The following is a 72,089-nucleotide window of genomic DNA, read 5'->3' as shown; positions in this document are numbered from 1 at the left end:
AACAACAAATGAAACATCTATGTGCTCCTGTCCACTTCGCCGCCCTGCCCTCCTTCATGGAGGATTTGGAGTGTGGACTGCAGTTATGACTTGTCTGTATCACCACTGTGCATGGAGGGGAGAGGAGAGAAGTTGTCTCTCATAGTCCCAGGTCTTCAGATTGAGGGGAACAATGCACAGGGAAGTGTATCTAAGGAAACTCATTTTCACCTGGGCCTTATTTAGATGACAAGATCTTGAACACTAACCTGATGTTGCAATGGGATAAGATTTGGAGGCTCTTGGAAAGGAGTGAGTCTATTTGGGGTGTGTGTAAATAATTTGTGGTAAATTAAAAAGGGCCAGAAATTCTTTGCTTTTCTTCCTATGGAGAGATGAGCTTAACTTCCTTCCATTAGTTACTGGCCTAACCTTAGGGACTTGTTTGGCCTACAAAAGGCAGGGAAAGTGAGATTCCAGGATTTCTGAAGCTAAGTTATAAAGACCAGGCAGCTTCCACCTTGGCCTCCTGACCCTCAAGATGCCCCCATCAGAAACTGCTACCGTGCTGGGAGCAGCCCAGATGATACGGAAGATCAGGCCTGCATGCTCAGAGATAACAATCAAACGAAAAAGGCACGGGTTATTAATAAAATGGTACAGTGGTCCCTCGTCTATCACAGGAGTTAGGCTCCAGAATTCCCCGCAATAGGCAAAAATCTGCAAAGTAGAGACCTTATATTTATTTTATTATTTATATATGTATTAAGGCTTTATAACCCTCCAAACACTCTTATAAACCTTTCCCCCACTCTTATAAACACTTCCTATGCTCTTAAACACTTTCTATACACTTAAACCTACGTAATTTTGCCAACATATAAAATTCTATATGGGTACTCACCAGTGAATATACTACAACTTGAATGATGAAGATGATGATGATTTAATATTCTTTGAATATATTTTAATTAATATTTTATATTGTTTTTAATTTTTAGGCTAGAAAATGCTTTTTTTACCACAAAATTAATTGAAAGTTCAAATATATAAAAATACCTATATACCACAAAATCCCACAATATAATGAAAAATCCACAATACAAAATTAGATGTATACAATTTTTAAAATCCACAATACAGTGAGATTGCAAAAAGTGAGCCACAATATGATGAGGGATGACTGTACTGATAAAACTAGCTATGTGTGAAAATTTTAAATTAAGGGTAGATCCTGTCCTCTCACTGTATCAGAATATAATATGCAAGTATATTTAAATGTGAAATATAGTATTCAAAATTCAGAAATAACTAAATGAATTTCCCTGATCTATGAGATAGAAAGGACTTTTCAGTAGAAAAGTAATTTAAAAAGTCACAAAGCCAAATACATGTCAATTTTGACTACAAAATAATTTTTCAAAACTTCTATACATATTGGGATGTCAAGCACAGAAATAACACCCAGAATAAAATGTTTTTATTATGTTTTATTGTCTTTAATGTCCATTTTTTTATTTTATTTTTTTATTATTAAATTTAATGCACTGACATTGATAAATCAGGGTAAATATGTTGAGAGAAAACATCTCCAGATTATTTTGACATTTGAATGTGCTGTATACCCCTCCTCCAAAGTCAAATTGTCTTGTCACCTTCTATCTGGTTTTCTTTGTGCCCCTCCCCTCCCCCACCCCCTCTCTCCTTCCTCGCCCAATCCCCCCTCCCCCCACACCCCCACCCTGTTGCCATCACATTCTTGTTCATGTCCCTGAGTCTCATTTTTATGTCCCATCTATGTATGGATTCATACAGTTCTTAGTTTTTTCTGATTTACTTATTTCACTCCATATAATGTTATCAAGGTCCATCCATGTTATTGTAAATGATCCGATGTCATCATTTCTTATGGCTGAGTAGTATTCCATAGTATATATGTACCAAAGCTTTTTAATCCACTCATCCTCTGACGGACACTTGGGCTGTTTCCAGATCTTCGCTATTGTGAACAATGCTGCCACAAACATGGGGGTGCATTTCTCCTTTTGGAGCCGTTCTATGGTGTTCTTGGGGTATATTCCTAAAAGTGGGATAGCTGGGTCAAAAGGCAGTTCGATTTTCAGTTTTTTGAGGAATCTCCATACTGTTTTCCACAGTGGCTGCACCAGTCTGCATTCCCACCAGCAGTGCAGGAGGGTTCCCTTTTCTCCACATCCTCGCCAGCACTTATTCTGTGTTGTTTTGTTGATGAGCGCCATTCTGGCTGGTGTGAGGTGATATCTCATTGTGGTTTTAATTTGCATTTCTCTAATGATTAGTGATGTTGAGCATTTTTTCATATGCCTATTGGCCATCTGTATGTCCTCTTTGGAGAAGTGTCTATTCATTTCTTTTGCCCATTTTTGAATTGGATTGTTTGTCTTCCTGGTGTTGAGATTTACAAGTTCTTTATAAATTTTGGTTATTAACCCCTTATCAGACGTACTGTCAAATATGTTCTCCCATTGTGTAGTTTGTCTTTTTATTCTGTTCTTGTTGTCTTTAGCTGTGCAAAAGCTTTTAAGTTTGATATAGTCCCATTTGTTTATCCTGTCTTTTATTTCACTTCCCCGTGGAGATAAATCATCAAATATATTGCTCCGAGAGATGTCGGAGAGCTTACTGCCTATGTTTTCTTCTAAGATGCTTATGGTTTCACAGCCTACATTTAAGTCTTTTATCCATTTTGAGTTTATTTTTGTGAGTGGTGTAAGCTGGTGATCTAGTTTCATTTTTTTGCAGGAAGCTGTCCAATTTTCCCAACATCATTTGTTAAAGAGGCTGTCTTTACTCCATTGTATTTCCTTACCTCCTTTGTCAAATATCAATTGTTCATAAAGCTGTGGGTTTATTTCTGGGTTCTCTGTTCTGTTCCATTGATCTATATGCCTGCTCTTATGCCAGTACTAGGCTGTTTTGAGTACAATGGCCTTGTAGTATAACTTGATATCAGGAAGTGTGATATCTCCGACTTTATTCTTCTTTTTTAAGATTGCTGAGGCTATTCATGTTCTCTTTTGGTTCCATATAAATTTTTTGAATATGTGATCTCTGTCTTTGAAGTATGTCATTGGTATTTTAATTGGTATTGCATTGAATTTATATATTGCTTTGGGTAATACAGACATTTTAATGATGTTTATTCTTCCTAACCATGAGCACGGTATATGCTTCCACTTGTTTGTATCTTCCTTGATTTCTTTTATCAATGCTTTGTAATTTTCCGAGTACAACATTTTCGGATCCTTGGTTAAGTTTACTCCGAGGTACTTTACTTTTTTGGTTGTAATAGTGAAGGGGATTGTTTCTTTAATTTCTCTTTCTGACTATTCATTGTTGGCGTATAAAAATGCCTCTGATTTCTGAGTATTGATTTTATACCCTGCCACTTTGCTGAATTCATTTATAAGGTCCAGTAGCTTTTTGACTGAGACTTTAGGGTTTTCTATATACAATATCATATCATCTGCAAATAATGATAGTTTTACTTCTTCTTTTCCAACTTGAATGCCTTTTATTTCTTCTTCTTGTCTGATTGCTGTGGCTAGGACTTCCAGGACTATGTTAAATAAGAGTGGTGAAAGGGGGCACCTCTGCCTTGTTCCTGATCTTAAGGGGATTGCTTTTGATTTTTGCCCATTAAGTATGATGTTGGCTGTGGATTTGTCATAGATGGCCTTTATCATGTTGAGGTATGTTCTCTGTATTCCCACTTTGCTGAGAGTTTTGATCATGAATGGGTGCTGGATTTCATCAAATGCTTTTTCTGCATCTATTGAAATTATCATATGGTTTTTCTCCTTCTTTTGGTTTAACTGATGAATCACATTGATTGATTTATGAATATTGTACCAGCCTTGCCTCCCCAGAATAAACCCCACTTGAACATGGTGTATGATTTTTTTCCATATATTGTTGGATCCGATTTGCTAATATTTTGTTGAGGATTTTAGCATCTATATTCATTAGAGATATTGGCCTATAATTTTCTTTCTCTGTGTTGTCTTTGCCTGGTTTTGGAATCAGAATTATGCTCGCCTCATAAAAGGAGCTTGGAAGTTTTCCTTCCTATTGAATTTTTTGAAATAGTTTGAGAAGGATAGGAGTTAGTTGTTCTTTGAATATTTGGTAGAATTCTGTTGTGAAGCCATCAGGCACAAGACTTTTCTTTGTTGGGAGTATTTTGATAACTGTTTCGATCTCATTTGGTGTAATCGGTCCGTTTAGGTTTTCTGATTCTTCCAGATTGATTTTTGGAAGATTGTATGTATCAAGGAATTTGTCTATTTCATCTAGGTTGTCTAGTTTTTTGGCATACAGTTCTTCATAGTATTTTCTTACAATATTTCGTATTTCTGTTGTATCAGTTGTTATTTCTCTACTCTCATTTCTAATTTTATTTATTTGAGTCCTCTCTCTCTCTTTTTCTTGGTGAGTCTAGTTAAAGGTTCATCAATCTTGTTTACCTTTTCAAAGAACCAGCTCCTAGTTTCATTGATTCTCTGTATTGTTTCTTTAGGCTCTATGTCATTTATTTCTGCTCTGATCTTTATTATTTCCTTCCTTCTACTAGCTCTGGGCTTTACTTGAAGTTCTTTTTCTAGTTCTTTTTCTAGTTCTTTTAGATGCAGGGTTAAGTTGTGTATTTGAGCTTTTTCTAGCTTCTGAAAGTGTGCCTGTAGTGCTATGAACTTCCCTCTGAGCACTGCTTTTGCTCTGTCCCATAAATTTTGAGTTGTTGTATGCTCATTGTCATTCGTTTCTAGGAATATTTTTATTTCTTATTTGATCTCATTCTTAATCCATTTGTTATTTAACAACCTGCTATTTAGTGTCCATGTGTTCGAGAATTTTTGAGCTTTTCTGTTGTGGTTCATTTTTAGTTTTATGCCGTTGTGATCAGAGAAAGTGCTTGATATGATTTCAATCTTCTTAAATTTGTTAAGACCGCTTTTGTGCCCTATCATGTGGTCTATCCTAGAGAATATACCATAAGCACTTGAAAAGAATGTATATTCTGCTGCTTTAGGGTGAAAGGTTCTGAAGATATCTATTAAATCGAGTTGATCTAGTGTGTCCAATAAGTCTGCTGTTTCTTTGTTAATTTTCTTTCTTGAGGATCTATCTAGTGATTTTAGTGGGGTATTGAAATCTCCTACTATTAAAGTATTGCTATTGATCTCACCCTTTAAATCCATCAAAGTCTGCTTTGTGGATATATATTTATATATTTATATATTTATATATTTAAGTGCATAGATATTTATTATAGTTATATCTTCCTATTGGATTACTCCCTTTATCATTATGTAGTGGCCTTCTTTATCTCTTACTATATCCTTTGTTTTAAAGTCCAATTTGTCTGATATAAGTATTGCTACTCCAGCTTTTTTTTTCATTTCCATTTGCATGAAATGTTTTTTTCCATTCTTTTACCTTCAATCTATGAGCATATTTTGTTTTAAGGTGTGTCTCTTTAGACAGCATATGTACGCGTCCTGTTTTCTTATCCACGCAGCTACCCTATGTCTTTTGATTGGATTATTTAATCCATTTACATTTATGGTTATTATTGATATGTAGTTGTTTATTGCCATTTTATTCTTTAAAGCTCTAATCTTTTTTTGCTATATTTTTTTCCCTCCTTGATCTGTTTACAACAGGCCCCTTAATATTTCCTGCAGCATTGGTTTGGTTGTAATGAATTCCTTGAGTTGTTTTTTGTCTGGAAAGCATTTTATTTCTCCTTTAAAACAATAGCTTTGCTGGATAAAGTAGTCTTGGTTGTAGGTTCTTGTTCTGCATTACTTTGAATATTTCTTGCCATTCCTTTCTGACCTCAAGTGTTTCTGTTGAGAAGTCAGATGTCATCCTTATGGGGGCTCCTTTGTACGTGATAGCTTTTTTGTCTCTTGCAGATTTACTATTTTTTCTTTATTGCTTAGCTTTGGTATTTTAATTATGATGTGTTTTGGTGTAGATTTCTTTGGATTTCTCTTTAATGGAGTCCTCTGTGCTTCTTGAACTTGTGAGAGTTTCTCCTGCATTAAATTAGGGAAGTTTTCAGCTATGATATGATTGAACAAAGTCTCTATCCCTTGGTCTTTTTCTTCTTCTTCAGGAACCCCTATGATGCAGATGTTATTTCTCTTCATGTTGTCACACAGCTCACTAAGAGTTTTCTCAGACTTTTTGAGTCTCTTTTCTTTTTACTTCTCTGCTTTCATGCCTTCATTCCAGTTGTCCTCAAACTTGCTGATTTGATCCTCAGCTCTATCTATCCTGTTTTTAATTCCTTCCATTGTGGTCTTTATTTCTGATATTGTATTTGTCATCTCTGACTGATTCTTTTTTATACTCGCTATTTCTTTATTTAGGAGTTCATAATGACCATCCACTGTTGTTCTAAGATCCCTAAGCATCCTTACAATCATTATTTTGAACTCCGCATCTGGAATTTTGATTATTTTCATATCACTCATTTTATCTCCTGAAGTTTTCTCTTGTGGTTTCATTTGGATTGCACTTTTTTGTCTTCTCATTGTCTGTGTTTGGGTGTTTTGTTTGTAGAGTTGGTTGAGTCTAGGCTTGGTGTTGTCTGCCTCTAGGTTTCAGTTGTGTTATTTCTAGGTCTTCTTGGGTTGGTATCAGATATTATTTGTAATCCACTTTCAGATTTGGGCAGCTTTGAAGTCTTGATTTGTTTGTTTTCTTAACAGGTGATAGTCTTGTTTACTGATCTCAGCAGGGGGCTTCCTTGAAACTGTATCCAGGAATGTGATGGGTGTAACCTGAGACTCTGAAGGTTGCTTCCACCAACTAATCTCTCTGGGGGCAGGGTGTTTTCTCAGCTTCAGTAGGGGGAGGTGTATCTCAGATCTCCATGGAGACCTGAATTACTGCCCATCCTCCCCACTTCTTGTTTTCAGCTGTGTCTTGTTGCGCTGATTGGAGCTGGAGAGATGTCTGGAGATCTTTGATCCAGAAGCAATTCAGTACTGTTTTGTGGAAGGATCAGTCCCTCTCCCAGCCATGGCCACCTCCAGCACAGATGAGTCAGCTTTTGTAGGTCATCTCCTGCATTCCTTAGCCCCTCTCAGTCTGTCCCTCTCTCTCTCTTTTCCACATGGGAGATAAGCTGGTCTTTCAACACAACTCACTCCCTGGTCACCAGGCAAGTGGCTATGAGCAGTATTTTCTGCTCTTTTCCCTGGAGTGAGATCCCCTCTGGGCTCTCAGCCTCACCCCCCCCCCCTTCGTTCCTGTAAGCAGGGGAGATTCAGGCACTCCCTACCAGGTTTGATGTGGCTTCTTCTTTGCTCCTTTGTTTTTGAGAGCTGCTCTTGTAGTCCAGAGTTAGTTTTTCAGGTTGATTTTTCCTAAATTGATTTGTATTCCAGTTTGGTGGTGAAAGCTGGGCGTCTGTACATCCGCCACTCCGCTGCCATCTTCAGGTCTCTTTAATGTCCTTTTTTTTTTTTCTGAAGCTGGAAATGGGGAGAGACAGTCAGACAGACTCCTGCATGCGCCCAACCGGGATCCACCCGGCATGTCCACCAGGGGGCGATGCTCTACCCACCAGGGGCCGATGCTCTACCCCTCCGGGGCATCACTCTGTTGCGACCAGAGCCACTGCAGCACCTGGGGCAGAGGCCAAGGAGTCATCACCAGCGCCCGTGCCATCTTTGCTCCAGTAGAGCCTTGCTGTGGGAGGGGAAGAAAGAGACAGAGAGGAAGGAGAGAAAGAGGAGTGGAGGAGCAGATGGGCACTTCTCCTCTGTGCCCTGGCCGGGAATCGAACCCGGGACCTCTGCACGCCAGGCTGATGCGCTACCACTGAGCCAACCGGCCAGAGCTAATGTCCATTTGTTAAGATACAAACACCCCAATCGAAAAAAGGGCAAATGTATTAACAGAATAATTTGAGGAATAATTAGCCACAGTGATAAATCAAATAAAACAAATATTCACTCTCTCCAGTAACCAAAGACATACAAGTTAAAACAATGAGATTATTTTACACCTATGAAATTGTTAATAAAGCCAGCTATAGTGATTAAAAACATGGGCTCTAGTGTCATACAGGCCTAGGTTGAAATTCCATCCCTTACATTTAGTAGTTATATGTGCTTGGTCAAGTCACTTTCCTCACTGGGCCTCAGCTTTCTCATCTGTAAAATGGGGACAATAACAGCTCATTCCTCCTAAGCCCACTGCATTATATGAGCCTATAATGAAAGTGTTTAGCAAGTAGTAGGTAGTATCAATAGAATTAAAAGTAAGGTTCCTTTTAAAGGAGATACAACATTCTCATCATCATATCTGCCATTATGGCTAGTGTGCTCGATGTAGGCTGCCTCATTTAATTGAGAGTCAGGGCTTCAAGGGAGTGCTTCATATTAGAATTACTCTGTTTAGGGAAATCCCTAGCAGAAATAGTCATGTTATAATTTATGTTCCTGATGTCTCCCTCACCCAGTTTTACCCAGGGCACAGGACTGGCATTAAATTGTCCAGGGCATAGACAAGAGTTACCAAGAGTGCACTGCATCCCAGCCAGAGTCTTCAGAATCACACTCCTGAGACCCACATCTGAGACTTTAACCCTTGGGAAGAAGACACCCTGGTTCCCCCAGGACCCAGCCAGAGCTGGCTGGAGAAGAGACTGCGCATAACACAAGGATGGGTTGAAGGAGCACTTGGGGGATGGTATTCCATGAGCCTTTAAAACCCTAAGGAAGACTCCTGTCTTCTCAGGTCTAGGGAAGCTGGAAATGAGTCATACACTCTAAGTGGTCCTATGGCACTCAACTCTACTGACTGAGTCAGAATGGTTCCAGGCAGTTCTTCACTGTGAACTTTCCAGCCAGAAGAGGAAACTGGAGAATCCAAAGATACCTAAACCCAATCTATGCTTTAACAGGTGAGAATCTGGAAGGGGTAGGGTAGAACACACACACACACACACACACACACACACACACACACACACACACACCTCCTTTCCGAGCCTCACAACTAGGCAGGTTGCTTGGGAAGATGATCTGAGTCTCTGCCTCAAATCAGAAGCCTCTTTATAAACAAAAGACCAAAGGGAACGCTAACATATTCACAAAAGCGTCCAAAGTCACCCTTCCTACAGACCAGTACAAAACGACCTCTCATGCCAGCTTGCCCTGAACGCTGGGAGAGCAGAAGAGTGGCTACTTTCAAGCCTGGTTCCTTGCCCTTCTCCTTCCTCTGATGAAAAGTAAATATCAGAGGGGGATAGTGTAAGTGTGGGGGTGAGAGCACAGGCTGTAGGGGTCAGACACACCTGCCATTTGATTCTCATTTTCTAGCTATCTGATCTTGAGTATGTCAAATATCTCTGAGACTCAGTCACCATATGCAGAGTTTTTGAGTAAAATAATACCTATTTCATGCCTTATGAAGAATGAAGCACCATCAAGGTGTCTACACTTTGCAATCCTCTGCAAATAGGTACTTACCATGTTGATGTCCCTGAGAACGGAGAAAGAGAAATGTCAGTTCCCAGAGAGAGGACAGGTGCTGTGAAGCAAATGGGGAACTGGACAGGGATGAAGGAGAGAGTGATGGAGGAGTGGGGTAGCCCCTGTCCTGTTTGTGGAGGGAGGTCCTAACAGTGGATGGGGAGAATGGAACATCACTGATACCAACTGCCTCATCCCACATATCCTCTGCTCCCAGCTTGGGAAGAGTACAGGGACTGTAGCTGAATGGGGAAAGGCAAGTTCTAGGACAGGGAAGGCAAGCAACAAGGAGGTTATCTTGCCCTATCATGTGTTGGGGCTGTGATGGAGACCATACATCTCTTTTTCAATTAGTAAGCACAAATGGCTTTTTCCAATCTTGCCTCAAGGATATGCTCACATCTCATCTCCCCCAATAACTAGCCTACACTCACCTATCCAATAAACTGATGTCTTTTCTCTGGACCCTACTTAAACTTCTGGTCATTGTCTTGACTCTTCTCCAAAGGCCTCATAGGCATTTTCTTTTTTTTTTTTTTTTTTTTTTTTTTTTTTTTTTTTTTTTTTTGAAGCTGGAAACGGGGAGAGACAGTCAGACAGACTCCTGCATGCGCCCAACCGGGATCCACCCGGCATGCCCACCAGGGGGCGACGCTCTGCCCACCAGGTTGCGATGCTCTGCCCCTCCGGGGGGTCGCTCCATTGCGACCAGAGCCACTCTAGCGCCTGGGGCAGAGGCCAAGGAGCCATCCCCAGTGCCCGGGCCATCTTTGCTCCAATGGAGCCTCGCTGTGGGAGGGGAAGAGAGAGACAGAGAGGAAGGAGGGGGGGAGGGGCGGAGAAGCAAATGGACACTTCTCCTGTGTGCCCTGGCCAGAAATCGAACCCGGGACTTCTGCACACCAGGCCAATGCTCCACCAGTGAGCCAACCAGCCAGGGCCGGCATTTTCTTATATCACCAATAAGATCCAGAGGTGCTCACTGATGAAGCCCACTTATTCTCTTTTTCTCCCAGCATATTTTGGGCTACAGAGAAACATGTCTGTAAACTGTTGTAATAATTAAATACTGACAGGGTTTAATCTGAATGGATAGCAGAAACTTCAAGGGATGGGAAAGTCAAGCAGAGTGAACCAAACTGCTGTTTCAGACTTCCTCCTGCTCGGACTCTCTGAACAGCCGGAGCAGCAGTCTCTCCTATTTGGCATCTTTCTGGGCATGTACCTGATCACCATGGTGGGGAACCTGCTCATCATCCTGGCCATCAGCTTGGACCCTCACCTCCACACCCCCATGTACTTCTTCCTGGCCAACCTGTCACTAACTGATGCCTGTTTCACTTCTGCCTCAATCCCCAAAATGCTGGCCAATATTCATACCCGGATTAGGACCATCTCTTATTCTGAGTGCCTTGTACAGGTATATTTTCTCATTGTGTTTGGTGGTCTTGACAACTTCCTTTTGTCTGTGATGGCATATGACCGTTATGTGGCCATCTGCCAGCCACTCCATTACAGCACAGTTCTGAGTCCCCAACTCTGCGCACTAATGCTGGGCGTGTGCTGGGTGACCACCAATATTCCTGCCCTGATAAATACGCTGTTGCTGACCCGGGTGGCCTTCTGCACCCACACGGTCATCCCCAACTTCTACTGTGATAACAGAGCTCTGCTAAGGCTTGCCTGCTCAGATATCCACATCAACCAGCTGATGATGATCACCATGAGCCTGATGTTCCTCGCCACTCCTCTCATGCTGACCGTCCTCTCTTATGTCCGCATTTCCTGCACTGTGTTTGGCATCTCATCTTCTGGAGGGCGGTGGAAGGCCTTCTCTACCTGTGGTTCTCACCTCACTGTGGTCCTGCTCTTCTATGGGTCTCTCCTGGGCGTGTATTTACCTCCTCCATCAACACACTCTGCAGAGAGGGAAAGTAGGGCTGCCATCCTCTATATAGTGATTATTCCCATGCTAAACCCATTCATCTACAGCTTGAGGAACCGAGACATGAAGAAGGCATTGGGTAAACTTTTGGGCTGTAGGAAAAGATTCTTCTTACCATGACAGTGATGCCTGATCCTGGTATCCTGACCCACCCCCGCCCTCTGTCATTTCAATGACTCCACCACTCTCAGACTGATTTTCAGGGAGGGTTTTCAGGTAAATCTGTGTTAGAGATTTAATCAAAATGGTATTTCCACTCCTTTACTTGGCTGTGGAATGAAGTGTTCTGCCTCAGTCTCTCTTCTGATCCCAGTGAAGAAACCATGACTCAGAGCAGGGTATCCTTCCTCACTCTTCACCTCTAAATCCAGCATATTAGCCCAAGTGAACCAAGCAATTCTGCATTTAGGGGCATGGGATGAGGCGAAGGGATGAAAATACAAACACTATTGAGCATCAACAATGTTTCTCATTGTTGCTCACGTCGGTATTTGGAGGTAGAACTGTGGAAACAATGATCAGAATGATAAATAACTTCCTCAAACCAGGTAAGTGTGATTCTATACCCACCCTTTTTCTACTGTACTTGTGGGGACCATGACAAATACTGATTGATGAAAATAGAAGATAAAGAATTAAATCAATATGTATTTTATGGTGCTTTCTTAATATTTTATTTCTCTAGACAGAAAGCACGTCTTTCTGTTATTGTTATGGATCGATGAAAAGGAGTCAATATTTGTTATGTGCACACTGTGTGCAAACTTTGTACTGAGTACATGATTCATCCTCTGTTTCTTTCAGAAAATATTAAATAGAACACGATAAATCAAGTGTGGTGGAAATTTTAGGGCAATAATTTAACGAAAAGTAGTCTGGTAGAAACTGGCATTCTAGAAGTCAAGGAGCTGTAAGTAGTTATCTTTTTGCAGTAGGAGTGCAGGTTATCGCTTCTTTTATATATGTGTGGGTCTCATTATTCCCACCCCTTCCATCCAAGAGGAAAGGACAAAGGAGAGAAGACAAGTAGCTAAGGGGCAAGGCAGACAGATGCAATCTTTTTCCTTTTAATATGTTCTTCCTTTAAAACAAGATCTATTATATACAATACATAAAAAAGCCACTGTCCTTTTTCAAAGACTTGGTCCAAGACAAACTTGATCTTGAATCTTTAGAAAACTCTATTTAAGTGCTTCCTTATTTCTCTGGCATGACCTGCTAATCACTGGAACATTTTTGCATGTGTGCCAACCTCCAAATTTGATTTCCTGGTTTGAAAAATACCAAATGGATAGGAAACTTCTGGGGATATTTCTGAGTCCAGAAAATTTTTAGGTGTAGGATTATAGCCTAATATAGTATGGATATACCTCAGCCATTTCTCAACTGCCTCTACTCATTATAAAGCTCAGAAGATAAAGGGACTATTTTTAGGCAGATGGAATAAGTTAGAATAGATGAGCGTATATTCTAAGGAAGGACTCCAGAAATAAAAAAGTCACTGGTGTTTTACTTTACTCCAGCAGTTGTATGTGCTTCATTTGACATTTTAAAATGTGTGATCAATCTTAAATGTGTTTTAATTTAAAAAGGTATTTCTTTGTAAATAAAAATTTAGAAGCTTTATATCATATCCCATCACATCCTGTGCAATATAGATACCTAATTACAACTAATAAAATTCTAAGAATGGAAATAGTCCTTTATATAACACAGAATCATAATGTAATGAGTTTTGGAAATAATAAGATCTCAAACTTAAATATTAAAAACTGTTAAATATTATAATTGGACTTTTAAGTGACAATAATTGATGGTAGATAGAGTGGAAATATAAATTGGCATAGACTTCCAGAAATAAGTTAATATATATTATGAGCACTAAAAATATCTGTATCCTCTGACCTACAGTTGTAGTTCTAGGAGTTTGCTCAAGTAAATGTAAAAGAAATATTGCCAAGAATTTATGTATAATAATATTACTCACGAGAGGAAAAAAAAACACTCAAATTTTAATCATTGGGGCTTGATTAATTTTGCTCTGTTGAAATGATGGACTACTGTGCGGCTTTTTCAGTTATTTGCTAATGTATTTTTTTGTGTGTGTGTGACAGAGACAGAGAGAGGAACAGATAGGGACAGACAGATAGGAAGGAGAGAGATGAGAAACATCAATTCTTCAATGTGGCTCCTTAGTCTCTTTAGTTCAGGGGTCAGGAACCTTTTTGGCTGAGAGAACCATGAACGCCACATATTTTAAGATGTAATTCCGTGAGAGCCATACAATATGTTTAACACTAAATACAAAGTAAATGTGTGCATTTTATGTAAGACCAACAGTTTTAAAGTACAATAAGTCTCTGAATTCTTTTTAATAACGTTGTTATGCTGTTGCTAACCAGTGATGAATAAAGTACTTCTTACCATTAATGCAACTTCTGGTGCTGCATGGTTTTGCTGATGGCTTTGTAGTCTGGTTGATACATGGTGAGGTTAAGCTTCATGCAGGCGTTGAGACTTCCATCCATTTAACGTGATCGTAGGTTGGTCTTAACGTTCTTTAGATGTGAAAAAGACGGGTCACATGCATACACAGAGCCAAACATTGTCGGTACAGCAATAATCACACGCTGCAGTGTGTGGTGTTGGACGGGAAGCATGTTCCAAGTTTTGACAATCAGTTGGTCTGTGGGTTGAAGATTTTTCATTTCTCCCCATTTGTGTTTGCTCGCCAACTCTGCTTGCTGTCGTGCAAGTCTTTCCAACTCTTCATTCAGTGACTTGAACTTATTCACTCACATGTCTGAGGCCTTCAGGTCAGCAGCTTGTAGCCCAAAATCTCTGACAGAGACAAAGGGGATGTAACTCAGTTTGGCGCTGTCCACTGCAAACAGTGGATGGGTAATGAACTTAAAAAGACAAGTGTGCTCAAGAAATTCTCCAAAGTGCGCTTTGAATGACTGCAGGAAATTAGATGTGAAGCCCGCTAGCTGCTGGAGATCAAGATGTTGAGCAGGGTCACTTGCTGTGCATGCATCTTTAAACTCTCCCAGTTTTTCAAAGTGTAGTAAACGACCTGTTTCAATGTTGGCGATGAAGAGTTCCAGCTTGTTTTCAAATGCAAACACTGCTTGTTGAAGGGATAAAACTGTATTTCCAATGCCTTGCATTTTCACATTGAGCTGGTTCAGATGTTCAGTCATGTCCACGAGATAGTAGAACTTCAGGAGTATCAGTGTTAGCTAACTCAGGATGCTCAATGTTTTTCATTTCAAGAAAAGTTCAAATTTCACTCAGACAAGCCTCAAAAAGGCTGAGCATCTTCCCTCTTGACAACCAATGCACATTGCTGTGCAGAAGCAGACCGTGATAATTATTCCCAACTTCATCCAGCAGTGTTTTAAACTGGCAATCATTTAAAGCTCGGGCAACAATAAAGTTGATCACCTGAATGACCAGTGACATCACCTCACCAAGCTGCTCGCCACACATCTGAGCACAAAGCGCCTCCTGATGTAGGATGCAGTGAAAACTTAGGGTGGATCTCTTTTCATGTTCACGAAGAAGTGCTACAAATCCTCTGTTTTTCCCTATTATGCATGGAGCACCATCAGTACACACCGAAATAAGTTTATCCATCGGTAGATTTTTTTCTTTAGCGAACTCAGTGAAAGACTCAAATCCTCCCCTCTTGTTGTCTCTTTCATAGGCAAAACAGCAAGACTTTCCTCATGTAGTGTGTCACTGACAGCATACCTTGCAATCATGCTGAGCTGGGATAAATGGCTTATGTCTGTTGACTCATCCAAAGTGAGAGAAAAGAATGGTGCTGCATTTATGTTCTTCACTTGTGTTGCCTCAATTTGATTTGCCATCATGATGGTACAATAGTGAACAGTTCTTGCTGACAGAGGCATGTCTTTTATTCGTTTAATTATCTTGTCTTTATCCGAAAAGTCATCAAAAAGTTCATTGGCAACATCAAGCATGAATGTTTTGGCATACTTCCCCATCTGTGAATGGCTTTTCGTTTCTCACAATTGCTAAAGCACCAGCAAAGCTAGCCAAATTCCAGTCACCTTGTTGGGTCCAAACACGAAGTTGCTGCTGACTAGCTTGCACTCTGCACTGTAGCTCTTGACATGCTTTCTTCCTGTTGTCCTCAGCTAGATATTTCAATGCAAATGTAGTATGGCATGTGTCGAAGTGCTGCTTTATATTTGACCATTTCATTGATGCAATTTTATCATTGCATATTAGACACACTGCAGAACCTGATCTCTCCACAAAGGCAAATTCTTCTGTCCATTCCTGCTGAAAAGTATGATACTCCTCATCTTTTTTTCTTTTAGCCATCTTCTTCATCAAAAGGCTTTCTGCAATTAACTAGCTGACTACTTGATTAAAAGGAGGGAAGTTTACTTCCTGACCTCACAATGACCTGTGTACATTATGCATTATCCAATAAAAATTTGCTGTTGTCCCGAAGGACAGCTGTGATTGGCTCCAGCCACCGCAACCATGAACATGAGCAGTAGGAAATGAATGGATTGTAATACATGAGAATGTTTTATATTTTTAACGTTATTTTTTTATTAAAGATTTGTCTGTGAGCCAATTGAAACCATCAAAAGAGCCACATCTGGCTCGTGAGCCATAGGTTCCTGACCCCTGCCTTAGTTGTTCATTGATTGCTTTCTCGAATGTGCCTTCACCGGGGAGACTACAGCAGAGTGAGTGACCCTTTGCTCTAGCCAGCAACCTTGAGCTCAAGCCAGTGACCTTGGGCTTCAAGCCAGTGACCTTTGGGCTCAAGCCAGTGACCATCATGTCATGTCTATGATTCCATGCTCAAGCCAGCAACCCTGTGCTCAAGCTGGTAAGCCCACACTCAAGCCAGATGAGCCTGGGCTCAAGCCAGCGACCTCGGGGTTTCAAATCTGAGTCCTCTGTCCCAGTCCAATGCTCTATCTACTGCACCATCACCTGGTCCAGCTGCTAAAGTATTTTAAACACAGAATAATGTTAATAGGAAATGATTACTGCATGCAGTATAAATCTATTATTCATAATACTTGTCTAAGGAAAACCAACCAAATATTAAGAGCGGCTATCCCAAGATGATGGAATTATACATGATTGCTGTTTTATTTCTTCAACATCAATTTCCAATTTATATTATCCACATTTTCACAATAAAATATTATTTTAACAATCAAAAATTTAAATATACTTAAAATTTTTATATCAACTTATTTTAGCCAATACCTATACTTCATTAGCTGGAATTTGATCTGAAGATAAAACCATCTTTCTCTTCTTAAGAAAGGACTGCTAGAAAATTCTATGCTGTCAACAAACAGATGCTAGATGAGATTATATATTCTGCAACAATGGAGAGAGGCAAAGGGCTTTATATGATCCCATACATAGGTGGGACATAAAGATGAGACTCAGAGACATGGACAACAGTGTTGGGGGTACAGGGTAGGGGGAGGAGAAGGAGGGGGTTGGGGGAGGGGAGGGGCACAAAGAGCATGGCTTTTCAGCATTTGCCATATTCCCCCTTTAATCTATAGACAGACAGCAAATATTTACTTATGGTGTTTCCACTATAAAGACTGCTGTCTTAGGGACAAATGCTGATGAACTATTTCAGCAGTTCCTCCTTCTTCAAAGACTTATATGTCAACATAGAGCTCCATGTTTCATAGGACATACTCAAGCTCACTCCATGCTCCCTGGAGCTTTAACACAAGGGAATGCCCTTTTTTTTTTTTTTTTGTATTTTTCTGAGGATGGAAATGGGAAGGCAGTCAGACAGACTCCCGCATACGCCTGACCAGGATCCACCTGGCATGCCTACCAGGGGGGAATGCTCTGCCCATCTGGGGTGTTGCTCTGTTACAACCAGAGCCATTCTAGCGACTGGGGCGGAGGCCATGGGACCATCCTTAGTGCCCGGGGTGGCTTTGCTCTGGTGGAGCCTTGGCTGCGGGAGGGGAAGTGAGAGACAGAGAGGAGGGAGAGGGGGAGGGGTGGAGAAGTAGATGGGCACTTCTCCTGGGTGCTCTGGCCAGGAATCAAACCCAGGAATCCTGCACACCAGGCCAATGACTCCTACGGGTCTACCATATCATGCTTTTTACTTAAAAAAAAAAAAATTTACATTTCTTTTGAAGGCTGATGAACAGGAGACACCAAATCTTTTTCGCCTGCAAACTACTACCTTCTTTATTAGATCCAGCTAATAACACTGTTTTGTCTTTTTCCAAATAGCTCCAGATATATGGAAAATATTTATATAGGCAGATGGGGATCCTCAAACCCCTCAGCGAGATCTTCTGAGCATGGCTTTTAAGATACCTAGAGGCAGAAAAAGCCCAATAGAGATCAGGGGAACTACCAGCTTTTAGGATACACCCTTAAAGGCTCCAATGCCCCAAAGGGGTCTCATAGGATGCCATCTGGGTCCTGCTTCAATAGTGGAAAGGAAGGTCATTGAGCTAAAGCCTGCCAGGCTTACATGCCTCTGCTGTGAGGAAACAGGGACACTGAAAGGTAGGCTTCCCCCTTGCTCCTCTAAGGGAGGGTTCAGTCTCTTCCAGCCCTGCTCCAGCCACCTATGACCTAACCTTGCCCAGAATGCTGGGGTTTGCCACTGAAGGCTGAAGGGGCCCAGGGCCGTCGGCCCCATCTACGACACTATGGACGAGCCTAGGGTATTTCTTCCAAGAAGCAAGTACTGATCTTATTTGCACAAGGGCCACTTAACTATGTTTTGCCTGAATAGTCAGATTTTTTATTCTTCCCTCAAAGATCTCTGTTGTGGGTGTTGATAGTCCTATTTTCTGCTGCTTTGCTTAATATATAGTGTATCCTTTATGCCTCCTACCTCAATGTCCCACTCATATTTCAGGCTGGGACCTACTCCTAATTTAGAGCTCTCTTTCCCCCTTTTGCCAACTTTAATTATGAATTTATCTTTGCCACCCAGCTTAGTGTTCCCAAGGTTCTCTTTACCATGCCATAGTTGCAGAGCTCCAGGGAAAAGCAACCTGGTCTCAACACTCCAGGCAGAGAACAGAAGCTCCATATCCACGCATGCTGCAAATGGCTTTTCCAGTCTACCTGAATCATTACCAGCTAGAAGCAGCGGTCATTGGGACTTGGACATGAGCTGCAAAATATAGAATGGTGACAACAATTCCAGTGCCATGCGGACTTTTCCTGTGTGGACTTTTCCTGGACTCCTGCTCCCTGTGACAGCTCCTAACAGACTGAACTGTGGTTGGGTTGCATTTTTCAGGGATTTGGCATGGTGATGGGGCCAATTTGGACTTGGTGAACAGGTTAAGGACACTACTCTTTTATGGATTCTTGCTGTATTGGCCAAGAGTTTGCTTAAAGGCTTTTAATCACTGTAAAAAAAATAGAAGACTGGATAAAGAAGATGGGGCACATATACACCATGGTATACTATTCAGCTAGAAGAAACGATGACATCGGATCACTTACAGCAGAATGGTGGAACCTTGATAACATTATGCGGAGTGAAATAAGCGAATCAGGAAAAAACAAGAACTGCAGGAGTCCATACATTGGTGGGACATAAAAGCGAGACTAAGAGACATGGACAAGAATGTGGTGGTTACGGGGGGTGGGGAGAGGGAAGGGGGGAGAGGGGGAAGGGGAGGGGGAGGGGTACAAAGAAAACTGGATAGAGGGTGACGGAGGACGATCTCTCTTTGGGTGATGGGTATACAACAGAACTAAATGACAAGATAACCTAGAAATGTTTTCTTTGAGCCCTGGCCAGTTGGCTCAGTGATAAAGCATCGGCCTGGCGTGCAAGGGGTCCCGGGTTCGATTCCCGGCCAGGGCACACAGGAGAAGCGCCCATCTGCTTCTCCACCCCTCCCCCTCTCCTTCCTCTCTGTCTCTCTCTTCCCCTCCCCCAACGAAGCTCCATTGAAGCAAAGATGGCCCGCTCGGCCCGGGCACTGGAGATGGCTCCTCGGCCTCTGCCCCAGGCACTGGAGTGACTCTGGTCGCAACAGAGCAACAGCCCGGAGGGGCAGAGCATCGCCCCCTGATGGGCAGAGCGTCACCCCCTGGTGGGCGTGCCGGGTGGATCCCAGTCGGGCGCATGCGGGAGTCTGTCTGACTGTCTCTCCCCGTTTCCAGCTTCGGAAAAATACAAAAAAAAAAAAAAAAAAAAAAAAAGAAAGAAATGTTTTCTTTGAATATATGTACCCTGATTTATTGATGTCACCCCATTAAAATAAAAATTTATTTATAAAAAAATAAATAAATAAAAATAAACGTAATTCAGCCTGGCTGGATGCTTCAATGGATAGAGCTTCATTCCAGTGCACAGAGGTCACAGGTTCAATCCCTGATCAGGGCACATATGAGAAGTAACCAAATGAGTGCACAGCTAAATGGAACAACTAAGTGAAACAAAGAGTTGATGCTTCTCTCTCTCTTTCTCAAATCAATGGAAAAAATTTAAAATAAAAATAATTCTTCCTTCTGTATTAGAAATCAGTTGTGATGTTTTCATTTGGGATTAGAGTTTTTTGTCTATCCACTTGAGCATGAGGAACCTGCTGTCATAATTATTCCAAGATTAAGTCTACATTTTATTATGTATTGTATTGATCAAGGTTCTGGGTAGGGAAAAAGAAACCACCACTGGTATTTTAAGCAATAAGGAAGTTAATTCAGAAATTTAAGTGCTTACAAAAACATTAAAAGTGTTATAGAACTACAGGCTATAGGATAAGCCTTCAAGAATAACCTTGCCTGACCTGTGGTGGCACAGTGGATAAAGCATCGACCTGGAAATGCTGAGGTCGCTGGTTCGAAACCCTGGGCTTGCCTGGTCAAGGCACATATGGGAGTTGATGCTTCCAGCTCCTCCCCCCTTCTCTCTCTCTGTCTCTCTCCTCTCTCTCTCTCTCTCTCTCTCTCTCTCTCTCTCTCTGTCTCTCTCTCTCCCTCTCTCTCTCCTCTCTAAAAATGAATAAATAAAATTTAAAAAAAAAGAATAACCTTAAGAAAAATAACAATCTGACCCGTGTGAAGTACTTCCATCTTTACTGCAATCAGGAAGGAGGGTAATTAGAAGGCTACAACTGGCACTATTGAATTCAAGGACATATCACTGCAGCTGCAACCCAAGTATCAGAAATCAGCATCAAAACCACCTCTTGATTCCCACTAACCCAATGACTGGACACAAAAAAGTAGGTTCCAGCTGCCACTCCCAATGCAACTGCCTCTCAGCATCTATGTACCTAGTGACTAAACTCCACGAATACATCTGACAGTAATAAAGGCAAAAAAAGAAAAAAGAAACAGGATGGCCTCCTTCTCATTTCAATATTCCAAATTTCACATAAGTACATCTATTTGATAGAATCTAATTCACATCCAGAATGTAAACTGCAGAGGAGTCTGGGAAAAATATTCCTTTCTTCTTCCCAGCTTTATAATACAGGAAGGTACACTGCAGTATGGTCAGGATTGATATAGAGTGTAAACTGATTATATCTCCAACAGTTATTAATAAAGCCTTTCCCCTTTTCCTAAGTTAACATGTCTGATCTACAATAATTTAAGTTTGGTAAATAAACTACCTGGGGCTGAAGAGGAATCATGAGGGCTAAGAGGAACATTCCCTGGTGTTCACAGAGGATTGGAAACAATTTGTGTTCCCAGCAACCAGATCAGGAAAAGACTTGCACTGAGTCTCCAAAAAATATTCCCACAGTAATGGAGTCCAGCCGTTCATTCCTAGATGAAAGGCTGATCCACACATTTCCTAACAAAGCTTAAAAGTCAGCCTGAAAAGGTCAAGTACATTCCAGTAAAACTGGCATCTACATCTTCTTTATCCAATCATCTGTCAAGACACACTTCGGTTCTTTCCATGTCTGGTGGTACATACATACAATGGAATACTATTTGGCCATGAGAAAAGGTGAAATACTGCCATTTGTGATGAAATGGATAGATCTTGAGAATATCATATTAAGCAAAATAAATCAGACAGGAAAAGTCAATATGGTTTCGCTCATATGTGGAATATAAAACTGAAAGCAGGGCCTGACCTGTGGTGGCACAGTGGATAAAGCATCGACCTGGAAATGCTAAGGTCGTTGGTTCGAAACCCTGGGCTTGCCTGGTCAAGGCACATATGGGAGTTGATGCTTCCAGCTTCTCCCCCCCCCCCCATCTGTCTCACCTCTCTCTCTGTCTCTCTCTCTCCCTCTCTCTCTCCTCTCTAAAGTGAATAAATAAAATAAAATAAATTTTTTTAAAAAAACTGAAAGCAATTAATGAACAAACAGGACAAACAAAAACTCATAGGCACAGTCAACAGTATGGTGCTCTCCAAAGGGAAAGGGAACTTGGGGGTGGGTGGTAAATTGTCAAGTTTATGGTGACCATCTTCATTATCTTTAGCAATATTCAACATATGCTTTTGAGGTAAATGTTTGCATTGTACAGAAGAGAAAACAAAGGCTAAAAAGGTTAAATTACTTGCCTGAAGTGACACAGCTACTAAGAGGCAAGGCTAGAATTTGAATGCAGATCTCTGATTCCAAAATGCATACACTGAACGGTTACTCTTATGCCTAAACAGACATGAATCCACACATCCCTCTCAATTTCTAGCTTTCTCTTTCCCTGCTCCCCTCCCCACTGTTCACATGCACAGTTTCAATCAACAGCTTCTTCTAATACCAGCCGAGGACTTGAAGACACGACAAGGCAAACAGGAAGCTAGAGGATGGAGGAGTAAACAGCCTCGGAGATTCTGGTCTCCCCCACAAGTGAGCACACCCCCTGCTTGAGCATAAGTCCCTAGTTAAATATTCTGAAATGACTTGTGAATCAAGCCACATGATCAGAAAGAAGAGTGGATTTGTGTTTGATAAGTTTTGTGCCCAGGGATGTGTGTGTCTCTGATCTCAGTGTGGAGGTTGCTCTGGGAAAGCTGGAAACTGCGGCAGAAGAAGGTAGAGACAGGAGGCTGGGCACAGCAAACTGACTCCAATCCTGGCCCTGCTACCTTGAGGGGAAGGGGCGTGCTTTGACTTCTGTGAGCCTTTAGATTTCAGGTTGTTGCTGAGAGGCTGACTAGCTTAGATTGCTAGTTTCTTCCCACCAAAACAATCCTTGAGAAACAGGTAAACAAAAATCTAGGAAATTATAATAATAATATTAAAACCGAGAAATGCATGCGGACAAGGAAGACAGGAGCTGGACTGTAACGTGGGGCAGAAAGTGAGGGGGGCAACTGGCCAGGGGAAGCAGTCTGTTGCTGCCCCATGAGAGTGTTGGGAAGAAAGTTAATGCCAAGACCGTGACCCTGAGGGTTATAAGAGGAAACCCGTGGAGTCTCGTAGCACAAACTTAATCATGGAAAGTGGTCCTAACGGCATCTTAGCCTAATTCCTCCCCAGGGGTCAGATGACATCATGATCCTGTTGGCTTAGTGTAAAAAAAGACTGGCAGTGTCTGTGGGTCCCCTTAAGTGCTCTGGCATACCAACCAACATGCTAAACGGCTACCCTACTCAGAGCTTATGCCCTGGACCAGTAAAGCCAATAAGGTAGCAATGATGGGGACTTCCCTTAATCTGGTGATACAGATGAGGACAGTGTGGAATAGGAAGTTTATCACCATGAACTTGGTAGAGAAGACCCCCTTTAAAGTATGTCCTATAATGACTCAAAAAATAATACAAAGTAAGAAACTAAATCAGAGGTCCAAGACAGTGTCACTCAAAAAACTTAATAAAAAGAAAAAAATAATAAAATAAAACAGAAGTCCAAGTTTTAACTTGATTGGAAATCCAAAATGTATTAAAGATTTTACGCAAGTAGCAGATGAAAAGGTACACTAAATGGCTCTTGCACCTATGTGGTTCTGGCTCAGAATTACCTTTAACTTCTGCCAAGATGTGCCAATTGGCTGGCACATTCGTGATCCTTAAATTAATTTTGAATTCCCATCAGATTCTCAAGTCATAACAGGATCCATTAGATTTAGAGAAATGGGAATGCAATGTCCGCCCATCTCCACATTCCCAAGCTCATTTCTAATCTTTCCTCTGCTCCCCTTGGTGTTTGTGCCATGAAAATAGCCCATGCCATGCCCTGGCTGGTTGGCTCAGCAGTAGAGTGTCAGCCCTGCATGTGAAAGTCCCGGGTTCCACTCCTAGCCAGAGCACAGAGGAGAAATGCCCATCTGCTTCTCCACCCTCCCCTTCTACTTTCTCTCTCTCTTTATCTTCCCCTCCTGCAGCCAAGGCTTCACTGGAGCAAAGTTTGCCCAGGCACTGAGGACGGCTCCATGGCCTCCACCTCAGGCACTAGAATGGCTCCAGCCACAATGGAGCAATGCCCCAGATGGGCAGAGCATCACCCCCTGGTGAGCATGATGGTCAGGCACATGTGGGAGTCTATCTGACTGCCTCCCCTCTCCCCCCCCCCCGCTTCTCACTTCAGAAAATACAAAAAAAGAAAGAAAGAAAGAAAATAGCCCATGCCACTGCTGCAGTGATTAATGCACATGCCTCACCAAATGGAAAAATTGAGAAGGACTTCAATTACTGCGGGAAAATGGTGTGTACAATGGGTATACCACTTGGCTGAGCACCGCAGTAGACAGGAAGCCCTAGCCAGTCCTGAGCAGAATACTACTGACAATGACACCTGGCAGGTATTTCCCAGGCAGCACCAGCAAATTCTAACTCTTCTCTGCTCCCTTTACTTAGTCAAGCTCACTGGAGAGCTGCTACTTTTTAATCCTTCAATTTGGTCATCTCCAATCAAGGATGAAATACAAGGGTCAGCCCAGTTGGCCAAACCCCAGGCAGTGGTTTTGGCATTGAAAGATGCACTGGGAAACCTCTGGCCCCAAGTACACATCTTCAGCAACTGGTCACTGTGGTTTGGTCCAGTCAACAGCAACAATAATGTCTCTTTCAGAGTTACCCTCTTTGGAGTAAAGAACTCTGGAAATTCCTTGCTCTCAAATATTTGAGAAAGGGAAGTTTGCCTACAAAGTAACAGTAGTCATGTGCACATCAAACTTTATTTTTCTGATAAAAAAGAAGCGAAAGGGAGAAAAAGATAGAGACAGGGAGACAGATGGGGGAGAGAGAAGCATCAACTGGTTATTCTACTTACTTGTGCCATCTATTGCTTTTCATATGTGCCCTGACCAGGGCTTGAACTGGTGCCCTCAGGGGTTTGGCTGCCACCCTTGGGTTCAAGCTGGGGAGCCCAGGATTGAACCAGCACCACGACCTTAGTGCTCCAGGACGTGTTCTATCCACTGCTCCACCAGCCAGGGCCACATCAGACTTAATAGCTATACTGAATCTAAAAAGACACTGAAAAATGTTTTTTTATCTTATTTTTATTAATTTTAGTGCAGTGACATTGATAGATCAGGGTACATATGTTCCAAGAAAACATCTCCAGATTATTTTGACATTTGATTATGCTGCACACCCCTCACCCAAAGTCAAATTGTCTTCCGTCACCTTCTATCTGGTTTTCTTTGTGCCCCTCCCCTCCTCCTACCTCATTCCTCTCCTTTCTCGCCCCCTCCCCACCCCTCCACTCCACCCCCTGTAACCATCGCATTCTTGTCCATGTCTCTCTGAGTCTCATTTTTATGTCCCATCTATGTATGGGTTCATATAGTTCTTAGTTTTTTCTGATTTACTTATTTCACTCAGTATAATGTTATCAAGGTCTATCCATGTTGTTGTAAATGATCCGATGTCATCATTTCTTATGGCTGAGTAGTATTCCATAGTATATATGTACCAAAGCTTTTTAATCCACTCGTCCTCTGACGGACACTTGGGCTGTTTCCAGCTCTTTGCTATTGTGAACAATGCTGCTATAAACATGGCAGTGCATTTCTCCTTCTGGAACTGTTCTATGGGTATATTCCTAAAAGTGGGATAGCTGGGTCAAAAGGCAGTTCAATTTTTAATTTTGTGAAGAATCTCCATAATATTTTCCACAGTGGCTGTACCAGTCTGCATTTCCACCAGCAGTGCAGGAGGGTTCCCTTTTCTCCACATCCTCGCCAGCACTTATTCTGTGTTGTTTTGTTGATGAGCGCCATTCTGACCGGTGTGAGGTGATATCTCATTGTGGTTTTTATTTGCATTTCTCTAATGATTAGTGATGTTGAGCATTTTTTCATATGCCTATTGGCCATCTGTATGTCCTCTTTGGAGAAGTGTCTATTCATTTCTTTTGCCCATTTTTGGATTGGATTGTTTGTCTTCCTGGTGTTGAGATTTACAAGTTCTTTATAAATTTTGGTTATTAACCCCTTATCAGACATACTGTCAAATATGTTCTCCCATTGTGTAGTTTGCCTTTTTATTCTCTTCTTATTGTCTTTGGCTGTGCAAAATCTTTTTAGTTTGATATAGTCCCATTTGTTTATCCTGTCTTTTATTTCACTTGCCCGTGGAGATAAATCAGCAAATATATCACTGCGAGAGATGTCGGAGAGCTTACTGCCTGTGTTTTCTTCTAAGATGCTTATGGTTTCACGCCTTACATTTAAGTCTTTTATCCATTTTGAGTTTATTTTTTGTGAATGGTGTAAGTTGGTGGTCTAGTTTCGTTTTTTTGCAGGTTGCTGTCCAATTTTCCCAACACCATTTGTTGAAGAGGCTGTCTTTACTCCATTGTATGCCCTTATCTCCTTTTTCAAATGTCAGTTGTCCATAGAGCTGTGGGTTTATTTCTGGGTTCTCTGCTCTGTTCCATTGATCTATATGCCTGTTCTTATGCCAGTACCAGGCTGTTTTGAGTACAATGACCTTGTAGATAACTTGATATCCGGAAGTGTGATACCTCCCCCTTTATTCTTCTTTTTTAAGATTGCTGAGGCTATTCGTGTTCTCTTTTGGTTCCATATAAATTTTTGGAATATGTGATCTATATCTTTAAAGTATGTCATTGGTATTTTAATTGGTATTGCATTGAATTTATAAATTCTTTGGGTAATATAGACATTTTAATGATGTTTATTCTTCCTAACCATGAGCACAGTATATGCTTTCACTTGTTTGTATCTTCCTTGATTTCTTTTATCAATGTTTTTTAATTTTCCAAGTACAAGTCTTTAATCTCCTTGGTTAAATGTACTCCTAGGTACTTTATTTTTTGGTTGTAATAGTGAAGGGGATTGTTTCCTTAATTTCTCTTTCTGACTGTTCATTGTTGGTGTATAAAAATGCCTCTGATTTCTGAGTATTAATTTTATATCCTGCCACTTTGCTGAATTCATTTATCAGGTCCAGTAGTTTTTTGACTGAGACTTTAGGGTTTTCTATATACAATATCATATCATCTGCAAATAATGATAGCTTTACTTCTTCTTTTCCAACTTGAATGCCTTAAAAAGACACTGAAATACTTTTAATGCAAAAGAGGAATACAGCTTTGAACCCCAAATTTAATATCTAGCAAGTTGCCATTCAAATGTAAAGACATATTACAAATATTCTTAGGTATCTAAAGACAGAGAAGGTTTGCCACACAAAGAGACTTGTGGACAAAACACTTAAGTTAAAAGATAAACTGTTGATGGCCAGGACATGGAAACAACCAAAAAGCCCATCAATAGATGACTGGATAAAGAAGATGTGGCACATATACACTATGGAATACTACTCAGCCATAAGAAATGATGACATCGGAACATTTACAGCAAAATGGTGGGATCTTGATAACATGATACGAAGCGAAATAAGTAAATCAGAAAAAACCAGGAACTGTATTATTCCATACGTAGGTGGGACATAATAGTGAAACTAAGAGACATTTATAAGAGTGTGGTGGTTACGGGGGGGGAGGGGGGAATGGGAGAGGGATAGGGGGTGGGGAGGGGCACAAAGAAAACAAGATAGAAGGTGACAGAGGACAATCTGACTTTGGGTGGTGGGTATGCAACATAATTGAACGACAAGATAACCTGGACTTGTTATCTTTGAATATATGTATCCTGATTTATTGATGTCACCCCATTAAAAAAATAAAATTATATAAAAAAAAAAAAAAAAAAGATAAACTGTTGGGTAAACAAGTGGGTTTTTTTAGGTTTACTGCTTATATTGGGGCAGTGCCATGTGTGTAAAGTCTACGGTAGGCTGCAGGTGCTTGCCCTGTAGGCGGCAGACTGCAAATTGCGGGCTGCCTGCCACCATGGGGAGGAGCAATTGTTTGCTCTTATTTGCTGGAAAAGGGGTTTTTTCCCCAGCCTGTTTTGCTGGGAGTGCAGAGAGAGAGAGAGAGCTGAGGGGCTTAAGAGCCCTGGTATTTCCACCCGGCATGTTTGGCTAGAGACTGCTGGGGCTGGTGGGGGCCTATGAGTCCGGTTGAGTCCAGAGTGCTGAGAAGCTTGGAGCCCTGGGAGAAAGGGCAGCAGTCTTCCCTGCCTATTTGCTTGTCCGCCATTACAAGACTTTAATAACAGAATGGTCCACCATTTTCTGGCTCCACAGTTCCTTTATCATCTGCTCGAATCCAGTAAAAACCTGCATGGCCACTATGGCAATGGCCAATGGCCTGGCATAAACATTTTTTAGGAAATAATGCAAGTTATATGGAAATTGAAGATGGTCCAATATCTTGATAAAATTTTGGGGTTTTTTAAAGGCTTAAACTAAAAGAAAGTGAGACAGTATATCTATTAAATCAAAATTAACATTCCTATAAATCATCAAAAGACAACTCAATAAAAATGGGCAGACGCTTTCTATAAAGAAGGTATGGGAATGACTAATAGGCACATGAAAATGTGTTCAACGATATTATGAATTGGGGAAGTGTTCACTAAAACCACAATAAGACAACAGTTGATATGCTCTAGAATGCAAAAATGTTAGCTCTAAGATTTCTATTGTGAAAGAATATTTTGTTTTCTGACTTATTTACCTGGGAAAACCAAAGTCCAGAGAGGATAAGTGAAATTTGTAATGTCATAGAGCAGTTTATTTAGAGTGTGAAGACTGGCACTGGGCAATGAACCAAGGTTTTTCCCTCAATGGATACTTTCGAGACTGGTATTCCCAGGTGTCTCTGCGACTTCCATCAGAGAGCTCTGGGGATTGTGCTAGAAACTACATGTGGATAACTCTGTTTTTCCTGGGATCCTGAAAGGTTGGCTGACTCAGGATGTAGGATGCTCTGCTCTCATTTCTTCTTCCTTTGAGCAGATGAGGGTTCCATGTCCCAGGGATCCCTTCTGCCTTAAACATAGGGGAAGATGCTGTCTTTCTATTTGGTCATGAAATATGACTTCTTCAGGCTTGGCAAATGAGAAGTGAGGACAGAATAGTCGAACGTCTACCTTAACATGAAGAAATAAGGAGTTCTTGGCCCAACCCAGGACTGACCGTAAGTCATTGGCCATATGTCCCCCTTTCCAGGCATTCAAGAGAAGCAGAATGGTCCATGGGAAATAGTTGCAGGAATCCTGTTTTGGGTATCAGTTGTAGTGCTGAACGTGGACCGATGACAGCAGCTCTTTGTGATCTGTTTACTCATTCATAAAATAAGACAGTTGTATTAGATGACTTAATGTCCTTTAGTTTCTAAAGTGTGGGGTGGCTAGGCAGCTTTGATCCAAAGGACTATCTATTCCCCCAGATTATGAATTTAACCCTCAGGTCATGTTGGCTGTTTTCAAATACAAAAGCAAGAGAATTGGGGGACCATCCTCCACATGGGGAAGGGGCACATGAAGAGACATTCATATTAAATCTGAATTCCAAGCATTAATTTTCTGTGCATTCTTTTTTAAAAATTTTAAAATTCATTACTGATTTTAGTCAGACAGGAAGGGAAAGAGAGAGAGATACTGGAACACTGATCTATCTGTTCCTGTCTGTGCCCTGACCAGCGATCAAACTGGTAACCTCTGTGCTTCAGGACAATGCCATAACCAGGGCTGCATTCTTATCAAATTAAAGCAAAACAATATTTAGTTCAAATGTAAGATATAAACAAACCATGAATTCAGGTCTTGTGAAAATACACAGTTGATGTCTAATTCAACATCCAAAATACAGTTTATTTTCATTTTCACAATTTTGAACACTTTCTATGTACAACTAGAACATATGTTAGGCTGCCTAATACTTTCATGTAAGAGTCATCTGCTTTATGAACTATCTCTATAAGTAAAGGCAATGCTGGTAGCTAAACAATAACAGCATGCAGTTCCATTATAGCCTAATATGTCATTTTACTACCTATCCACCCATTAATTCATTCAGTAGGTGATTACCAAGTACACAGTAAAAAGAAACAAGATGAACAGAAATGAGCCCCCGGCACTGAGGGACATGCATTCTAATGGAGATAAGTAAGTAATTATAAAGCAGTACGCCAAGTGTCCTACCCGAGACCCACATGCAGGACTGTGGGAGCTCAGAGCATAGAGCAATGGACTGCAGCACCCCCAGGTGTTGACACCTGAGCTCTTGCCAGGTGGAGAGGAGGAGGAGACATTCAGGAAGGTGGAACAGCTAGGCAGCAAAGTCAGGCACGCTGGGCATGATGAGGAGTTGGAGGACTGTGAGTGGATTCGCGGGCAAGGGTGTGGAGTGGATGGCATGAGGGAGAAGTGTCATTGGGTGGACAGGTGGAGGCAGAATCACGAAGGGCTGATTATATCAGGATAAGAAATAGAATCGACATTTTCCTTACGTGAGGCAACAAGGAACCTCACCACGGCCTATGACATGGACTCATTTATCCCTCTTCACAGAGAGGGAAACAGTGCTTCAGAGAAGCTACATGAATCATTCAAAGCCTATTACTAGGTTTCGTATAGAAGGGCGAATCAAAGGTTTCTTAGTGCAAACTACATTTTTTTCCTTTACTCTATGCAACCTAAATATTCTCCTTGGAAGCACATAAATTAGTCTAATGCAGTAGTTTTAAGTGTATAGCTACAGTAGGAATTCCATTTTGAGTGATTGTGATGCACTCTGCCAGCTGAGACCCTGGGCCAGAGTGTTAGGCCATCTGTCATAACAGTGAAGTTGAAATCAGCACATGGCCAGGGCTCAGCCAGTGTTATTATTGTAATTACTGACATTTTCATTGAACCTGAGCAATGGACATGGATTGGATAAACTTAATGTCCAGTATTTTCTAGTTATGGGATGCCTGGTATATTCTCGCTGTGGCTGCTATGGAAAATAAAGATATCTGAGTCTCAAATCAAAACATCCTCTTCCCTGAACCAGGGCTAGAAACAAAACTAAGGTGTAGTTTGGGATTCAAACTAAGGATTTGATACCTATTTGGGTTTGGCAATATATCAACCTAATATCTAAATACACAAAAGCCCTGGGAGAGCAAAGGAGTCAGAACATACTGTCTACAACTTAGGTGTTCCAACCCAGACGAAGGGCTTCCCGCTAGGTAAGGAGCACAGGGGAGTGGAGAACACCTGATGTCGGAGGATCAGCACAGTTCCCAGCCTTCGGGGAGGAGCTGGAGCATCATTTTATGCACTCCCAACAGCCTTTTATTTCGGGGGGTGAGGGGTGGGGTGAGAGGACTGGGCTAGGATGAAAAATTCATGTTCCGTCACTTGTTCTTTTCTTCACAGTGGTCAAAGGCATTCGATTTTTGTTCTCCTACTCACATGCCAGAGCTGCCTTTCAGAGATCACAGCCTGGCCAACTTGTCAGAACTCCCCAGGTCTCCACATTGCCTTCTGGATGGTCACTTGGATCAATTCAGTGAACCACAGTCATCATACTTCTAAGAGCATCTTTTCTTTACAAAGATAACACGCGCTGGTAACAAACTGAGCGCGCGGAAGGCAGCCCCCCCCCCCCCCGCAGCCTCCTGACCCGCACTCAGCTCTCAGAAGTAAACGCTGTCGACGTTCAGAATGTGCCATTCCGCGTCCCTGCTCATAGACAACCACTTAGGCTTTGAGGCTACAAAAGTGAAATTGTAAATATACACGCTGTTCTGAAATTTATCTTTCTAAAAGTTATTTTTAAATTATATAGTTATTTTATTTGTAATTATAATTATATATGATCATTTTATATATTAATTTCTCTAATTATAATTAAGTAAAATCTTATTTACTTAATTACATAATTATTCAGTGACGTTATAATTATTCACATATACCAATAGGATGTGTGCAATCCAGGGCACACTGTCTGCGGTGCCTGCCACACGGCATGGGGACAGCTGAGATCATTTAAAGGAGTCTTGGATATCCAGTCAGGTGCTGACACCAACCTATAACTTTACAAATCGTCTGATCCAAACTGCCTTTTCTAACGTGCACAGTTCTAAATGCAAGATTTACCGAACAGAACTGTCTAAACTATGAAATTATTTTAGGGGTTCAAAAATTTTCATCACAGCCATATTTTACTTTTTGGCTATTTGTATTTAATAAAATTGATGTCATACTAAATTCTAGACATGGACAGAAGAAACCAGACCAGAATCTACGAGTTCCTCCTCCTGGGCCTCTCCGAGCGGCCAGAGCAGCAGCCCCTCCTGTTCGGGCTCTTCCTGGGCATATACCTGGTCACAGTGCTGGGCAACCTGCTCATCATCCTTGCCATTGGCTCCGACATGCACCTCCACACCCCCATGTACTTCTTCTTGGCCAACCTGTCCGTCTCTGACATTGGTTTCGTCTCTACAATAATTCCCAAGATGCTAGACAATATTGGCTCAGGCAGTAAACTGATTTCTTATGGTGAGTGTCTTACACAACTCTATTTCTTTGGCCTATTTGCAGATCTGGACAACTTTCTCCTGGCTGTAATGGCACTTGACCGCTATGTGGCCATCAGCCAGCCCCTCCATTATGCCCTGATCATGACCTCCCAACGCTGTGCCCTGTTGGTGGCTGGATCATGGGTGATCACTGCCTTCCATGCCCTCGTGCATACCCTCCTGCTGACCAGGCTTTCCTTCTGTGGCCCCAATATCATCCCCCACTTCTTCTGCGATCTGGTCCCCCTCCTGAAACTGGCCTGCTCTAGTACATATGTCAATAACCTGCTGCTCATCCTTGTGGCAGGAACACTGCTAGTTGGACCCTTTGTCTGCATCTTCACATCTTACTTTTACATTGCATTGGCTGTTCTAAGAATGGACTCCCCACAGGGTAAGCAAAGGGCTTTCTCCAGCTGCACCTCCCACCTCTCTGTCGTCTCCCTGTTTTACAGTACAGCGATCGGGGTCTATTTATGTCCTCCGTCATCCTCCTCCCCCTCGGGTGGAAAGGACAGGGTCTTCTCAGTCATGTACACAGTGGTCACCCCCATGCTGAACCCCTTCATCTACAGCCTGAGGAACAGGGAGATGAAAGGGGCCCTGGGAAAACTACTCAGAAGAAAAACACTCTTTTCAGAATCTTAGGGTCCTGACTCCAAGACTCTGAGCTGAGAGTTGAAAAGTGCCCTCCTGAGAGCCCAACCCCTGTAGCTTCTCTGAACCTGAGACTTCTCTTTGTCCCATGTTTATATTTCAAAGTGCAGACTGATATTGAAGACAGAGGAGGGGACCTCCAGTCATACTTGTGAAGGGCGCATGCTTTGAGTGCGTAGCAGTTTACTACCCACTCCCACGATGTTCTTGTGTATTGTGTATTTTTACTGGATGACTAAGAGAAGTCCACAGGTAGTCCATACATATAAAATGAAAATATAACTCCCAATTTTTGTTTAGCTCAAGTTATAATGGAACATTGGAAGATAATATCTCTAGCCTGAGAATGTATGATTCATTATGTCTGTTAGAATGAAATACAAGGGAAATGATCTGATACTTCACACGTAAGCAGGCAATGTTCTATCGAAGAATAAGAACAAAGCTTTAATTTCAGTTCTGGGTTCTAGTGCTGGCTTGGCCAATCATGAATCATGTGACCGCTAGATAATCATTTTATGTCTCTGAGCCTTGGTTTCCCCATTTATATATTGAAGTCATTGGACTGTGTTAGTTTAAGCCCCTATACACATATACCCTAGTTCTAATTATAGTTAGTGTGATAGTGACAAGAACTCAAGACCCAAAGTCAGAAGTTACAAGTCAGAACCAAAAATCCGACACTTTCATATTATGTTAACTTGAGAAACTTTGTCTCAGTTCTGGTTTCTTTTTGTGTAAAACTGGAAAAACAACTACATCATAGGATTTCTCTGAGAAAGAAATAATATGTGAACTAACTTGGATCACAGGAAGTGCTCAATAAACAGCACTTTTGTTGTTTCCCTAAGTCGACTATCACGAATAATGTTGCAGTGAACATGGAGGTTACTCGTGGTTGCTGTGAGGGTTAAACGGCATGAAAGCATTTGAGCATCTTTGCCTGACCCACAGTAAACACGCAGCACATGTAAGCTGTTACTGTTGCCAGCTGTGTGCCTTCAGTGCTATCTGGGTCCTTGTGTTTTTCAGACTCTTGAACACTGACTGATATGAGATCCGATAAGAAATGTCACATTTGAAATAAACCAGACAGAGAAAGAAAAATAACATATGACCTCACTCATTTGAGGAATCTAATGAACAATGTGAACTAAGGAGTGGAGTAGAGGCAGAGGCAGGATCAAAGGGACCAGAGGGAAAGTGGAAAGAGGGAAAGGGGAGGAGAGGATGGGATCAGAGAAGAGAAAGAGATTAGTGAAATTACATACACATAACACAGCATTATAGAGAGCAGAAAAGCAAATCCTGGAGGGAAGGAGGAAAGCATTGGGGGGAGAGGGAGAAGGGGGATGTCGAGAAGAACATGGGGTGGGGGGGAATATATTTGGGGGACACTTGAATCTATGTAAACACAATAAATTAAAATCAATAAAATAAAAAAGAAATGTCACAATTTACTTTCCAGGGAAACTAATGATTTGTGTTCTTAGAATGAACAAGAGTATAAGTAGCCCTGGCCGGTTGGCTCAGCGGTAGAGCGTCGGCCTAGCGTGCAGAGGACCCGGGTTCAATTCCCGGCCAGGGCACACAGGAGAAGCGCCCATTTGCTTCTCCACCCCTCCGCCGCGCTTTCCTCTCTGTATCTCTCTTCCCCTCCCGCAGCCGAGGCTCCATTGGAGCAAAGATGGCCCAGGCGCTGGGGATGGCTCTGTGGCCTCTGCCTCAGGCGCTAGAGTGGCTCTGGTCGCAACATGGCGACGCCCAGGATGGGCAGAGCATCGCCCCCTGGTGGGCGTGCTGGGTGGATCCCGGTCGGGCGCATGCAGGAGTCTGTCTGACTGTCTCTCCCTGTTTCCAGCTTCAGAAAAATGAAAAAAAAAAAAAAAAAAGTATAAGTAAAAGAAAAAAATGTCCACTCAAGCTGGATACTGAGAACAATTAGATTTATGAGTCAGATCAAGAAGGGAAAATAGCCTGACTAGGTGGTGGCGCAGTGGATAGAGTGTTGGACTGGGAAAAAGAGGACCCAGGTTCAAAACCCTGAGGTCGTTGGCTTGAGCACAGGCTCATAGGCTTGAGCGTGGGGTCACTGGCTTGAGCGTGGGATCATAGACATGACCCCATGATCCTGGCTCAAGCCCAAACATCACTGGCTTAAAGCCCAAGGTCGCTGGCTTGGGCAAGGGGTCACTCACTCTGCTGTAACCCCCTGGTCAAGGAACATATGAGAAAGCAATCAATGAACAACTAAGGGGGCGCAACAAAGAACTGATGCTTCTCATGTCTCTCCCTTCCTGCCTATCCCTATCTGTCCCTCTCTCTGTCTCTGTCACAACACACACAAAAGAAGGGAAACATAAGAGAATATTTACCACATTATAACCCTATAAAAACAAAAGCAACAATAACAAAAAAATACCTGCAACACATAGAAAAAGTGGACAAGGATACAGTTGGGCAATTCAAAGAAGGAAAACTAAAACGGTTGAAAAAATTGCCCCCAGCAATTAGAAAAATGAAAAGTAAAACTCTCCTAAAGTATTGTTTCTTTTTCCCTCATTAAATTGGAAAACAGAAGTTTGCAAGCAGTGCTGTTGGGTCATGTGGGCAAGGGCACTCTCATATGCCCTCGAAGGCTGTAGAAATTGGTTTTAACTTTTTCCAGGACAATCTGGCGGCACTGATGAAATTTAAAATGCACATATACTTCCACCTAGCACTCCCATTTCTAGAAAAGTTATATGCACACAATGACACCTGTAAAAGAATACCCCTGTGGTGTTGCTTTTGTAACAGCTCCCCCCCAAAAGGAAATAAGTGGTATGAGCAGGGAGATGTTTGTCACACCCAATAATCTACACAATGCTTTTAGAATAATGAGGTAGGCCTGATGCTGACATGAGAGAAACACAGAAAGCTCTAGAACAGATGGACTTGTTTCTGTAGAAACAAAACTGTACACACACAGACATGCACAGAAAAGCATGTGAATGGGCACATGTCAAAGCAGCAACAAGGATCACCCCTGGAGAGGAATAGGGAAAGTGAGAAACAGACTCCCAGTTCTCAAAATATGTTATAAAATAATATTTTGTAAAACAAGAGTGTATCACTTAAAAGAAGGTGGCATCTTCCAGGAGCCAGACAAGAAGACACCCCATCCAGGCCTTGACCATAACCTGTGTTTTCCTGGGCTTTCTTCTCAGGGCCTGATTTTGGAGCACACAACAGAGAACCCCGTGTCCAGACTGATCTCCCAGGTCCTGGCCACTCTCCTGGGGTCGGCCGAGCTGCCAAGCCACAGTCATTATACTAACAGTAGAAGCACTGGCTCATGGGCCCCAATCCCCAGAGAAGGTAGTGAATTTGGCCAATGACACACTCAGGAAGCTGTGCTAAGGGAACCGTGGGATTTGTGCAGGAATACACATGCTCCAACTCCCAGCACCTTCCCTGGATAGGCTTTCCTGCCCCTGATATATAGAAGCACCTCCAGGAGTCTGGCTGATCTTCCCTTTGACCCCTTGCTGATGCCTTTTTTTCTCCGGTCCTGGGCAACTTCCTCTGTCTTCCTCAAGTGGACTGCTCTGTGCTGCTGTCAGCAAGACACGATGGCACATGCCTGAGTGAGGATGGGTGTGCCAACCCCAGCCCGTTCCAGTCCAGCCAGGGTCCACAGTAAGGTGAGTCCTGCACTTAGGGCTGTACACCCACACAGCAGTTTCTCAGTGCCTTAGACAACTCCTACACAGGCTCCTTGTAATTTCCAGAGGGAAGACTGTCTTTCTCATATTCATTCCTGGGCACAATATTGTGCATATTGTGAAGTTTGTCTCTAACTCCCTAAGTCAACTTTTTTCTCGTCTTTCCCTTCACGATGCCTCTTCCCCACACCATCCTCAGATATAGAGTGTGTTTATGGTCTCTCTATCTCCTCTTATTAAAGCTTACCCACAAAAAAAGAAAGAATAATTTAGATAGTCAAGAGTGTTCCATTCAAGGCAGTCATCCTGATTCAAAGAGAACATATCCAATAGAATTCCAGGGAGCATCAGTCATTGGGGAGGTATTATGGGTAATCAGGATTGGATGACCCAAAAATCAGTTCCTGGATATGGTTATCCAGTTGTCGTCTCTTAACAAATGGCCCGGACTTTTCTTTCCGCTTCTAGAAATCTGTGATCAACCAGAGAAACTCAGAGATTAAACTGCTATTCAAGTGCCTCCTGATTTACAAAGGTCACTTGGGAATGAAAATGAACTCTACTATCAGATCAGACTGTCAGAAGTTATGGAGACCTACCTGTGACAGGGAACCTAAGTTCCTACAGAAGTCTAATGCAAACAAGTTCTCACTGCTTTGTAAATCTCGTTAAAGAGTTTTTATGTCTATAGTCTCTTCTGTTTTTATACAAAGCCTCAGGATTAAAAGCAAGTACTATTCTTCCCATTCCCCAGATGAAGAAACTGAGGCCCCCAAGAGTAAAGTGATTTTAAGGTCTCAAAGAAAATTCTTATGGCAGACCCAAGACCAAAGCCCAAAACTTCTGATTCCTGAGTCAAAACCCATTCTCACACACCACACTGCTGCTTTTTGCCCTACATCCTTATATAAAGCTAGATTCTGCTCCCATAGTTCCCCTCCTTGGCTTCCCATCCCTTGCCTCACATCACATTGTTCTCTGTTGCCCATAAGGAGCTGATATGCTGCTCTATGAGCCAAGCAGGATAATCTGTCAGCTACGAGGCAGACGAGGACTCCAAGGTTCCAGGCAACTCACCCTCCAGCCACTTCTGGGGCTCTCTCTAGCCTTATGGGAGCTTAGTCATAGGAGCTACATGGTCTTTGCCTCAGGTAGCAGTCATAGCCACAGGTAGAGCCAAGTCGTTTTCTTAGACCTTCCCTAGAACTCATAAGAGACACCCTACGTTTCCTGACCCATCAACTCGGTACCACCTGATCCGATTTGGAGTGCCTAATCACAATGACAGACCAGCAAGGGGAACCAAGCACTGGACAAGAATGAAACATGGGTGTTAAATGGGTGACGTGGGACAGAAAGAGCAATGCTTCTCAGTTAGACAAATCTGTGACCAACCTGGCTCCACTCCTCTGCACTGTGACCTGGGGGAAGGTAACACATCCCCCTTAATTTAATGATCTGAGAATAGGAATAATAATACCTACTCTCTAATTCTATATATAATAAAAAACTAGAAAAGCTATGGTAGACATTTCTCACTGACAAAATGCACAAGGTAGCACAAAGGAAAAGGAAGAAACAAAGAGGAAAGTAGGAACTGGGATGGTCAGGGGAAGCTTCAGAGTTGGCAGAACCCAGTGGTTAAGGCCACGGACATTGAGGTCAGATGGTACTGAACTCAAATTCCAGTTCGACCATCTACTAACTCTGTGACTTTGACCTGTTACAGAATCCCTCTGAGCTTCATTTTCCTCATCTACAAATTGAGAAAATAATACCCATGTCTCAGAATTGCTGTGATCACCAAGTAGAAAACACTTGAGTAGTATACAGCTCTCAGAACAATTCCTGGTTTATATTAAGTGCTCAGTAAGCGTGGTTACAACTTTTAGTTCTCATCCGTCACCATACCATACTGAAATAAATTCAGGATGATTCAATGACATGCTGTGAAGGTCTACACTTTTATAATTGAACAACCTAATGTTCACCCTCTTAAAATGGTGGCATCCTTTCATTTGATTTATAAAAGCAGACAGCTCAGGAGTGAAGAATAAATCCATTTCGATAGGGTAGGCGCTAAGGAAAGCACAGGGGTAGTGTAATACAGCACTCCAGGTATGCAGCCGTACGTGTGCTGTCCAGCCGAACCACTTAACACTGACTTGTGCTGAGTAAAGCCCTTCACACCCCATTCTTTGGTTTCCTCCTCCATGAAAAGGGGTAAGTGATTGTTGCAGCTAGAAGTATCTTGGGATTGTCATGAGGACTATATGAGACAATGAGACAATGCATGTGAAAGGAAGTACCTTACACAGGGGCAGTTCTTAATTATTTGCAACTTTTTTCTCCCAACAACCTGCATATCAAGTTTAAGTATTCTTGGGATAGCCAGGGACACAGCTTACTTGTGGACTGCCAACTCCGATCTCTACCCAGAAAGCTCTGATCTAGGACCAGACCAAAGCTTCGTGATTACCCTGTGATGACAGAGCACTCATAGACTTTGCTTACTTCTGGGAGCCACATTTTAATGACAGTGACAAAGTGGAGCAATTTCATTTGTAGAGAGATCTGGATGTCAAAACATTGTCCTCCCAGAAAAACCGGAAACTCTGTGTAGACAAGACTGAAAACTTGATAGGCAATGTTGTCAGCATTTACTGAACACCTGCCAAAAACCAGGTACTTTCATTTAATGCTCATAACAATGTCATGAGTAATGTGCTATTAAAATTCTCCCATTTTACAGAGAAGAAAACCTAGGCTTATAGAGGGTAAGTGCTTTCCTTAAAGTCATATGGCTGCTAAATAAAAGAGCGGGGGGGGGGGGGGTGGTCTAGCCCACTGCACAATGCTGCTTCTATTGACTGATGTTTAGATTTAATATTGAGAGAGAACAGACTTATTGAGAGTCCAGAGGACCAAAAGCTGTCCAAGAAATACGACAGTAACTAGAGTTACATAATATCAAAAAAATATTTTTAATGATGTGTTAACAACTGAATTAGGTCTCTTTCAATTTTTTTGAGAATGAAAAACTGGAAACCCCTTGATCTAAAAATGAATTTGTTATCTGTTCATTAAAGTCATTCATTTTCTTAATATTTCTAATTGTCCTTTCAATGGGCTCCTTTGAGGTTTTGATATCCTGAGCCAACACATCTAGTAAGACTTGGATAGATTAAAGTATGTCTTTCATTTGTTAAATGGGAGACAGAATAATGCATAAGGTGACATCTTGAAGACAAAATGATTTTAGAAAAGACAAACTCTGAGAATCTGGAAACTGATTCTCCTAAGATCACATCTATGTACTCTTCGAGAAGTCATTGGGCGCCACCCGGGGTATGCATTCCCCAAAATAGAAATTCTTGGACCAAATAACCTCTGAAATCCCTGTTAGCAGCTGATGCCTTGGTTGTATAGCTCATCAACAGGTCTTATTACCATGAATGAACTGCCTTGGTTTTAATTTGAGGAGTCATGTTATATATATGGTGTCACTAGCATAACCTTTGGAACCAGATAAACATGACTTTAAGTTCAGATTTTGCCTTTTATGAGCTTAAACTTTCTATACTTCAATTTTTTAACTTGTAAAACAACAATAATAATAATGGCCTCTGAGGGGTTATTATAAAAACGAAATGTGACAATGCAGCAAAGTCTCTGGTTCAAGGTAAGTGCTCTGTAAATGTTAGCTGTGATAATAGTGATGACACTATGATAAGGAAAAATTCATACCTCATTATTTTGGAAAATAATTAAGCACTTGATTCCTTTATCAATGCCATGTGTAGTTTACATTGGAGCACAAAAGTGATAGTAATTAAATGACTTGCTCAAATGTCTATATCTATAAAAATAATCTATTTTGGAAAACAGTATAAAGGTTCCTCTAAAAATTAAAAATTGAACTATTATATAATCCAACAAGTCTATTTGTGGGTATTTATTTGAAAAAAACAAACATGCAAATTTGAAAAGATACGTGCAACCCCATGTTCATTGCAGCATTATTTACAATAGCTAAGACAACCTAAGTGTGTCCAGCCCTAAAAAAAAATGAAATCTTGCCATTTGCAACAATACGGATGGACTTCGAAGGCATTATGCTAAGTGAAACAAGTCAAGCAGAGAAAGACAAATGCCATATGTTCTCATTAATATATGGATTCTAAAGAGGAAAGTTCATAGATACAGAGAACATACTGGTGGTTTCCAGAGACAAAAGATAAGGGAAATGGGCAAAGTGTGTGAAGGGGGTCTAAAAGTACAAACTTCAGTTATAAAATATGTAAATAAGTCATGGGGGTGTCAGGTACAGCATGGTGACTAGAGTTAATAATACTATATTGCATATTGGAAAGCTGCTAAGAGAGTAGATCTTAAAAGTCCTCATCACCCTGGCTGGCTGGCTCAGCGGTAGAGCGTCGGCCTGGCGTGCGGGGGACCCAGGTTCGATTCCCGGCCAGGGCACATAGGAGAAGTGCCCATTTGCTTCTCCACCCCCACCCCCTCCTTCCTCTCTGTCTCTCTCTTCCCCTTCCACAGCCAAGGCTCCATTGGAGCAGAGATGGCCTGGGCACTGGGGATGGCTCCTTGGCCTCAGCCCCAGGCACTAGAGTGGCTCTGGTCGCGGCAGAGCGATGCCCCGGAGGGGCAGAGCATCACCCCCTGGTGGGCAGAGCGTCGCCCCTGGTGGGTGTGCCGGGTGGATCCTGGTCGGGCGCATGCGGGAGTCTGTCTGACTGTCTCTCCCCGTTTCCAGCTTCAGAAAAATACAAAAAAAAAAAAAAGTCCTCATTATAAGAAAAAAATTTGTATTATGTATGCTAGTATATAGATGCTAACTAGACTTATGGTGATTATTTCCACAATGTATACAAATATTGAATCATTATATTATACACCTGAAATAATATAATGTTCTATGTTGATTGTACCTCAATAAAAAATAGTAATAGCCTTTTTGTTCTTATGGCAACAGATGGACAATACCAACCAGACCAGTGTGTCCCATTTTGTTCTCTTGGGCATTTCCACCCACCCAGAAGAACAGATCCCGCTCTTCCTTCTTTTTCTACTCATGTACGCAATCAACATTTCTGGCAACTTTGCCATCATCACACTGATTGTCTGTACGCCACACCTCCACACCCCCATGTACATCTTCCTCAGTAACTTGGCCTTGGTAGACATCTGCTTCACCTCCACCACAGTCCCCAAGATGCTGCAGAACATTTTCTCTTCCACAAAGGCCATTTCCTATATGGGTTGCTTAGCCCAGACTTATTTCTTCATATGCTTTGCAGCCATGGAAAACTTCCTCCTGGCTCTGATGGCCTATGATAGATACATCGCCATCTGCCACCCTTTCCGCTACCCTGTGATTCTGATCAAAATGCTGTGTTTGCAGATGGTGGCTCTGTGCCATGTCCTCTCCCATCTTCACGCCCTGCTTCACACCCTCCTCATGGGCCGACTGATCTTCTGTGCAGATAACAGGGTCCCTCACTTCTTCTGTGACCTCTACCCTCTGATGAAGCTATCCTGCTCCAGCACCCGCCTCAACACCCTGATGATTCACACAGAAGGTGTCATTGTCATCAATGGCGCTCTGGCCTTCATCATTGCTTCCTATGCCTGCATCACGTCCGTGGTCCTCCGGAGCCCCTCAGCCAAGGGCAAGTGGAGGGCCTTTTCCACCTGTGGCTCCCACCTCACTGTGGTGGCTCTCTTCTATGGCACCCTCACGTGGCTCTACTTCCAGCCTCTCAGCAGCTATTCAGTGGCCCGGGGCCGCATCCTGACAGTCATGCACACCGTGGTGACCCCCATGCTGAACCCCTTCATTTACAGCCTGAGAAATGGGGAAGTCAAGGGGGCCTTCAGGAAATGGAGGAGCAGGACATGGATTTCTTTCTTTAGATAAAACCCAAAAATGCAGATCCAAGTTTTATCTGTGATTCTAGGGAAAGAGTTTTGCCCCTCACATATCTAAATTAAGTACATATTACAGATTTTCTCATTGGATATTTTCCTGGGATATCCCTTAAACCCAAAGCACATACAACTATGTATTTAGTGTAAAACATTAGCATGGGCTTTGATAATAACTGTGGTTGTTTTCTGGACCTGCCATTAAACAGCATGGTTCTAACTCTCAGATGCAGGCAACAGAAACCAATTCTCATAGATTTGTGAAGGAAATGTGTTTATTGAAAGTATGTGTGGATGTTTCAGCTCAGTAAAATGAAAAAGAACCACGGTCAAATCATACGCCAGAATTGGTCTGATGAGCCCACTGTTGTAGTCATCAAACTCTGTTCACGGCCACTTATATCCTCACCAACAATAGTTACCATCAAGTCACTGGGCATAGCCCTTGGAGGCCTGGAAACCAGGTGTGACCACCTCCAGAAAGAACTGCCCAGTTCTTACTCTTTGCACCAACATATCTAGATTCAAAATAAGGTGATACATGAGACTAGCCATGTCTGGTCACTCACCCACCCTCTAGAATGATCACAGGAAAAGTGGGACAGCAACACGGCTGCTTTTATTTCCTATAAGATAGAGGAAGGTACTGTCTCCCACCGAGATAAATGAAATGGTGGAACTGTTTCAATATGGGGAGAGGCACACAGGACAAATGTCCATTGACTAAGGGCAGGAGTTACAGATGTTCCACCAGTAAGCACTGTCATAGCTCTCCAACTTGTATTTCCTTCAATTCACTAGCTATACCATTCGGAAATAACTTCCACTCCTTTGTCTCGGCATACTTCCAATCTTTTCAGTAGTTGATATATGGAATTTGTCTGTTTACTGGGTGTCTGTCTGCTGACCAGTCAATGCTGGACATGAGGAAAAGGTCCAAGAGCCATGATGTCATTTAAAATGTCAGTTCTTCAGTTTTGCAGGTGTAGGATCAAAAGGAAAAGGTGAACAGAACCTCCTGGGACAAGAGGCAGAAGGTGAGAATGTGGCTGGTTTGGTCCATTTATCTGGATAAAGTTTCTGTTATAAGATATGAGTAGTTATAGCACTGAGTTGAGAAGGAGCTAAAGTTGTAGTGATTTGGTATAATGTAGAAAACAGTTTCTTGTTACATATATGTAAGTGTTGGTCAAAATTTATACCACTGAAATTGGTTTGCAAGGCTACACTCCTTAGGTCTTTGACTACACTAAAATAATAAAATCTTCCAAGATATAGGGGGCCCTGGCACTTATGATAATAACAAGGAAATCAAGTCAACTTTTGATTAGTTAACTCTGGTTCTTTCCATTTGCCAGAAAGTATCATACATACCCAGTGTTTTCCTTCTGGATTCCTCTGTTTCTTCCCATTTTATCCTTCCTGCCTCCTTGACTAACCCCCCTCCCTTCTCCATCTCCCATGATGGTTCCATTACTGATCCCCTCTAGTCCTTACTAACTGATTACCTTCACCTCTTAGCACTGTAGCCTCTTAAGAATACCCCCAGACCTCACTAAAAGAACTTTCTTAAGGTAAAGAAATAATCAGGCCTGACCGGTCAGTGGCACAGTAGATAGAGCATCGGACTGAGACACAGAGGACCCAGATTCAAAACCCCAAGGTCGCCGACTTGAACATGGGCTCATCAGGCTTGAGCGTACCCCATGGTCACTGGCTTGAGCCCAAAGGTTGCTGGCTGGAAGCCTAAGGTCGCTGGCTTGAGCCCAAGGTCACTGGCTTGAGCAAGGGGTCACTCACTCTGCTGCACCCCCCCCCATTAAGGCACATATGAGAAAGCAATCAATGAACATCTAAGGAGACTAAGGAGCCGCAACAAAGAAATGATGTTTCTCATATCTCTCCCTTCCTGTCTGTCTGTCCCTATCTGTCCCTCTCTCTGTCTCTGTCACACACACACACAAAAGAAATAATCAGGAATGTAAATTGATACAACATTTTTGAAGAGCAGTTAGGCAATTCTATAAAAAATCTATATTTAGATATGAGTCCACAAAACACAGAGTTAATAAAGCCACCGTAATAATCATAACCTGCATGTCTTTTTCCATACCATACCAACAACTGCAAACTTTCTTTGCCAACTCCTTATGCCATGAATTAATACATATTGTATATATGAATATATATATTTATGTTAAATACACTATTGTTCATGACAGTGAAAATTTAGAAATAATCTTTATGCATACAAATGGAATTTTGGTTCATTGTGTTGGGTAGTTGGATAGATAGTGTTATCTGTTCACAATTCTTATTTCCTTTCCAGTCCTTGCCATGGCTTCACTGACAGGCAATGTATAGCTCTCTACCCCACTGACTTTGAACTTGTTTTAGCCAGTAGTTCATAAATAAGCATAACAAACACTGCTTCCAATAAAAATCTTTGAATGGGTTTAGACTGTTTGGTTTCCCTCTTGGGCTCTGGCCTTCACCACGAGAAGAAAAGCTCATCTCATATAAGTCGGTCCCCTTAGCTTGGGTTTCAGAATGAGAAACACATAGAACATATCTAAACTTGACCCCAAATCTGAAGCACAGTTGCCTCTTTAAGTCTGCAGGCTTTTGACTAAGAAATAAATGTCTGTTGTTATAAGGTACTGAGGTTTTGGATTGTTTCTTATTCAGTGCTTTGAAGGAATTCCCAACAGATACAATACACAGATACTATGAACTGCTGTTTAGTCAGTAAAAAGAATGAGGCAGATTAACTCCTGGCCAAATTCTCATTTCATCAACAGTCTCTAGATACATATAGATATACAAGCTTTTACCTAGCAGCTCTTTGTACTTTTCTCCCAGTATTTCTTCACCTGTATGCTATTAATAATAATAACAATAATAGTAATAATAATAATGGAATATACATATATGTACTAACTATATGCTGGTCACTCATGAGTGCTTTATGTATATGTATTTATCAAATTCTTACAACAACTCTAAATTATAGATAACATTTCTCTCTTCTTTACAAATGGAAAACTGAGACAGGGAGTAGCTGCAAAATTGTCAAAGATCTCTGTTGTATTAGCCCTGAGAGTTGGCTTTTCCTTTTTTAATGCAAGTGCCTGACTTAAGCATTGATTGTCAAGGCATCCACTTAAAATACTCAGAGACATGGACAACAGTGTTGGGGTTACAGGGTCGGGGGAGGAGAGGGAGGGGGTTGGGGGAGGGGAGGGGCACAAAGAAAACCAGTTAGAAGGTGACGGAAGACAATTTTATCAATGTCACCCATTAAAATTAATCAAAAAAAAAAAAAAAGAATTTGTCTCACAGCTAATTCAGGCAGTTAGAAGCATAGTATAAGGATGCTAATTCTGCAGCTCAGGCCACATCCTGAAAAAGGGGCCCCAAGCAAATTGGTGATTTGGCTCCTCTGATTTTGCCAATTGGATTTTAAAAAAATATAAGTCAGGAACGTCCTGAAATGGAACTAACAATACATAGCATAAATTTAAAGGACTTTTAGATACTGGAGCTGACATATCTGTTATTGCTAAGCTACATTGGCCTCCTTCCTGGCCCACTCATGCAGCAGCCACAGAATTACAAGGTATAGGGCAGAGTAAATCCCCTCAACAAAGTTCTAGTTTTCTATATTGGGAAGATTAAGAAGGTCATTCTGGATTTTTTAAGCCTTATGTGCTCCCTGGATGGCCAGTTAATTTGTGGGGTAGACATGTTTTGAAAAATATGGGAGCATTGCTTGTCAGTCCTAATGGTTTAGTCAGTACTCAGATGCTTGATTGGGGATTTTTGCCCACCAAGGGACTAGGGAAAGAACAGCGAGGAATTCTCACACCCAAAGAAGTGGCACCCAATACCAGAAGGTGTGGATTAGGATATCAAAATTTAGCATAGGGACCTTGGTAGCTCCTGCTACCCCAATAATGCATTGTGCAGACCCAGTTACTTGGAAATCAGATAGTCCTGTATGGGTAGGCCAATGGCCCCTTTTTCAGGAGAAACTTAGGGCAGCTTCTCAATTGGTACAAGAGCAGCTACAGCTTGGGCACATTGAACCACCTAATAGCCCATGGAATACACTTCAATATTTTGATTTTGTTTCCTCCTGGATTATCAAGGGGCATAGGCAACCCTTACAGCTTATAGGTTTTGAGCCTCAAAATTGTTGTTCCTTTTTTCAAAGGATCAACAACAATGGCTCTGGGAAACTTCCACTAAATGGCAAATCGCTCTTGCAAATCAATGGACAACTTTATACTGAAACTGTCAATTTAAAATCAGCTCAAAGACTAGAATCATATGCCATTATCATGGCTTTTCAGCATTTGCCATATTCCCCCTTTAATCTATATACAGACAGCAAATATTTACTTATGGTGTTTCCACTATAAAGACTGCGGTCTTAGGGACAAATGCTGATGAACTATTTCAGCAGTTCCTCCTTCTTCAAAGACTTGTATGTCAACATAGAGCTCCATGTTTTATAGGACATACTCGAGCTCACTCCATGCTCCCTGGAGCTTTAGCACAAGGGAATGCCCTTGTTGATCAAACTACCCAAAAGAAAATTATTTGGAGCAACCATGACAGATCGAGCAATTCAGTCTCATACTATTCATTACCAGAACGCTGCAGCCCTGTGTAAACAGTTTCAACTTTCTCGGGAAGCAGCACAGCAGATTGGGAAATCCTGTCCAAGGGGTCCTATACTACAATCTGTCCCTTAATTTGGAGTTAACCCTCAAGGACCCCTACCAGGACAACTTTGGCAAATGGATGTTACTCATATACCTTCATTTGGCAAACAGTCCTATGTCCATGTTACAGTGGATACATATTCTGGATTTATAGTAACCTCTGTCAGAACAGGAGAGGCTGCTAAGCATGTTATAGCTCATTGTCTGTATGCATTGGTCTATTATTGGATTTTCTAAACAGGTTAAACTGACAATGCTCCTGCATATGGAGCAAAAGCATTTACTGTATATTGTCAAACCTTTCGAATTATGTGTATTTCTTACAATCTTTAAAGTCAAGGTATTATTAAGGTGTACCCAGCAAATATTTTAGGGTCAATTTTAAAAAACTTAAAAGGGGGAAGTCATGTCCTGGAACTCCTACAGGTCTACCATACCATGCTTTTCACTTAAACTTCTTTTAAATTTCTTTTGAATGCTGATGAACAGGAGACACCAAATCTTTTTCTCCTGCAAACCACTACCTTCTTTACTTGATCCAGCTAATAACACTGTTTTGTCTTTTTCCAAATAGCTCCAGATATATGGAAAAGATTTATATAGGCAGATGGGGATCCTCAAACCCCTCAGCGAGATCTTCTGAGCATGGCTTTTAAGATACCAAGAGGCAGAAAAAGCCCAATAGAGATCAGGGGAACTACCAGCTTTTAGGATATGTCCTTAAAGACTCCAACACCCCAAATAGTCTCATAGGATCCCATCTGGGTCCTGCCTCAATAGTGAAAAGGAAGGTCATTGAGCTAAAGCCTGCCAGACTTACATGCCTCTGCTGTGAGGAAACAGGGACACTAGAAGGTAGGCTTCCCCCTCACTCCTCTAAGGGAGGGTTCAGTCTGAACCCAGCCCTACTCCAGTCACCTATGACCTAATCTTGTCCAGAATGCTTGGGTTTGCCACTGAAGGCTGAAGGTGCCCAGGGCCGTCAGCCCCATCTACAACACTGTGGACGAGCCTAGGGTATTTCTTCCAAGAAGCAGGTAAACTGATCTCATTTGCACAAGGGCCACTTAACTATGTCTTGCCTGAATAGTCAGGTTTTTTATTCTTCCCTCAAAAATCTCTGTTGTGGGTGTTGATAGTCCTATTTTCTGCTGCTTTGTTTAATATATAGTGTTTCCTTTATCCCTCCTTCCTCAATGCCCCATTCATATTTCAGGCTGGGACCTACTCCTAATTTAGAGCTCTCTTTCACCCTTTTGCCAACTTCTATTATGAATCTACCTTGCCACCCAGCTTAGTGTATCCCAAGGTTCTCTTTACCAATCCACAGTCACGGAGCTCCAGGGAAAAGCACCCTGGTCTCATCTCTCCAGGCAGAGGAGAACAGAAGCTCCATCTCCACACATGCTGCAGATGGCTTTTCTAGTCTATCTGAATCATTACCAGCTAGAAGCAGTGGTCATTGGGACTTGGACATGAGCAGCAAAGTATAGAATTGTGACAACAATTCCAGTGCCATGCGGACTTTTCCTGGATGTGGACTTTTCCTGGACTCCTGTTCCGTGGGACAGCTCCTAACAGACTGAACTGGGGTTGGGTTGCATTTATCAGGGACTTGGCATGGTGTTGGGGTCAACTTGGACTTGGTGAACTTGTTAAGGACACTACTCTTTTATGGATTCTTGCTTTATTGGCCAAGAGTTTGCTTAAAGGATTTAATTACTGTAAAAAACAATAGAAGATTGGATAAAGAAGATATGGCACATATACACCATGGTATACTATTCAGCCATAAGAAATGATGACATCGGATCACTTACAACAAAATGGTGGGATCTTGATAACATTATACGGAGTGAAATAAGTAAATCAGAAAAAAAACAAGAACTGCATGATTACACACATTGGTGGGACATAAAAACGAGACTAAGAGACATGGACAAGAGTGTGGTGGTTACCGGGGGCAGGGGGTGGGAATGAGAAAGTGGGGAGGGGGAGAGGGAGGGGAGAGGAAAAGGGGGAGGTGGAAGGGCACAAAGAAAACTAGATAGAAGGTGACGGAGGACAATCTGACTTTGGGTGATGGGTATGCAACATAATTGAATTACAAGATAACCTGGACATGTTTTCTTTGAATATATGTACCCTGATTTATTGATGTCACCCCATTAAAATTAATAAAAATTTATTTATTTAAATAAAAAGAACTGTCTCAATGGATACATTGCCAACCAGCGGGATAAAAAGCCAGGCTCCATGGTCCTTTGCTTTATAGATCTTTTTTTTTTTAATTTATTCATTTTTTTAGAGAGGAGAGGGAGAGACAGAGAGAGAAAGAGGAGAGACAGAGAGAGAGAAGAGGGGAAGGAGCTGGAAGCATCAACTCCCATATGTGCCTTGACCAGGCAAGCCCAGGGTTTCAAACTGGCGACCTCAGCATTTCCAGGTCGAAGCTTTATCCACTGCTCCACCACAGGTCAGGCCATAGATCTTGATTTATTCTAAGAACTGCCCACTTGAGCCATTTGTTTTTCTCTTCCCATGCTTAAAAACCTGCCCCATGTTTTTTATCCACCAGTAGTGAACCTGAAATACTCTACCCTCACATTCAACCCCAGTAAAAGCAGAACCCAAGCCACACATGCTCTCTATCCACCTACAGCCTTGTTGAGTGGTCACAGGTACTCAGCTTACTTTCCAGGACCTGTGAGTAACTACAATTTCCCTCAAAGTTTCTGATGGTTATTGCTAAGGGCATCTTGCAATTATAATAGGAACCACAGAAGGGCTATTCCAGCCTAAACACTGGTTATCAATAGGCTGAGAGCACAAAATAATCACACAGCAAGTGATGTCAAAGCTGGGATTCTGAATCATGGTATCCAGCTACAGCGTCCATCCCCTTAACATCAGCCTCTACCACCTTAAACAAAGCCCAGTAGCATTTTTTTCTTGGGTTTCTGAACTCTGTTTCGTTCTGACCTGTTTAAGGCAAATAGTTTTCTGGAGATCATATGTTTGCACAAAAGAGCTACTTACTTATATTGTTTCAGTGAAATCATAAATACTGTTCCCCTTATCTCTCAAAGGTGTGCATTTCTATACATCAACAATAATCTATCTGAAAAGGAAAATTTTTTAAACCCCATTTACAGTAGCATAAAAAAGATTAAAATATTTTTGGAATAAATTTATCCAAGGAGGTAAAAGATATATACACTAAACTCTATAATATGCTAATATAAGAAATAAAAGGAGGCACAAAGAAATTGAAAGATAGCTTGTATGCATAGATTGAAAGATTACTATTGTTAAAATGTCCATGCCACCCAAAGAGATAAACAGATTCAACACACTCTATTAAAATTTCAAAGCAATTTTAACAAATGTATAGATCACACATAGAACCACAAAAGACCCCAAATTGCTGAAGCAATTTTGAGAAAGAACAAAGCTAAAGACAGCACACTTGGCCTGACCTGTGGTGGCGCAGTAGATAAAGCGTCGACCTGGAATGCTGAGGTCGCCGGTTCAAAACCCTGGGCTTGCCTGTCCAAAGCACATATGGGAGTTGATGCTTCCTGCTCCTCCCCCTGTTCTCTCTCTATCTATCCCCCTCTCTCTCTCTCTCTCTCTCTCTCTCTCTAATAAAAATGAATAAATAAAATCTAAAAAGGTAAATAAATAAAAAAATAAAAAATTAAAAAAAAAAAGACAGCACAGCACACTTCCTGATTTTGAAATATATTACAAAGCTACAATAATCAATACACAGAGACCAATACAACAGAACAGACGGCTTAGAAGGTCATATCTTAGGCTTTAACATTACAAATAATTGCACCACTGGTAGAAACTCAATTTTAAATGTTTCACTTCCTCTCAGTTTCTGTTCCTTCACCTTATTTAATTTAGTTCTCCAACCACAACAATCAAACAATTCCCTTGACAGTGCTTTTCATTATTCATCATTTAATTTATGCCTTTCCCTCCTCCCTTCATAAGAATAAATTTTATGGTCCAGAATTGTAAACCGCCTTCTTATAAACACCCTAATTCTTTTGTTCCCTTTTGCTCTACCTGGTCAAATCCAGCCCGAGGTACAGCCGACATTTTGTTTATTATGACTGTACTGGATTACCTGGAAATTGTTGAATATCACTCGATCATGATGACAGGATGAATATTAAACTGGTCAGTGGAATACCTAAATGGGCACTCAATACTGATAGAGCTGAGGCTTACCGTGACATTTCCCAAACTCTAACAGTTCAGATCATTTCTTCCCACAATTCTCTAAAATAATCCTGCTCCCCACCACTCTCCATTGAAGTCTCTTCAAGTCCATGCCGTGTTCCTGCCATCAAACCCACCAGTGTATTTGCATACCTGCCCTTTCTGTTGTTGTTTTTGTTGTTACAGAGAAAGAAGTGGCTCATCTCCTAGGTAAAAAACTGCCCTTAATGGGGGGCATCCCACTTCAAGGACCTTATTTTCACAATTAATTTCTTTCTCTCTTGAATCTTGAATTTTTCATTATACACTGGATTGTTTCTATCAGCAAAGAATGCTTAATGTCACAAGCTTTTATAAAAATTAAAAGAAATTCTCTCTCAACTCACGTCCTCCTCAAGTTACACAACACTTGCATGTCTTCTTCAAAAAACTGTACTTGAGAAAGATCTATTATCACGGCCTCCACTTATTCACTTGCAATATTATCAGAAAATGATAACAATTGTAATTTTTCTCCTAATACTTCACTTAACTGCCAGCCCCAAAATTTCCAATATTCTATACCTTGTCAAATCTAATAATCAATTATCTGTTCTCGTTAATGACCTCTCAACTGCATTTGAGAGAGTGACCACTCCTGTATTCTGGAAAGACTCGTTCCTAGGATTCAGACATACGAGCGTGTAGGATTCAGACGTAGGAGCGTGTCTCCTTCCTCCCTGCTAATAGCCACGCCTCAGTTCCCTTTGCCGTCCCCTCTCCCAGACTGCTAATGCTGGAGTGAGCAACCGTCTCGGGCTCTGTTCATAGTTCCCTTCTCGTTTCTATATGCTCTAAGCAGGTGATTTTACCCAATCCCAGGGCTTCAAATATCATCTACATTTTGGTGTAACATTTCTATCTCAGGACAAGGCCATGAACCTCAAGAATTACATAATTCTTAACTACCTTTGAAATATCTCCACTTGGATAACTATCACAAAATCAACATGTCCTAAAATGAGTTATTGATTTCACCCCCTCTCATCACATTGGCATACCCTCCATTTCCCCAGTCTTCCACATCAAAATGGCTATTCCACCCATGTTCACAGTCCATCCTTGACCTTTCCTTTTCTTTTCTTTTTCTTTCTTTTTTTTAAATTCAGTGAGAGGAGCAGATGCAGAGACAGACTCCTGCATGCACCCTGACCAGAATCCACCTACCAAGCCCACTAGGGGGCGATAGTCTGCCCATCTGGGGTATTGCTCCATTACTCAGCAACTAAACTCTTCTTAGCGTCTGAGGTGAAGGTCATAGAGCCATTCTCTGTGCCTGGGGCCAACTTGCTCCAATTGAACTATGGCTGCAGGAGGAGAAGAGAGAAAGAAAGAAGCAAGAGAAGGGGTGGAGAAGCAGATAGGCACTTCTCCTGTGTGCCCTAACCAGGAATCAAACCCAGGGCCTCTGATGCCTGTCCAACATTCTAGCACTGAGCCAACCGGCCAGGGCCATTCCTTTCCCTTACATATTACATCTAGTCTCTCAGTGTGTCTGAACAGCTCTACTTACCATAGGTCCCAAATCTGACTGCCTGCTCCTGGTGTAAGTGCCACTGGGGAAGCTCTTCTCCACTCTTTTTTATCAGTGACCTACACTGTCTACATGGAGTGACACAAGAGCTCAGATGGAATAATTCAGTCACTAGAAGTATCGAATTGCTTATTATTACTGTGAGTGGATACTAACAAGAAACCATAAAATTATTACAATTTTAAGAGGGCCTTAGACTACTTTATGGCTTATGGATAAATCAGTCCTCTGTATAATGGTTGCAACTCATCTTGACTTCTCTCTGGAAAATTGTACATGCCATGCCATCACTAAAAGGATCAAAGTTCTACAGGCCATCCTGATTTGTAATAATTTGCCTTAGTAACCCCCCCGCCAGGCCCCATATTAGAGTTGAAAGATGAGAGGTTCAGGTTTGATGACTTAAAAGTATCTTTTCAGTTCCAAAGCGATGAGATTCTAGGTCAGTCATTAAGGACCCAAACAATTTATTTAAAAACTCACTTCTCCCCAAATCCAAACAAGAGAGAACCAACAGAGAAGATTATTCCATGGGAATGTGAACCAAACCAGGTATCAGGAGTGCAGCCCACCTATCTGAGGCATTTTCAAGGTAGACCCTAACTCCTTGGGCTCAGGAGACATGCTGCCATTCCCGGATGGCCTGGGAGCCAGACTGGAAGTCCCCCGAGATGCAGAGTTTCCTGGACAGTCTGCGCAGAGCTCCCTTAACCTCCCGGTTCCTCAGGCTGTAGTTCAGGGGGTTTAGCATAGGGGTAACCACTGTGTAAAAGATGGCAACCTGGCGGTCCTGGTCCAAGTCGTAGCTGGAGGAGGGGCGGAGGTACATGCGGATCACAGAGCCATACAGCAGCAGCACAACCAGGATGTGGGAGCCACAGGTGGATAGAGCTTTGCGCAGGGCAGCAATGGAGTGCATGCGAGCTATGGCAACACCAATGCGGGCATAGGAACCCAAAATGAAGAAGAAGGGGCTGACCACCACAGCCACCCCCTCTGTGAATATTAGCATTTCATTGACCACTGGGCGGGTGCAGGAGAGCTTCAACAGGGGTGTGATGTCACAGAAGAAGTGGGTGACCTGGTTGCCACAGAAGGTTAAACGGGTCACCAACACACTATAAAGGAGGCTATTGAGGCTGACCACCACCCATGAGGTCAAGGTTATGTGTAGACAGAAGCGACGGCTGACGATGGCTGAATATCTTAAGGGGCAACATAGCGGTCATAGGCCATGGCAGCCAACAAGTGGCCTTCCATGCTGCCCACAGCCATAAAGAAGAACAGCTGGAGCATGCAGTGGTTAAAGGAGATGGTTTTAGTCACAGACAGTGTGTGGACCAGCATCTGGGGAACAGTGATGGTTGTGAGAAATATGTCAATAAAGGAAAGCTGGCCAAGCAGGAAATACATGGGAGTCTGCAGCTTGGGGTCTGAGAGGGCAACAACTACTAATAGGGCATTGCCTATAATTGCCACCAGGTACATGACAAAGACAATTCCAAAAATAACTGGCTGCATCTCTGGCCAGTTGGACAGGCCCAGTAAGACAAAGTCAGTTACTTCTGTCCTGTTTCTAGTGGCCATAAGACACAATCCACATCGCCTGCAAAAAGCAAGTGTCCAGATGAAATAATGCTGAAATTTACTTGAGGATAACCTTTATGAAACACCTTTTCTTGCATGGATGCCCCTAGTTTCCAAAAGAGGGTTTCTTTTCCCCGTTAATTTATTTCCCTTGCCATTATCTTTCTATCCAGCCACTCGCTCACCTGCTCTTTAGTTTATTCCAGGTTTGTTTATTGGTCATTGAGAATTTTTCAACTTGATAGATCCTAAGAATAATAGGATAAGTCACACATGGTCCCTGCTTTTAATGAAATCCACTGTATACCATGGAAGGCATTCCTATAGGCAGAATTTGTTTGGTGCTTGCTGTGAGTTGAAGAGCATACTGAATACCACATATGTGATCCTTACAACAAACAGTCCCATATGATGGAAACTACAGTATTTGCAGCCCCATATTACAGATGAGAAAACTAAAGCAAAGAGACTATACTACTGAAGGTCTTATAGGACCTGAGCGACAACACATGGACTTAACCCTGTATAGGTTTGTTGGACTTTAGCACCACACAGGCTGGCTGCCAGGGTTGGAGAGGGAAGAGAAAGATGTCAAGGCTCCAGCCAGGTGTTTGAGTCTCTCCATCTCTGGTGGGGGCACTGGAGTGAAGATCTGGTCCCAACTTTCTATGTCCAGAAGCTACTGGTCCTTAGGTAGGGGAGTTCTTATTGCATCAAGTCAACTGAATTTACCTGGGATTAGAGTAGAAGTGATTAATATAATCACTGACTTATTTTAATGATTAATTTTCAATGAATAATAAAATCTTACAGTAGATAGAATTCTCATATATTTTCAGATTTTCCTTAAAGGTTGATCTACATGGAATACCAAAGAGGTAACTCTTTTTTTTATTTTTCCATTGATAAGAGAGAGAGAAAGAGTGAGAAGCATTAACTCATTTCACTTAGTTGTTCCATTTAAGTGCATATTAATTGATTACTTCTCATTAGTGCCCTGACCGGGGATCAAATCCACCACCTTGGTGCACCAAGACAACACTTTACTCATTGAGCCACTCAGCCAGGGCCAAAAAGGTAAAATTTTGAGGCTGCTGTATGGGTAAGGATATTTTGATAAAATACTATATTTCTTCATGAATGTGAGAAAAATAATTTTAAAATAGTAGATTATAAGAGAACATACAATAAAAAGCCGAGGTCTCTTACTCTAAGTTTGCCCACCTCCACATTTCTTTAGTTTTAACTCTTCTGGTGGTCCATACTTTTATGCCTCTAAATAATGGGCTATTTGCTTATACATCCATGTAACAATTTTTCAATTTAAGATATCTTTTGGCTCTCTACTATGAAAATGAAGTTTTATCTTGTTTTCATTACCCTACTTTTTTCTCCTCTTTCCCCACACCCCCCACTTTTTGATGATTATTTTAGTTCTGCAATTAGTTGCCATTTTGCTTTTAAATAGTATACTTAAATTTGTATTTCTTTTTCTATCAACTTCAGACTACACTAGTTATCTTCACCCCGGTACCCTCCCAAACCTTAGGAAGCTATACCTTGACTCATTTACTGTCAAGATTGAAAACATAATTTATGAGTCGTAATTATAGGTAAGTCTTCCCACTAATAGCTGGGAGTCAACAGACACCATTTACATTAGTATAACTATATAGATATTTTTTGCCACGGTGTCAAATGATGTACTATGGTAGCATTTACTCTTCGATGAGCCAGTATTCCACCCAACTAAAGGATAATATTCCTAACATTAAGATAAAGAATTAAAACTATTTTAAGGATATCTCTCTAGGTGCTTAGTTTAAAGATCACACATAAAGCAGGAGCCTGAAAGGTAAAACTTACCTTTTGTCTTTATTTCTCTCTGTATCCTTCTCTGGGTCTGTGGATATAGCTCAGAATATGTTCTTGTGATCTTATTACCCATTCAAGGCAGTGGCCACAGAGAAGAATGTCTATGTCAAGGTATAGACAAAGGTGAAAGAGAAGAAGAGATGAGAAGAATTGGAGATGGAACAATTCCTTTCATGGGGAAAGGGAGAGAAAATGGTCTCCAAGGGGAAAAAAGTAGCAAAGAATATAGATTTATCCATTATGAGGATAAGAATATAATAGCATAGAGTCCATTTTCTTCCAAGTACAGAAAAACTGTATTCTCTAATTATATGCAACAAGAGTAATAAACAATGGCAGTGCTCTTCTTGGCTGACTTCACCAAGACTCATCTCTTTGTCTTTCCTATTTTCCAATATCTCAACATTATTCCCACCAGAGCCTGAACTCTGTGGATTCTGTTCAGATAATTTCAAGGGATCAGGGATGCCAGAGAGAGGAGGAATTTCCTGGAAGAGATATGAAGATACACATATATACAGATTTCAACACCTTAAGATAGTAACCAGGCCTGACCAGGCAGTGGCGCAGTAGACAGAGCATCGGACTGGGATGCAGAGGACTCAAGTTCAAAACCCGAGATAACCAGCTTGAGCACAGGGTTACTAGCTTGAGTATGGAATCATAGACATGACCCCATTGTTGCTGGCTTGAAGCCCAAGGTCGCTGGCTTGAGCAAGGGGTCACTCACTCTCGCGCTGCTGTAGCCGCCATCCCCAGGTCAAGGCACATATGAGAAAGCAATCAATGAACAACTAAGGTGCCACAACAAAGAACTTATGCTTCTCATTTCTCTCTCTTCCTGTCTGTCTGTCCCTATCTGTTCCATCTGACCCTCTCTGTCTCTGTCACACACACAAGAAAAAAGTAACCAAAACTGAAATCTGGGAAACAAAAGCAAGAGGAAGAATCCCCATAATAAAAGTGAAAAGCATCTCAGGTGTCCCAGTGCCCACCTGGTGCTTCAGGGACTTTTAGAGTCATAGAGAAGGGACGGAGCTGGAGTGTCAATCCCTAATCCTGCTTATTCTTGTCTTTCTTCTTTGATGAAAGCACAAAGGGACACATGAGTCATCACTGTTTTATCTGTATCTAAATCTTAAAATATGCACTGTTTAATGTCCTCTTGGCCTAAATTCTATTTCTCATCTGCACCCTGTATTGATGAATCACAAATATTGAGTCTGAGATTTATATTTCTCTGTCTCAAAGGTGCTGAATGAAAGAAGGTAAAGGGACTAGGCAAAAAATCATAAATATATAATACATAGACACAGCAACAGTGTGGTGATAGCCAAAGGGAAAGGGGGTGGGGGAGATGGTGGTGGGCAAAGCGGGGGAAAGGGGCAGGAAGAAACATTGCTTTGGGTGAAGGATGCACGATGCATTGTGCAGATGATGTTTTGTTGAGTTGCACACTTAAAATCTGTTTGTTTTTGTGGACCAATGTCATCCCAATAAATTCAATTAAAAAAATATATCATCCAAATTCTAACAAAATAAATTAGGTCCTTTGTTACACATTCCTCATACCTGGAAACTGAAATGTCTCTCCAGATCCTTCCTGATTGAATGACTATATTCTCCATCTTAACCTTCATATTTTCGCTCAAAAGCCTATCTTCCTATGTTACTATTGACAAGTTCCCCCATTCTATTGCTCCCCTTGACTATGATATTTGTATCTCATTCTATTCATTGGTCTTTTTGGTACAAATATCACACTATTTTCTACAAGAGGACTACAATGTCTTATTTTCTATTCCCTTCCAATTGACTATTAGGGCAGAGTGTGACCTTATACTCACCTTTCTCAGTATCTAATATCACACACTCAAGTTAGAAAGTCTGGATAGAGCTCTTAGCCACATTCTCACAAAATTAGTGATTCCCTTTGTGTACTATTCCATAAAAGCCTTCTGTAGGGCAGCTCCTCCCAGGGAAGCAGCCTCACTTACACGCACATGCTGTGAGACTCTACCCACCCCAGAAGCTTCCACCTGTATTCAGATGAGATGTTATCAGAATGAGCTGAGCCCCTCGACCTTGCTTTGTAAACCGGGACTGTAGCTCAGGAGTCTGTGAGTTGGCTCCTTCTCCTTCCTTACACCTCCATCTCACTAGGGGGAAAACCATAGAGCTTCTGAAAACAATTACTTCTGTAGGGAAGTTCTGTCCTTGGGGGATCACCATAGCCCTACATAATGTCAACAGTTGGGCAGGAAGAAATCCCAAGGGGATAAGTTTCATCATCTCAAGAAACTATCTTTCCTAACCTATCCTTTCAGTAATTATTGAGTGTATGCTCTTCCTACAAATATCTTAACTCGACTGCACTAGCTGCCCGGCACGAGGCTTGATGGTACAGCAGCATGACAATTCTGTCCACTGCTGTGTTTGCATTCTGCTCTTCAGTGACTTCCTCATTTCCTGCCCTCCCCCATTCATTTCCTTTTGCTGGATTTCATCTAGCCATTTTGCTTATCTACTTTAGAGCTATTGTTCTCAGAATTCTTGATTTAAACAAGTTTTTGAACATAAAAGAAACAGCAGGAAGTGGAGCGTCACATGGAAAAATCTGAGACTGTATGCAAACTGGACAGATTCCTGGTCTCGTTGGCAAATAGAGTACTAATACCATATGGCTTATTGTGGAAATGGATACAAATTGAATAATACATAATAGTATTTTCCACCATTGACCTGTACAGGAGAAACTTAGTCCTGTGCTAGAAAACCAATACATACTAATAATTGGTAAATATGATCAAAATTCAGTGGAAACAGAAAAGAGATTCTAACCAATCAAAATATAATCAATTTCCTTAAAAAAAAAGTAATACAATTATTTTTGTTTGCAGACCATCTATTTGACTTTTAACAGCTCTCCTTTTACTTTGGGGAATTGACTTCTTCCCCTAATGGATATAGGCTGATAGTATTGTCAAATCCCCTTCCAGCCCAGAATTTGAGGTAGGAGATAAGGGGACTGAGAATGGTTGGATGCAATTCATTTCTACCAGTCTCACTCTAAGCAGACAGTCCTGAATTTTAGGCTATCTTTAATCCCCTCCACCTGACTCCTTACACTTATCTATACATGTACACCTCTACTTTAATTACTGAACTAATAAATAGATCTAGACATTGAATAACAACAGCTGCAAATATTAACAAAAAATGGAACATAAATAGTTCTCCACAAATGGAAGAACATACCACCCCCTATGAAGAAATCTCCCCTTTCCAAAAGTCAAGCATGAATCTGATCAAGCTTCTACATTCAAACTCAAACTTATGGAAAATACAGAGCACAGAGGAACATGTATTGATCAATACAGTGACAAAACCAGACAAATCCAGACTGTAGGGAATTTCATAAGAAAAGTACACAATGTCTTCCCTAAATAAACAGAGCTTATAAATGAAGAGAGCTAATAAACCAGCAAAGTTGTAGAATACAAGATCAATAAGAAAAATCAGCCATATATATGTATATATATCTATATCATCTATATCTGTATCTATTTCTATATATATATTAGCAATGAATAATCTGCAAGGGCATTAAGAAAACAATTTGATCTACAGTAGCATCAAAAAAGAATAAAATACTGTGAACTAAATTTAACTAAACAGATGAAAGACTTGTTTGCCAAAAACTACTAAACATGACTGAAATTAAAGAATGCCTAGATAAATGGAAATATAGCCCAAGTAATGGATCGGAAAACTTAATATTGTTAAAATGGCAAGTTTCCACAGGTTGATCTACAGATTCACTACAATCTGTCAAAATCCCAATGGACTATTATGTGGCAAAGTATTTCATTTGAATTTTTCCTATATATTTTACTTGAAATTTTTAATTTAAAAATTATTTGAAATACATAAAATGAAATTCACACACATCAAAATGAGATGCTCACCCTGTGAGAAGCCCATGGAACCTGGGCTAACATTTGGAGTAGCAGAATCATGGGCCTATCTCACACTCACTTCTGGACATGTATTTGCTCACTGAATGGAACAGGTGAGAAATTGCCATCCCTGTTACCTAACCTGTTCGCTCCCGCTAACTTTATGATATAACACCAACACACTTCCCACAAGCAAGTATACCAAAATAAATGTAACTATAATTAACTTCACTGTGACTGCTTTAGTTCAGAATATCACAATAATATTTTCATATTTCTTCAACACTTGGAAATTAAACAACCCAGACCTAGTGGTTCATTTATATCCCTCAGATAACTGAAAAATCAATGGTCAGAGGGAAGGGTCCCAGAGGCATGCTGATGAGGAAGCCCTGAGCACAAGCGCAGGAATGTAGAATGCTCACACTTTGCCAGAGCACCGCATCAACAAGAGCTAAATTCGGAGTTTCATAAGAGTCTAGGTTGTCCCACCCTCCCATCTCTCCCAAACCAGCCATGCTCAAGTCTGCCCTCTTCTTTCCTTATCTAACCACTATGGCTGGCTAACCCACAGTCCACCCTCTCCCTTACAACCAGACTGCAGAGTGCCTTCTTGACGTCCTTGTTGCAGAGGTTGTACACAAAAGGGTTGGCCAAAGGTGTGATGACAGTTACCATGTTCTGAGACATCTGGGAGGGAGGCTGGAAGAAGACTCAAATGATGGTGCCATCATGGTATATGATGCTTTTCATTTTTGTTGTATTTGGTTTGCTACTATTTTATTGAGAATTCTTGTATCTATGTTTATTAAAGATATTAGCAATTCACCTTCATTTGTCTTTTGGAGCTGAAGTGAATTTCTTATAGATAGTATATAGGTGAGTCATGATTTGTTTTGTTTTTTAATCTATTCTGCCAATCTTTGTCTTTTAGTTAGGAAGTTTCACCCATTTACATTTAAGATAACTGATACTAAAAAAAAGGACCTGCCATTTTACTACTTGTATTTTACATATCTAACATCTTTTTTGTTCCTAAATTCTTCTATCACTTTCTTCTTTTATGTTTTTCTTTCTGGTGTACATTTTGATTCCTTCCCATTTCCTCTTCTATATAGATGAAAATTGTAAGGTGAACTATTTTTTCTTAACTTTATTGGGGGATATTGGTTAATAAAGTTATATTGTTTTTAATTGTACAATTCTATAATATCATATATCACCTGTATATTGCATCCCAAGGCAAAACCCCTTCCATCACCATATATTTGGCGCCTCTACCCTTCATTATTCCTCCATTCCTCTCCCTCTGATAATCGTCATACTGTTGTCCGTATCTATGAATTTTTGTTTGTTTACTTGTCTTATTTGTTAATATATTTCTTTTGGTTTTATATCCCACGTATAAGTGAAATTATGTGGTTCTTAACTTTTTTTGTCTAGCTTAATTCACTTAGCATGATATTCTCAAGTTCCATCCATATTGTCACAAATGACAGTATTTCAATTTTCTTCATGTCTGAATAATATTCCATTGTGTGTGTGTGTGTGTGTGTGTGTGTGTGTGTGTGTGTGTGTGTGTGTGACATCTTCTTTATCAAATTATCTTTTGACAGTTACTTCAGGTGTTTCTATGTCATGGTCACATTCAATAATGCTGCAATGAACAAGGGGTGCATGTATCTTTGTGAATAAAGGTTTTCAAATTTGAGGGTACATACCCAGAAGAGAGGTTACTGGGTCCTATGGTAACTCTATTTTTAACTTTTTTGAGGAACCTCCATATTGTTTTCCATAATGGCTGTACCAGTATACATTCCCACCAGCAGTGAACGAGGGTTCCTTTTTCTCCACAGCCTTGCCATCACTTATTACTTGTCTTCTTGATAACGGCCATCTTAACAGGTGTGAAGTGCTACCTTATTGTAGTTTTTATTTGCATTTCCCAAATAGCTAGTGAAATTGAGCATAAGATACATTATTCGAATGTAACATTGAGGAAAAAATGCTGCTAATCATTTGTGACATACCATAGATTTAAATTCATCCCATGTACAAGATGTTAAAATGTGGGATAATATGAGCCACAAATATCAGCTATCAAAAAAAAATACAATAGCTGGATCATAGAAAATATAGAATATAGTTTCTGGAATCAGGTCTGCATTTGAAATAGTGGCTCCAAAGAAAAGCAGCTCTGATGTGAAAAGCAAATGCCATCAAGTTTAATCTGGCAAAGAAAAAAGTAAGGCGACGTTTTGGTTCCATTCTTCAATTGAAAGCTGTTTCTTAACATAAAATTTTAATTTTGTCAGAGCAAATAGAAGAGGACTTTTAAAATAGAGGTTCAGGCTTTTGTTCAAGTTATATTTAACAGTTTCCCTGTTTTTCTAAGTCACTACACAAATGGAGACAATATGTACACATATTATGAGGTAGGTGTGTGGTTTGCATGAAAAAAAGCTTATAAATCACTGAGGACATAAATGTTGTGTCACTTTAAGTGAAAATTATGTGACTATAAATGGAAATTGTGTTTAATGATAATGTATGTTCTAAAGGAGCAGAGAACACATTCTCTTAGGTCATCAAAGAATGCTTTTTGTAGGAAGCTGCATTTGAGCCTGGAGACCCAGGTGAAGGTGGAAATATAAGTAAGTAAGGTAAGTGAACTGTAAGATGTGATCAGAAATCAGTAAATAACAGTAAATGGGCAATACATATTGCCAGGTCATGGTGGGATCTGATGTTTGAATTCTGTGTGCTTTCTTGAATTAAGAAAAGTAAAAGGCCTGACCAGAATGTGGTGCAGTAGATAGTGCGTTGGACTGGAACACAGAGGACACAGGTTCGAGACTCCGAGGTTGCCAGCTTTGAGTGTGGGCTCATCGGGTTTGAGCCCAAAGTCACTGGCTTGATTGAACAAGGGTCACTCGGTCTGCTGTAGCCTCACGGTCAAGGCACATATGAGAAAGCAGTCAATGAACAGTGCTGCAATGAAGAATGGATGCTTCTCATCTCTCTCCATTCCTGTCTCTCTGTCCTTATCTGTCCCTCTCTCTGACTCTCCGTCTCTGTCACACAAAAAAAAAAAAAGAAGAAGAAGAAGAAGAGTAAAAGATCTGAAGATGGTGGCTTCCCTCATTGTAATCTCAAGGAATGGGGATTGGTTAATAAAAAAGGATGACTTGAGGTCAGGTTCAAAGGTTATGACACTTCATTTTGTTATAGAATTGAGTGATAAAACCATAGCTACTAACAGATGTATCTAAACTTGGGAGGGGTGGAGGAAAAATTACCCAGTGTTGGGTACTCTGAGTAGTTGTCCTTAAGAGAAATGGAGGCACTAGGGGAGACCTAATCAAAGATTTACAGGTTCAAGGCAAAAACTGAACCCTGGTGTCCTGTCTGGAACTCTGTCCTCAGTACTACATGTGATGACATCTCCCAGATAAACCCATAGAGAGGTTGGAAGAGCCAAGGACAAAACATCTACGCCAGGGTAGGCAGATGTTGCACTATTCCCTAAGTCAGGGAGAGCAGAGCAGGCCACCTGGAAAGGGAGAACACCTGTAATTCCTCTGGGTCCTTGGAGACAACCCTGCACTAAGTTAATAGATGTTTTTTCTTACCCTCGATTTCATCAAACACTAGACTTACTGGCACAGTCTCAGAGGCCACTCCCATGAGGGAGGGAGGGGATATGCCCATTAACACCTGTGAAGAATGAGAGTCCAAGGAAGCAGGCATGTGGAGTCAAGAAGGATTAGGAGATTTTCACCAAGTACCTTTCCTGCATGCTCTCTTGACAGTTTTGTCTTCTTTTGGCCTAATCATTCCATGGAGCATAAGTGAGGGGTGTGGAATGAAAAGAATACATGAGGCGAGAGCTCAACGTCCTTTCCAGGTAAGAAATTGACTTTGAGAACTCCTAGTGAGCAGGTGGGGATAGCTGATCTCAGAGAGCTAGCTGGTCCTCATTGGACACTAAGAGAACTAGTTAATGTTCATGCTAAGTTTTTATTTCTTTTATTTTCTTTCTTTCTTTTTTTTCATCTATATTCTCAACTTGACTCTTCCTTTACTTTACTTTACTACTGAGGCACAGACCACTGACCTCAGGATATAAATTATCAGCAAAATATCAGAGACATATGGGAGAGAATTTTCTCATACAAGTGTACTCCCTCTCTCCCACTTTCCCTTCCTCACACTCTTTCCCTAGAACTGTTTGCATTCAGTTCAATATTCTTTAAAGGACTTTTTTGCTTCCATTATAGATGATGTGGGAAGAAGTATCTTGATTTAAAAGAATGGCAATTCATCGACCACAAGCTAGGTAAGATAGGTATGTCATGGTTACCTGGATGTGGAAAAGCCACTGAAAATCCTTAATCATAGGCTGACCTGACCTGATTCAGAGCCTGCATCTGTGGTGACTATGATGTCACCGAAGAGTAAGCAGGAAGCTAAGAAAATCAAGCTCTCCATCCTAACTTTTCACTCTCTCTCTTTCTCCCTGCCCGCATTCCCTCTCTCTCCCTTTGTCTCTTTAGATTTCTATCTCAGAGGTTAAAAAAATAAGTTAAAACACACTTTTGGAGGGTTGGGGAGGAGAGTTGGGGGAATGTAGTAAAAGGGACAAATATACAGTGACAGAAAATGATTTGACTTTGTATGATGGGCACAACAACACAACAGTTCAAATGCTATAGAAATGTTTACCTGAAACCTATGTACTCTTATTGATCATTGTGACCCAATTAATTTAATTTTCTAAATAAAACTAAAAATGAACATTTTCAGCTCTGATCTTTCCATACTTGAGAAGAAAAAACATTCTAATAAATTCTCTATTAATAAATGTTTAGTGTAAGGACAAGATAGAAAGATCATGTCCCAAATAACAAGAATCATTTGTTGGAGGTGTTGTTTATCTGTAGGTGCATATAGGACCATGGAAATGCTCAACCTGACAAGACTGCCCGAGTTCATCCTCTTGGGACTCTCCTCTCGCCCTGAGGACCAGAAGCCACTCTTTGTCCTCTTTCTCACCATATACCTGCTCACCTTGATGGGAAATCTGCTCATCATCTTGGCTATCCGCTCTGATCCTCAACTTCAAAACCCCATGTATTTCTTCCTGAGCTTCTTATCCTTTGCTGATATTTGCTACACAACAGTTGTAGTCCCCAAGATGTTAACGAACTTCTTATCAGACACAAAGACCATTTCCTATGCTGAGTGTCTGACACAGATGTATTTCTTCCTGGCCTTTGGAACCATGGACAGTTATCTCCTGGCCGCTATGGCCATTGACCGCTACGTAGCCATTTGTAACCCCTTCCACTACGTCACTGTTTTGAACCACAGACGCTGCGTGTTGCTCCTGGTCTTCTCTGTAGCTTTCCCCTGCCTCCACTCCCTCCTATATGTTCTCCTGATACATCGGCTCACCTTTTGTGAATCAAATGTTATTCATCACTTTTTTTGTGATGTCAACCCTCTTCTGAAACTGGCCTGTTCCTCTACCTCTGTTAATGAGCTAGTGCTCATGACAGAAGGGCTGGCCTCTGTGGTCGCCCCACTCGTCTGCATCATTATTTCTTACCTACGGATCCTCATTACTGTCCTCAGGATTCCCTCAGCTGCTGGAAAATGCAAAGCCTTGTCCACCTGCAGCTCCCACCTCACTGTGGTGACTCTGTTTTATGGGAGCATCATCTATGTCTATTTCCGGGGACTGTCGAGCTATACAGTCAAGGACCAAATAGCAACAATCGTCTACACTGTATTGACATCCATGTTGAACCCATTTATCTATACTTTAAGAAACAAAGATATGAAACGAAGCTTAGGGAAACTGCAAGGCAGGATCAAGTCTGAAATGAATAGGCTCTCTCCTACAAAATCCAACAGAATTCATAAACCCTAATTGCAATCTATGGATGTGTGCAATTGCACACACAGAACCACATGCACATTCAAGTGTACACATATTCACAAACACATACCAGCAGCTGACTCAAGTCTTATAGGGAGAAATACCCTTTCCTCATTGTAGCTGTGCCCAGTGGCTTCCCACCCTGTGGTCTCTATTACACAAGGACAGTTCCATTCCTGTCTTGCTACCAGTGCTATGATTATAAGCTCACCCCATAATATCTCTCCATTCCAGAAAATTCTGTTTAATCCTTACATATTAATTTGGAACCTCACATATTTCCATTTTTGTATGAATGCAACTGTTTGTTTACTAAATTTCCAGAAAATTTTAGTACACATCTATAGAAAAATCTAAATATGTACAGAGATGTTTTTGCATACCTAACCAATTGATTTTATTTAAAACCCTTAGAAATATCTTTGCCTGTGTGTGTGTGTGTGTGTGTGTGAGTGTGTGGCCTTTCTATCAGACTAAGAGCTTCCCAATGTAGTATGTTCCCCCATCACACCATGTTAGAACTACAATACCTCTTCTTAAATTCTCCATACAGCTGGATACCCTGGGTCCAGGAGTCATTAGATTCCCAACACTGACATCGATCACCTGACTAATAGTGAGCCAGCTCTATGCCTCTACACACGTTTTGGTCTCTACTCTGCCTCCCTTCATTTGCTCAGGCTGCATTCTCCACCTGACTCATCCCGGGGCTGCCTGCCTGTGTGCTCTTCTCTCTAGAGAAGCCTGTGTTTCCATGTTTCTTCTCTGTCATTTTTTAAGAATGAAAGTTTTATTCCATGTAGTCAGAAATGCTTCCTATGGCCACTAGATTAGAGATTTTAAAAATTTATGTATATTACTGGTAAGAAGCTTTATTTAGAATGCTTGATACAAAAGAGGCTTCAAATTACTTGGGAAATGAACTATATAGCAACACAGTTTGATGAGTGACTGACTCTACCTTGTGTTGTGAAGAAAAACAGCAGTTTAGTGTGATTTCTCTCTCTCTCCTGGTGATTTTAACACATGGAAATGACTAAGTCAAAGGAATTAATCTCTGGTAGTACTTTAGACAAGAAATAAATGGATGACATTAAAGTTTTTAAGTGACAGAATGAGGAGTCTTTAAACTCTTGATTTTGTCTTAATTGTCCCTAACCTCAGGTGAGACAAAGTCTGTGTGAGTATATATTACTCAATTTCATTCCTTTATTATATGTTTTATCAATTAATTTTCACATCTATGTCTACTCCTATCATTTAATAAAGACCTCCTGAAATGCTGATGTGAAAACATCTTGTCTTTACCTCTGGGCTGAATGAAGAAGGAGGAATAGAGATTGATTACAGTGTCTGCTACGGGCATGGGAGCAAAAAGTACTAGTACATATAACAAGTGAATTTGCACAGTCACCATAAGCCTCCAGAATTGAGTAGCTACTGAATAAAAAGTTGTTAAAAGGAAAGAAATGATTTTGCCATGCAGAAATCATACTTTATTTCTATAACTTCATTTCTAGAGTTTAATTTTAGTTTTGGTTTTATTACGGGTACAAAGGCTGAACTGCTTACAGCTCTCCTGGAGTCATGTAGGCCTGGTCATGCATCCTAGCTCCTGAGACAAAGTTTTTCCATACCTTAATCACTAAGTCTATCAACTTTAACTACTGCCAAGATTTTAAACTCAAGAATTCCCCTATCACAGGAAATATTTTTTAAAAATATATTCTATCACATTTGGTTGAATCTGAAGATACAGAACCCATGGATACAGGGGACCAACTGTACTTTTTAGCATATATTTTTAATAAATTTAAGGATGCCAATACATGTACACAAGGTTATCATGGTAATGAAAAGGTAACTAGCACAAATCAATCATCCAACATTCTGACCAGTGGAAATTAATGTTATCATTTTCTTTCTTTGTTTTTATTTATTTTATTTTTAAATATTATTTAGAAAATTAACTTTAACAGGGTGACATTGATAATAAGAGTACATAGGTTTCAGGTGAACATTTCTATAGCATTTGAACTGCTGATTATGTTGCCTATCCATCACCCAACATCAAATCATTTTCCATCACCTAATATTTGTCCCTCTTTATACTCTTCCACTATCCTCCTCACCCCTCCCCATTCAATTATGTCTGCTTCCACCTCCCCCACAATCCCTTCATTCCAGTAATCACTTCACTTTTATCTATGTACATAAGTTTCAGTTTTATATCCCACCTATGTGTGAAATTATACAGGTTTTAGCTTTTTCTGATTTACTTCTTTCACTCAGTATAATGTTCTCAAGGTCTGTCCATGTTGTCATGAATGTCACTATGTCGCTGTTTATTATGGTTGAGTAGGATTCCATTGTACATATGTACTACCACATCTTTTTTTATCCAGTCCTCTACTGAGGAACACTTTGGTTGATTCCATGTCTTGGTCACTGTGAATAATACTGCAATGAACACAAGGCTGTATGTGTCTTTATGTACCAATGTTTTTGAGTTTTGGGAGTAGATACCCAGTAGAGGGATTGCTAGGTCATATGGTAATTCTATTCTTAATTTTTTGAGGAACCACCATGCTTTCTTCCATAATGGTTGTACTAATTGGCATTCCCATCAGCTGTGAATGAGGGTTCCTTTTTCTCCACAGCCTCTCCAACACTTGCTATTATCTGTCTTGTTGATAATAGCCAATAAAACTGGTGAGAGGTGGTATCTTACTGTCGTTTTAATATGCATTTCTTGAATAGCTAGTGAAGATGAGCATCTTTTCATATATCTGTTGGCCCTCTGTATGTCCTCTTGGGATAAGTGTCTGTTCAGGTCCTCTCCCCATTTTTTAATTGGATTGTTTGCTTGTTTGTTGCTGAGCTTTGTGAGTTCTTTATATATTCTGGATACTAACCCCTTATCAGAGCTGTTGTTTGCTAATATCTCTCATTTAGTCAGCTATTTGTTTATTGCCAGTTTCTTTTGCTGTGGAGAAGCTTTGTAGTTTCATATAGTCCCATTCATTTATTTTTGCCTTTACTTCTTTTGCCTTTGGAGTCAAATTCATAAATTGTTCTCTACGGCCAAGGTCCATGAGGTTAGTATTTGTTTTCTTCTGTGTAATTTCTAGTTTCAGGTCTTATATTTAAGTTTTTGATCCATTTTGAATTAATTTTTCTGCAGGGGGACAAACTGTAGTCAAGTTTCATTCTTTTCAATGTGATTTCTAATTTTCCCAGCACCATTTACTGATGAGGCTTTCTTTTATCCATTGAGTGCTTCTTTGGCTCCTAGGTTGCAGATGATTTGTCCTTATATAGGTGCTTTTATTTCTGGGCTCTCAATTCCATTCCATTGGTCGGTATGTCTGTTTTTCTGCCAATACCATGCTGTTTTGATTATAGTGGCTCTATAGTATAATTTGATTGATTCTTTTTTTTAATTTTTATTTATTTATTTATTTATTTATTTATTTATTCATTTTAGGGGGGGAGAGAGAGGAAGAGAGAGAGAGAGAGAAAGGGGAGGAGTAGGAAGCATCAGCTCCCATATGTGCCTTGACCAGGCAAGCCAGGGTTTTGAACCGGCAACCTCAGTGTTTCCAGGTTGACGCTTTATCCACTACGCCACCACAGGTCAGGCTATAGTATAATTTGAAATCAGGTAGTGTGATACCTCCGGCTTCATTCTTTTTCCTCAGGATTGGTTTGGCTATTTGGAGTTTTTTATGGTTCCACACAAACCTGGTAAATTTTTTTGCTATTTCTTTAAAAAATGACATTGGGATTTTGATAACTATTGCATTAAATTTGCATATTGCTTTGGGTAAAATGGCCATTTTCTCTACGTTGATTTTTCAAATCCATGAATGGAAATATTTTCCATTTCACTGTGTCTTTTTCAATTTCTTTCAATAATGTTTTGTAGTTTTCACTATACAGGTGCTTCACATCCTTTGTTAAGTTTACTTCTCAGCATTTTATTTGTTTTGTTGCAGTTGTAAAAGGAATTAGTTTTTTGAGTCAATTTTCAGAAGTTTCGTTGTTTTCATGTAGAAAAGCAGTAGAATTCTGTATATTGATTTTGTATCCTGCAACTTTACTGTATTGGTTTCTTGTTTTTAATAGTTTTTGGTGGAATCTTTGGGGTTTTCTATATACAGGATCATGTCATCTGCAAAAAGTGATACCTTTACTTCTTTTTTTTATATCAATGCTTTTTATATCTTTCTCTTGCCTGGTTATTCTGGTTAAAACTTCCAGAACTATGTTGAATAAGAGTGCAGAGAGTGCGTAGCCTTGTCTCATTCTGATTTTAGAGGAAAAGCCTTCATTTTTTTCACCATTTAATATGTTATTAGCTGATGGTTTGTTATATATGACCTTTTATTATGTTGGGGTATGTTCCTTCTATTCTGATTTTATTGAGTGTTTTAAACATAAAGTGATGTTGTATCTTATCTAATGCCTTTTCTGCATCTATTGATAGAATCACGTGATTTTTTGTTCTTTGTTAATGTGGTGTATTATGTTGATAGATTTCTGTATGTTGAACCATCCTTGTTCTCTTGGAATAAATCCCACTTGATCATGATGTATGATTTTTTTAATGTGGTGTTGTATTTGATTAGCTAATATTTTGTTTAGGATTTCTGCATCTATATTCACTAGAGGTATTGGTTTGCAGATTTCTTTTTTTGTGTTGTCCTTGCCAAGTTTTGATATGAGGGTTATGTGGGCCTCATAAAATGTGTTGAGAAGTACTGCTTCTTCTGCTATTTTGGGAAGATTTTCAGAAGGATAGGAACCAAATCTTCTTTGAATATTTGGTAGAATTTACTGGGGTAACCATCTGGTTCTGGACTTTTGTTTTGGGGCAGGGTTTTGATGGTTGTTTCTATTTCCTCTCTGCTTAAAGGTCTGTTTAGGTTTTCTACTTCTTTGTGGTTCAGTCTAAGAAGATTCTATAGTTTTAGAAATTTATCCATTTCCTCTAGGTTGTTGAATTTGATGGCATATAATCTTTCATAATATTCTACTATGATCTTTTGTATATCTACAATGTCTGTGATAACTTCTCCTCTTTTATGAGTCCTTCCTGTGTTTTCCTTAGTGAGTCTAGCCAGTGGTTTGTTGATTTTACTGATCTTATCAAAGAACCATTTCTTTGTTGTATTAATATTTTCTATAATTTTTTCTCCCTTTCATTTAGTTCTGCTCTAATTTTTACTATTTCCTTTCTCCTGCTGACTTTGGGTTGCCTTTCCTCTTCTTTTTCTAGTGCCTTAAGCTGTGATGTTAGGTTGTTTATTTGGGGTCTCTCGTGTTTTGGGATATAAACCTCTAATGATATAAACTTCTCTCTTATTACTGCTTTTACTGCATCCCAAAGATTTTGATATGTCATGTTGTCATTGTCATTTGTCTGTATATATCTTTTGATTTCTTTTATTTCTTCTTTGACCCAGTTAGTTTTTAGAAGTATGTTGTTTAATTTCCACATTTTTGTGGGTTTCTTTACTTCCTTTTTAAGGTTAAATTCTAATTTCAATGCCTTACAATGAGAAAATATGCTGGTTATAATTTCAAT

The 72,089-nt window shown here is 40.8% G+C and overlaps 5 protein-coding genes across 5 annotated transcripts; 4 read left to right on the top strand and 1 right to left on the bottom strand.

The window, feature by feature from the left end:
* Positions 1–10,623: 10,623 nt before the first annotated feature.
* Positions 10,624–11,577, top strand: LOC136392906 (olfactory receptor 1N2-like). Its single transcript, XM_066365588.1, has one exon. The coding sequence runs from the start codon at positions 10,624–10,626 to the stop codon at positions 11,575–11,577; it is 954 nt and encodes a 317-aa protein (XP_066221685.1).
* A 20,402-nt stretch (positions 11,578–31,979) lies between these two features.
* LOC136391179 (olfactory receptor 1f45-like) lies at positions 31,980–32,933 on the top strand. The gene has a single exon (XM_066362699.1). The coding sequence runs from the start codon at positions 31,983–31,985 to the stop codon at positions 32,931–32,933; it is 951 nt and encodes a 316-aa protein (XP_066218796.1). The 5' UTR covers positions 31,980–31,982.
* Positions 32,934–41,642: 8,709 nt separating this feature from the next.
* Positions 41,643–42,587, top strand: LOC136392905 (olfactory receptor 1Q1-like). Its single transcript, XM_066365587.1, has one exon. It carries the CDS (start codon positions 41,643–41,645, stop codon positions 42,585–42,587), a length of 945 nt encoding a protein of 314 aa, XP_066221684.1.
* Positions 42,588–53,747: 11,160 nt separating this feature from the next.
* On the bottom strand, positions 53,748–54,721 carry LOC136392904 (olfactory receptor 1f45-like). The gene is given in 2 exon segments (XM_066365585.1): positions 53,748–54,349; positions 54,352–54,721. Coding segments are annotated over 2 exon segments (972 nt in total).
* A 10,126-nt stretch (positions 54,722–64,847) lies between these two features.
* Positions 64,848–66,490, top strand: LOC136392903 (olfactory receptor 1L3-like). The gene is made up of 2 exons (XM_066365584.1): positions 64,848–64,894; positions 65,499–66,490. The coding sequence occupies exon 2, from the start codon at positions 65,513–65,515 to the stop codon at positions 66,488–66,490; it is 978 nt and encodes a 325-aa protein (XP_066221681.1). The 5' UTR covers positions 64,848–64,894; positions 65,499–65,512.
* The last annotated feature ends 5,599 nt before the right edge of the window (positions 66,491–72,089 follow it).

Source organism: Saccopteryx leptura, chromosome 2, assembly GCF_036850995.1.
Source record: "Saccopteryx leptura isolate mSacLep1 chromosome 2, mSacLep1_pri_phased_curated, whole genome shotgun sequence".
Taxonomy (NCBI): Eukaryota; Metazoa; Chordata; class Mammalia; order Chiroptera; family Emballonuridae; genus Saccopteryx; species Saccopteryx leptura.
The sequence above is the reverse complement of the archived record's forward strand: the minus strand, read 5'-3'. Positions and strand labels throughout refer to the sequence as shown.

Excerpts from the sequence above, each read along its gene's own strand:
- LOC136391179 (XM_066362699.1), top strand. The coding sequence starts at position 31,983 with ATGGACAGAAGAAACCAGACCAGAATCTACGAGTTCCTCCTCCTGGGC.
- LOC136392906 (XM_066365588.1), top strand. The coding sequence starts at position 10,624 with ATGGGAAAGTCAAGCAGAGTGAACCAAACTGCTGTTTCAGACTTCCTC.
- LOC136392905 (XM_066365587.1), top strand. The coding sequence starts at position 41,643 with ATGGACAATACCAACCAGACCAGTGTGTCCCATTTTGTTCTCTTGGGC.
- LOC136392903 (XM_066365584.1), top strand. The coding sequence starts at position 65,513 with ATGGAAATGCTCAACCTGACAAGACTGCCCGAGTTCATCCTCTTGGGA.